The sequence below is a fragment of the Magnolia sinica genome, chromosome 18, assembly GCF_029962835.1.
Source record: "Magnolia sinica isolate HGM2019 chromosome 18, MsV1, whole genome shotgun sequence".
Taxonomy (NCBI): Eukaryota; Viridiplantae; Streptophyta; class Magnoliopsida; order Magnoliales; family Magnoliaceae; genus Magnolia; species Magnolia sinica.
The window spans coordinates 12,792,391-12,864,479 of NC_080590.1; the positions used below are offsets into that span (position 1 = coordinate 12,792,391).

The 72,089-nt window shown below is 38.4% G+C and overlaps 3 protein-coding genes and 1 long non-coding RNA gene across 6 annotated transcripts in view; all 4 read left to right on the forward strand.

Moving 5' to 3' along the window:
* LOC131233406 (probable trehalose-phosphate phosphatase F) overlaps positions 1–1,455 on the forward strand; it is a 9,395-nt gene extending 7,940 nt beyond the window's left edge. For both annotated transcript variants that reach the window (XM_058230101.1, XM_058230102.1), the window contains 7 exons: positions 103–159; positions 237–338; positions 454–531; positions 622–691; positions 781–851; positions 941–1,033; positions 1,118–1,455. In XM_058230101.1, the coding sequence (XP_058086084.1) occupies positions 103–159; positions 237–338; positions 454–531; positions 622–691; positions 781–851; positions 941–1,033; positions 1,118–1,171 (525 nt within the window). In that variant the 3' untranslated portion in view covers positions 1,172–1,455. The remainder of the gene's footprint in view (positions 1–102; positions 160–236; positions 339–453; positions 532–621; positions 692–780; positions 852–940; positions 1,034–1,117) is intronic.
* A 16,979-nt stretch (positions 1,456–18,434) lies between these two features.
* On the forward strand, positions 18,435–38,866 carry LOC131232621 (small ribosomal subunit protein mS47). 2 transcript variants are annotated; one of them, XM_058228985.1, is made up of 15 exons: positions 18,435–18,797; positions 18,943–19,023; positions 19,189–19,257; positions 19,365–19,428; positions 23,490–23,569; positions 23,858–23,941; positions 27,168–27,252; positions 30,330–30,415; positions 30,508–30,629; positions 36,692–36,752; positions 37,410–37,508; positions 37,587–37,688; positions 37,773–37,814; positions 37,913–38,047; positions 38,492–38,866. In XM_058228985.1, the coding sequence occupies exons 1-14, from the start codon at positions 18,450–18,452 to the stop codon at positions 38,030–38,032; spliced, it is 1,443 nt and encodes a 480-aa protein (XP_058084968.1). In that variant the 5' UTR covers positions 18,435–18,449; the 3' UTR covers positions 38,033–38,047; positions 38,492–38,866. The 2 variants fall into 2 exon arrangements, with proteins under 2 accessions (XP_058084968.1, XP_058084969.1); XM_058228986.1 differs by having other exon boundaries at positions 38,500–38,866.
* On the forward strand, positions 32,906–35,709 carry LOC131232622 (uncharacterized). Its single transcript, XR_009164899.1, has 2 exons — positions 32,906–33,797; positions 33,873–35,709. It is a non-coding gene; the product is annotated as an uncharacterized LOC131232622 (long non-coding RNA).
* Positions 38,867–41,776: 2,910 nt separating the features above from the next.
* Positions 41,777–57,221, forward strand: LOC131233217 (uncharacterized). The gene is made up of 13 exons (XM_058229859.1): positions 41,777–42,108; positions 42,215–42,329; positions 42,403–42,481; positions 42,574–42,649; positions 42,776–42,859; positions 42,947–43,051; positions 49,234–49,314; positions 49,454–49,518; positions 55,180–55,249; positions 55,332–55,409; positions 55,930–56,027; positions 56,118–56,253; positions 56,816–57,221. Exons 1-13 carry the CDS (start codon positions 42,055–42,057, stop codon positions 56,960–56,962), a joined length of 1,188 nt encoding a protein of 395 aa, XP_058085842.1. The 5' UTR covers positions 41,777–42,054; the 3' UTR covers positions 56,963–57,221.
* Positions 57,222–72,089: the final 14,868 nt, after the last annotated feature.

Below are 72,089 nucleotides of genomic sequence, written 5' to 3' on the forward strand. Positions count from 1 at the left end.
TATGTCTTATTCTTTGCTTCTTATCCTTCAATCATGTTACTTGTTGTTCTGTTGAAGACTTCTAATGGTGGTCTGGATGCAAATTTCTTTGTTGATTTATAGGGTAAGGAGGTTAATCTATTCCAACCTGCTAGTGAATTTATACCCATGATCAATGAGGTAAGGCTCAGTTACAAATACACACAGAAATGGGTCTTTCTCCAGTTAAATATGCTGATCATGCTTTTGAATGGCAGGTTTTTTGTTCCCTCATTGAGAAGACTAAAGGAATAGAAGGCGCAAAGGTTGAGAACAATAAGTTTTGCGTCTCTGTACATTACCGACTTGTAGATGAGAATGTAAGGGCTAATTCAACAAACACCTGAATCAATCTTTTGTATTATTTCCAAATCGTGAACTTTTAGTTTATTTTTGAAGTCATCAGTGTGAAATCGTGTATTCTCTAATTCTCAGAACTGGACTACTGTCGCACAATGTGTCCATGACATCCTAAGAGACTACCCACGCCTGCGACTAACACATGGGCGGAAGGTAATATCTAAACCGGTGATTGGTGATCTTTTCAATCTCCCTTTGGGAACTTTCACCTGTGAATGACATGAACTAGACCATCTTGAATAGGTTTTAGAGGTCCGTCCGATGATCAATTGGGATAAGGGGAAAGCTGTTGAGTTTTTACTTGAATCACTTGGTATGTTAAGTACTGTATCTTTGAGTGTGGGCAAATTAGTAGAATGAGTTCTTTAATATGTATCTTGCTAATCCTATAAAATGGCACAGGGCTAAGTAACTGTGATGACGTGCTTCCTATCTATGTTGGAGATGACCGTTCCGATGAAGATGCATTTAAGGTGCACAACCAGCTGCTAGTACTGTGTGAATCTTCATACAAGCTCTATAACTTTTGTTCATTCACTTATTATCTGATGTTGTTTGTCAGGTATTACGGGAGGGGAATCAAGGTTATGGCATTCTAGTATCATCAGTGCCAAAAGAATCCAATGCATTCTACTCTTTAAGAGATCCATCTGAGGTATAAGTTCTCTGCAATGCTTTTTAGAAGTCGGGATCGAGTTTCTTGTATTCTTATGCCAGGAAAATGTTTGGGCTTGTGCAGGTCATGGATTTTCTCAAGTCAATCGTGAAATGGAAGAAATCTGCTGGGCTATGAGGATGAGTGTCTGGAATATGCATGTGCACATATGTTGTTAAGTGCTAACAAATAAATTAGGGTCGGGAGCCTTATTTTTTAGTGTTCTTTTGAGATTTTTCTCTGTTTAAAAGTATCAGTAGTCTAATTTTTCCCCCCCTGTAAGCCTCTTTTTTCCAGCCGATCGCTAATTTATATCCATGTCCAATATGTGACACTAATCGATTTTTTTAATTCTTCCAACGATGACTTGAGTTTAGTATTTGAATCTATGGAACTGTACACTGGTGCAGAGAATTATAAGAGATGCATTTGTGTGCATGAATTGATTCGGTTAGTTAGGATTCTCAATCCACGAAATGAATGAAGTTGGTTCGCAATGCCACTTTTATTTCTCTTGTTACTTCTTACAAATTCGATTCTGCATGAAGTAACAAATTTTAAGAATTTAAAGTTTGTGGAAACATTCTAAAACAAGTGAACTTTGCGAGATCTAGCAAATTTGACCTGAACAACTATTCGGATTGTGTGTGTTTTGAAACTTCCATAAATTATATTCCTCTAAGCAGAGGATAAAATTTCTTATGTTAGAATTGCAATCATGGACCATCTATGTCGTCTGTACACGCATGTGCTTATTTAGTGGCAGCCTGCCTCTAGGAGGCACCACAAAGATAATTTTTTGTCAAGCATATTGAATTGTGGTGTTGATTTTATAGTCATGATCGTTCCCTTTTTGAAATGATTAGGCATATGGAATTTTTTTTCCAAAAAAGAAAAAAAAAGAAAAAGAAAAGCTAGTATTAAATGAGAGGGAAAAAGCACATTTGCTGAATAAACAATGGAAGAGTTTGTAAAAATGATGAGGTTTTGTTCAACATTCTTCTGCATAAAAAGAAAGCATCTGGGGGCTAAACATTTGCAAGCAATTAGTTTTTTTTTAAAAGATACTTTAGGAATATCTAGAAGGACAAGTCAATTATATAAGAAAACTTGGTGGTGAAATAATGATGTACAACAATTAATAAGAAACGTGCATGTGTCAAAGCCTAACAAAAGATTGGAAAACGATAAAAATCTTGAAATATGGAAATGCCAAAAAGATTACTAAGAAAATAATAAGTGAGGCTAAATTCAAGGTTTATGATGAACTTTACAATAGAATGGGACCAGATCCAAAACTCAAGCAGGCCACGATGCATGAATTGTTAGCGATTTGGACTGCGGAATCACACAGATCTAGATCTAGGATAGCAATTCAATAGTAACAAGCAATCACAGGAGAACACAAAGATTTAACGTGGAAAACCCTTTTGAGAAAAAAAACCACGGCACAAAGCAACAAAAATCCATTATGAAATAGAAATTACAAGAGAGAGGACTTACCCGATTCGAACAATCTCGAATCTGTTGGGATTTTGTACTGTGGAATCACACAGATCTAGATTTAGGATTGCAATCCAATAACACCAAGCACACACAAGAGAATACAGATTTAACGTGGAAAACCCTTTCAGGAAAAAATCACGGCACAAAGCGACAGATCTCCACTATGAAAATAGAAATTACAAAGAGAGAGGACTTACCCGATTCGAACAACCTCGAATCTCACCATTGCTACACCCTTTAGAAATCCTAAAATCCTTTTAGAAACCCTTGAAACTCCTTTAGAAAGCCTTAGAATACCTCTCAGTCCCGCATACACCCCTTTATATAAGTTTAGAAAGAAGTAGAATCGGAATAGGAAACAAAAATTGCAAAATCTTCATTTCCGCAGAAAATCTACGTAAAATCTTCGATGTCATCGAAGGTCCACCAATGTCATCGAAGACGGACCAAAACTGTTCAGCGACCAGAGGTGAAATTTTCTGTAATTATCGATGGCATCGAGCAACCTTCAATGTCATCGACGGCTGCCATCGATGTCATCGAAACCCTGTATATATCATCGACAGACCAACAGACAGATTTAAGACATCTGTCCATAACAATCTCTACCATGTCTTCAATCTTCATCTGTGTAGCTTCTTGGCCTCTTCTCTTATCTCTTCATCACATCATAGCTTCTCGTGCACACTCTGTCCTTCTTTTACGCTATCGCCAAGCCCAGAGAAGTTACACAGAACTTGAACTTATCTGTAGGAACGATCTAGTTGAACATGTCTGCCGGATCAAAATCCACATGCTCAACCACCTTTGCTCATGTCTTCTCAAAAGGAAAGACGTAGTCTTCTTACCATCTCACTGCTACCTAATATTGCTTACCGGGGTACTTGCTCACAACATTGATAGCCTGTGAAATAACCGGCCTAATCCAGACTATGGCATACACTGCCAACCGCATTCAAATAAGGCTCATGAGATATCATTCTTTTCCTCATCTGTTTTGGGACATGTCCTAAGAAAAAATTGAGGAGAGACGCGTAGGGAACGCTCTCTGGCTTTACTTGGCCCATCACATCCTTAATCAATACCTATACACAAGATATTCCTCTTGTGTTACCAAAGCCTACTCCTCCTTCAGTCTCAATGCCGAGAACCATCTTTGCAGCCCCCGATCCTTCATCCTGAATGTTCACTTAACTAAGTCTTCAGTACATTAATTTCAGACATGTCATAATTGGCGATTTACATGTCATCAATTCCTGACTCACCATGAAAGAATCAAACCATTACCTAGGCGACAGGTCAAACCACAACCTCCTGCAAAGTCTTTTCTCAGTCACTTTAACTTCAAACTGCTCTGGTTGCTTCATGTAAATCTACTCTTCACTTTCCCTTGCAGAAGTACAGACTCCACATCCATCCTTCCAGCTCAAGATCACATTGGTCAACCAGCGCCAATCACGGATCTAATAGACACCTGTTATACCGTCGGTGCGAATATCTCTGAGAAGCCGATCCCTTCTCTCTGAGCATAACCCTTTCGCTACCAACCTCACCCTGTATCTATGTTGTATCCTCCTGAAGATCCACTTGCATTCAACCGCTTTCCGGCCCACTGGAAGCTCCACCAGCTCCCATATATCGGTCTGGTACAACGAATCCATCACATCGCTCATAGTCACCTTTCACTTTTCAGCACCAGGCTCACCTAGAGCCATCAGAATAGAAGATGAATCTCTTGCGATATTAGAGTCGTCCATGTACCATCCGATATCCTGCGATCATGTTGTGTGATTCTTCTCACAGGTGGCTGCTCCACCTGCTCTGTATCCCTGTCCGCACGTCTCAGCCTTTCTGCCCTGCCCGCTCATGTGGTCATGCCCAACATGCCATACACGTGTAAAGGTGGAATCTGCTATATCCACTGCAGCTCCACCTTTTGAAGTGCTCCCGATCAACCTGTACAAGTTACCGAGTCGTTGTGCTTTCATGATTATTAGTGCCCCCTTAGATACCTTAAAAGCACCATCAATACCTTTGTACTTGTAAGAGAAATTAGATTTTGCTTCAAATCAGGAACGTGCCTGACATCAATCAAAGTACGCTCCACCCCATCAAATATCTTAATACGCACCGTACTAATAGACACAACATTACAGGCAATGTCATTGCCCATAAACACCTGTCCACCATCGCACTCCCTGTAGTTGGCGAACCAACTTCGATGAGGAGTCATGTGAAAAGATGCCTCTGTGTCTAGCATCCACTCGTCCTTACGATCATCATATGACCGCCTGATAGTAGACACAGACAAAATATTACCATCACATTCACTCGATCCATCTGACGTGGTAGTATTGGCCTCTCTGTACGAAGCCTCAGAATCTTCTCTCTTCAATTTAGGATTTTCACAATCCTTCTTCACATGTCATTCCTTCCCACAATTTCAGCACTTTACTTTTCCTTTACCCTTACCCTTGGATTTGGATCTATAACCTGAAGAACATTTACCTTGCTCAAAATTTTTGTCCCTTATAAATAGTGCCTCAGAAGATGTCTCCATATCATCGTTTAGCTTTCTCATAGCCTTCCCTTGAAGAGCTGAGATAACAATGTCGACACTAAGGGTTTTATTCGTGCTACACATAGTGTCCTTGAATGACTCATACGACTCCGAAAGAGAATTTAGCAACATACATGCTTGTTCTTCATCTTTCATCACTTCCTCCATATCCAGCAATTTCTAAACTAATTTATTAAAATTGCTGATGTGAGCCTCTAGATCTCCACCCTTTGCCATTTTGAAGTTATACCACTGCCTCTTCAAGTGTAGGTGATTTTCAGAGAATTTTTTTTGCATAGACATCTTCTAACTTCGCCCATAACTTAGCCACAATTTTCTCCCTCATGACGTTGTAGAGAACCTCATCCGTGAGACATAAACGGATCGATGATAAAGCCTTCTTATCAAGAGTATTCCAATCATCATCAGTTATAGTAGACTTTCGCTCCTCAAGAGCATCATCTTCGCCTTGCTTGATTAAGGAACTCATCATCTTGATCTTCCATAACTCAAAATTATTTTTCCCTGAGTACTTCTCAATATCATGCCTGGTGCTCGCCATTATTACTAATCCCTCAGATTCAGATCTGTGCCCTAACGATTGCTTTGATACCACTTGTTGAGATTTTGTACTGCGGAATCACAAAGATCTAGATCTAGGATAGCAATCCAATAACACCAAGCACACACAAGAGAACACAGATTTAACGTGGAAAACCCTTCCGGAAAAAAACCAAGGGGTACAAAGCGACAGATCTCCACTATGAAAATAAAAATTACAAAGAGAGAGGACTTACCCGATTTGAACAACCTCGAATTTCACCCTTGCTACACCCTTTAGAAACCCTAAAATCCTTTTAGGAACCCTTGGAACTCCTTTAGAAAGCCTTACAATACCTCCCAGTCCTGCATACACCCCTTTATAAAAGTTTAGAAAGAAGTAAAATCAGAATAGAAAACAAAAATCGTAAAATCTGCGTTTCCGTAGAAAATCTGTGTAAAATCTTCGATGTCATCGAAGGTCCATCGATGTCATCGAAGACGGACCAAAACTGTCTAGTGACCAGGGGTGAAAATTTTCGTGAATTATCGATGGCATCGAGCAACCTTCGATGTCATCGACGACTGTCATCGATGTCATCGAAACCCTGTCGATATCATCGACAGACCAACAGATAGATTTAAGAGATCTATCCATAACAGAATCTCACCCTTACTACACTCTTTGATAACCCTAAAACCCCTTTAGAAAGCTTTAGAATACCCTTGAATACCTCATAATCCCGCATACACCCCTTTATATAAGTTTAGAAAGAAGTAGAATCGGAATAGGAAACAAAAATCATAAAATCTGCGTTTCCATAGAAAATTTGCGTAAAAATCTTCGATGTCATCGAAGGTCCATCAATTTCATCGAAAATGGACCAAAACTGTCCAACGACCAGGGGTGAAAATTTTCAAAATTATCGATGGCATCGAGCAACCTTCGATGTCATCGACGACTGGCTTCGATGTCATCGAAACCTAGTCAATGTCATCGACAGACCAACAGATAGATTTAAGACATCTGTCCATAACAATCTCCACCATGTCTTCAATCTTCATCCATGTAGCTTATTGACCTCTTCTCTTATCTCTACATCACATCATAACTTCTCATGCACACTCCGTCATTCTTTTCTGCTATCGCCAAGCCTAGAGAATTTATACAAAACTTGAACTTCTCTGCAAGAACGATCTAGGTGAGCATGTAATCAAAGTTCACGTGCTTAACCACCTTTGCTCCTGTCTTCTCAAAAGGAAAGACGTAGTCTTCTTACCATCCCACTGTTACCTAGTATTGCTTGTCGGGGTACTTGCTCACAACATTAATAGCATGTGGAATGACAGGTCTAATCCAGACCATGACATACACTGCCAACCGCATTCGAATAAGGCTCATGAGATATCCTGCTTTTCTTCATCTGTTTTGGGACATGTCCTGAGGAAAAATTAAGGAGAGACTCGTAGGGAACGCTCTCTGGCTTTACCTGGTCTATCACATCCTTGATAAATACCTACACATAAGGTATTCCTCCTATGATTACCAAAGCCTACAACTCTTTCAGTCTCAACACCAAGAATCATCTTTACAGCCCCCGATCCTTCATCATGAATGTCCCACTCAACTGAGTCTTCAGTACATTGATTTTAGATATGTCATAATTGACGATCTACATGTCATAAATTCTTGACTCACCATGAAGGAATCAAACCACTGCCTAAACAACAGGTCAAACCACGACCTCCTACAAAGTCTTTTCTCAGCCCCTTTTAACTTCGAACCGCTCTGATTGCTTCATGTAGATCTGCTCTTCATTTTCCCTTACAGAAGTGCAGACTCCACATTCATCCTTCCAGCTCAAGATCACATTAGCCAACCAGCACCAATTACGGATCTAATAGACACCCGCTATATCGTCGGTGCGAATATCTTTGAGAAGTCGATCCCTTCTCTCTGAGCATAACCCTTCGCTACCAACCTCGCCCTGTATTTATGTTGTATCCTCCTGAAGATCTACCTGCATCCAACCGCTTTCCAGCCCACTGGAAGCTCTACCAACTCTTATATGTCGGTCTGGTACAACGAATCCATCACATCGCCCATAATCACCTTTCACTTCTCAGCATCAGGCTCACCTAGAGCCATCTGAATAGAAGATGAATCCCCTACGATATTGGAGTCTTCTATGTACCTCGCCGATATCCTTCGATCATGTCGAGTGATTCTTCTCACAGGTGGCTGCTCCACTTGCTCTGTATCCCTGTCCACTCGTCTCAGCATTCCTGCCCTGCTCGCTCATATGGCCATGCCACACACGTGCAGAGGTGAAATCTGCTACATCCACTGCAGCTCCACCTTTTGAAGTGCTCCCGATCAACCTGTACATTTTACCGAGTCGTTGCACTTTCATGATTCCCATGCCCCCTTAGATATCTTAAGAACGCTATTAATACCTGTGTACTTGCATCCTTTTACCTCAAGTACACCAAAAGAAACCAGATTCCGCTTCAAATCCGGAACGTGCCTGACATCAGTCAAGCTACGCTCCACCCCATCAAACATCTTGATGCGCACCGAGCCAACAGCCATAACTTTACAGGCAATGTCATTGCCCATAAAAACATGTCCACCATCGCACTCATTGTAGCTGGTGAACTAACTCCGATGAGGAGTCATGTGAAAAGATGCCCATGTGTCTAGTATCCACTCGCCCTTACGATCATCGTATGGCTGTTTGATCATAGACACAAACAAAACATTACAATCACATCCACTCGATCCATCTGACGTAAGAGCATTGACCTCCCTATATGAAGCCTCAAAATCTTCTCTCTTCGATTTAGGATTTTCACAATCCTTCTTCACATGTCCTTCCTTCCCACGATTCCAGCACTTTACCTTTCCTTTGCACTTTCCCTTAGATTTGGATCTATAACCTGAAGAACCTGTAAATTGCTTAGAATTTCTGTCACTCTTAAACAGTGCCTCAGAAGATGCCCCCATGTCGTCGTTTAACTCTCTGATAGCCTTCCCTTGAAGGGCTGAGAAAACGGTATCGACACTTAGGGCTTTATTCGTGCTACATATAGTGTCCTTGAATGACTCATACGACGCCCGAAGAGAATTCAATAATATACATGCTTGTTCTTCATCTTTCATCACTTCCTCCATATCCAGCAATTTGCAAACTAATTTATTAAAGTTGTTGATGTGAGTCTCTAGATCTCCACCCTCTGTCATCTTAAAGTTATACCACTGCCGCTTCAAGTGTAAGCGATTTTCAAAGAATTTTTTCGCATATACATTCTCTAACTTCGCCCATAACTTAACCGCAGTTTTCTCCCTTATGGCGTTGTAAAGAACCTCATCCGTGAGACATAAACGGATCGATGATAAAGCCTTCTTATCAAGAGTATTTCAATCATCATCAGTCATAGTAGACTTTAGCCCCTCAAGAGCACCATCTTCGCCATGCTTAATTAAGGAACTGATCATCTTGATCTTCCATAACTCAAAATTATATTTTCCTGAGTACTTCTCAATCTCATACCTAGTGCTTCCCATTATTACTAATCCTGCAGATTCAGATCTGTGCCCTAATGATTGCTCTGATACCACTTGTTGGGAATTTGGACTGCGGAATCACACATATCTAGATATAGGATAATAATTCAATAGTAACAAGCAATCACAGGAGAACACAAAGATTTAACGTGAAAAACCCTTTCGAGAAAAAACCAAGGTACAAAGCGACAAAAATCTACTATGAAATAGAAATTACAAGAGAGAGGACTTACCCGATTCGAACAATCTCGAATCTCACCCTTGCTACACCCTTTGATAACCCTATAACCACTTTAAAAAGCTTTAGAATACCTTTGAATACTTCTCAATCCTGCATACACCCATTTATATAAGTTTAGAAAGAAGTAGAATCGGAATAGGAAACAAAAATCGTAAAATTTGCATTTCTGTAGAAAATCTGCATAAAATCCTTTATGTCATCGAAGGTCCATTGATGTCATTGAAAATGGACCAAAACTGTCCAACGACCAGAGGTGAAAAATTTTAAAAATTATCGATGTCATCGAAGAACTTTCAATGTCATTGACGACTGGCTTCGATGTCATCGAAACTTGGTCGATGTCATCGACAGACCAACAAACAAATTTAAGACATCTGTCCTTAACATGAATGTTAAGCTTTAAGGCATAATTTTACATTTTTCACATTTGTATGGCCCATTTGGGTCTTTCATTGGGCTGACTTTTGTGTGTACTGTGAAGGTAAAGGTTAGGACGCAATGAGCAGAGTGGATTTCACATATACAACATGATGGCCCCAAAGAGATGGGGTGTTTCAAACAAGTGTAGAACTTTTTGTGGATGATGCTGGTCCATTATTTCAGTATTGTAGTTTGATTTAGCTTAATGCGGTTCAATACCTGGTATTGAAATCTAGACTACATAGAATGAGAGAAGTCTGCAAAGTGCAAACCAGCAGTGAGAGAGCTGTAGACCGTCTACAGGATGGGATACCTCTTGGATTGGGTTATGTCTAAAAAATCTGACCCATTGGTTGATCATAACCATCCAATCGGTTGCCTACTTTTTTTTTTAGTTGCTTTTAATAACATAAAATTCTATGATATTATTTCTTCAAATATGACCCATCCAAGAGGTAGGGCATTGTTTGCATGGTTGTGCCATTTTTGTTCTGCCATTGTTGGCATGCGTGCGTCACTGGGTTGTGTGAGCTAGTTGTGGAAGAACATACCCTCAAATGTACGTTAATGGAATAATCTCATCCTTACTACTCTCACTCACTGAATTTGGACCACTGGTCAATTAGGCCTGTTTGGATACCATCAAATGAGTAGCTTTTTTAATAAATAAATAAAAACTTACATAAGTAAATAAGCTTCTTCTTCTTCTTCTTCTTCTTTTTTTTTTTTTTTTTTTAAATCAAGTGAGCCACAGACGTACTGTGAATTTGGAACTGCCGTGGGAATTATTGGGATTTTTTCTAACCGTCCATTACTCATATAAGTTTGATCTGCCTGAACCAACATTATCTTTGGTCAATGGCATGTCCGTGTAATACCCTACCTGATGAATGGCCCGGATGTCCAGTGCTTATTTTACTCTGCAGTCCCTCATTGAATCACCACCTTTGAAAAGATGCCGATGAGACACTACAAGATAGTTATAAGCTGTCAATTTTGCTTCTAACGTTGTGACCTAAAAGATGACTGGACCAGCTGAACTTTTTTGTATGGGGTGGGGCCCACCTGAACGACGGATGGATCTTGCATATATGGCCCACATCAGTACTTGTGCAGTGGCTTGTAGATGGTCAATCCAAGGGGGTATACAGTGGTTACCACGGTCTGAATCAATGGCATTTTAATTTGAGCCAGAAATCAAGACAGGTGGGCTCCTCTTTTATGACCCAGATGGGAAATGGACCAAAATCTCCTTTTGTCATAAAATCCTAGCCATCCGATTAGTGGACTTTCTACACCTTTGCATATGGATTCTTGGAAATAATACTCTTTAACTGTCGTTTTTAGGCCAAGAATCAAATCATGGGATTGCTGGATGGAAGAAAACAGGTTGGGCCCACATGATGCATGTCTACATGCAAGGAATGCTGGCCCGAGCTAAAATCCCACAGTAGAGAATGGATAACATGGCTTGTCTACCACACATGTGGCCAGACATCTTGTGGAATCGACCGTTGATTGTCCTTTAACTAAAATTTCTATGATTATATTATCTTAAATGTTTATTAATTAAGCTTTTTTCTTCCTTAACAAAATCCATTACTAGATTTTGTCTTTTTTGGGTTCATCCATCTGCTGCCACGTAAAGGCTCTAAGTATTTGGTTTTTTCTTCCATACAAATAGAACACTTTTTCCAATTTTTTAGATGAAAATGGCCTTGAACATTTTTTACACGATATCTTTTTTTCAAATTTTTGAGACGAAAATGGCCTTGAACATTTTTTATACGATTTCTTTTATTACTATTTTCTAGTATTCCGTACTTTCTAAATATTCTGGGTAAATCTTTTATGCTTTTTGATTACTTTCTTCACAAAAATTCTCAAATTAAAAAATGAAGTTTTTCTTTTTCTTTTTAACTTTTTATATTGAAATAGATTTATGGGGAAAGAAAATAATAAAAAATGAATTAAAAATGTTACAAAAATTTTATTTTAAACAAATAATTATTCTTACTTTTCTAAAAAATTACTTAAGTTAGAAGCAAATACGTGTTAACTAATGACACTTGTGCCCACATGACCTTATCTAAAGATAAGTTAGTAGAAGTAGAATCTCACTCTCCCCAAAATAGCAAGGAGAGGCAAATTGAACCAGTTGCATGAGAGACTGATGATAGTTAAAAAGAAAAAGAAAAAATCTCTAAGAAAACCCCAAGATATAAACATAATTAATGCATTTATTTCAAGAAGGAAATATGCCATGAAATAATATGCGATTATATTTTGAGAGATCAATCAAAACAAATAAAAAGAAATGTCAAGATCTGAGATTTCCAAAAAAGGGGAAAAATCATGGACGCGGATTGCATTCTACCCCTGCCAGGGAGGTAATCCATCTGAGCAAGGCTATGTGGGACCCACCATGATGTAAGTGTTTTATCCATGTTGTTAATTGTTTTTCTCAGATCATTTTAAGGTATCAGCCAAAACATGAGGCAGGTAAAGAGATTAAATGGACCACAAAGTTGGGATTTAACTTCTACCATTAAAAACTTCTTGGGAGTTGGAGAAGTTTTGGATCAAGCTAATATTTGTTCTTTTAGTTCATCCACATCTACGTGACCTTATTAATAAGTTGGATGGTAAAAAAAATATCATGGTGGCACTTAGAAAGGTTTCAACGGTGGACGTCATTTTTACTACAGCTTCCTTTGGTGTGGTCCATCGGAGCTGTGGACCTGCCTCATTTTTGAATCATATTTTAAAATGATTTGAGAAAAACGATGAACGGTGTGGATAAAACACTTACATCATGGTGGGCCCCACATAGCCCTGCCCAATCCGTCCGGGCGGGGGTAGGACGTAATCCGCGTCCCAAAATCATTTTCTATTGGTGATTCGTAGCCAGACAACATCTCTTTGGCATTCACATCAGTCAAGGTTCTCCTCCAATGAGTTATACATCAATAAAGTCATGGATTTACAATGGTATCAGAATGCCAGTCAATCATTTTCACAACATTTGCAGATTACCTAATTAAAGAACAATATTCATAATACTTACAGATTATCTAATCATAACCTCCCAATGAACATAGTAAGCATGAGTTTATCCATGGAATCGAAACACACATTGCAACACTAAAGTTTTGGGCCTTGATCCAAGTTGTAAGCCTTAAACTAAGAAATGCAAATTCTCAATGAACATAGTAATTAAGCATAAGTTTATCCAGTTTATCTATTTATACATTTATGTTTTTTAGTGCTTCCTAACAAGTAGATAAATCCTTCTTATCTGTAATGAAAGCAAATGTAATATTTGAATCATCTCTATATCTCAATGGTAACCTGTGATGCTCTTATGAATTTCTCCTGATAGGTGGTTGCTCCACCTTTTCTTGTACCTTTACCTATGACTTAGGTTTTTTAAGTATTTCACACTTGTTTGTTTCAACATTAATAATTGATTTTTTTATTTTTTTATTCTCATCCTTCCAAAATAAGGAACCTTCATCAAACTTAACATCCCAACTAAATATGATTTTCCATGAAACTCTATCATATAATTTGTAACATTTCACTCCATCACCATAATCGACAAAAGTATACTTCTTAGCCCTTTAGAATAACTTATCTTTATTAACTGGCGGTATATGAAAGTAAGCATCATAACAAAATATCTACAATTCTAAGTTATTAACTACTTGACCACCCCATATTTCTTTTAGAAATTTGCAATCAATAGTTGTAGAGGGAGATCAATTTATTAAATAGCAAGTTATAGAGATAGTTTTAGCTCATAGTTCCTTGCCCAACCAAAAATTACTCAACACACTCCAGGCCCTTTCCAAAAGAGTTTGAGTCAGACGTTCAGCCACATCATTATGCTCTAGTGCATGTCCCATTGTATTGTACATCACTTTCCCCTCATCATTATAGTATTAGTTAATTTTTTTTTGAAGTAAATTCATTATTGTTATTTGTCCTAAGAATTCTTACTTTTTGTCATATATGATTTTCAATCATTACTTCTAAGTCTTAAAAGTGGTAAAGAGATTGGATTTATATTTTAGAAAATAAACTCAAACATTTCTAGAAAAGTTGTCAATGAATATAACAAAGAGTGACGGGTATCATTTAAAAACAACAGGTGACGACCTCCACACATCTGAATGCACATAGTTTAGATGACATTGACTAACATGTTTTCTATTGTTAAAGCTTAACCTTAATTGTTTCCCCACATATGAAATACTCACATATATTTAAATTAAAACTTTTAAAATTATTAATTAAATGATAATCGATAAGTACTTTCATATCTCGCTCGCTTGGGTAATCTAGGTGTGCATGCCACGAATGTGTCGACGTGGTCTCCACTACAGATGTTGCAGCTCTACCTGATATAGTATTTATAATTAACTTATAAAGATTTTTGCTTGTCTATGCTTTCATAACTGCGAGTGTCCCTTTTAAAACCTCCAAAACGCCCTCATAACTATCAAACCTGCACCTAGAGTGTATCTAGGGCTCTCAAAGATCACATTCTTCTTTAATTTTGGAACGTGTTTTACATCGGTCAAAGTATGCTCCACCTCATCTAACATCTTGATGCAAACCGAATCAATTCTAACTATCTTACATGTATGATCATTGCTCATAAGAACCAAACCACTATCATACTAGATATATGTGGTGAAGTGATTTCGATTATGACACATATATTACGATGCCTCTATCCAAAATTCACTCATTATAGAAGCAACTGATCTTGAATCCTAACAACATGTCACAACTACTCAATCATTCACCCGATTCCATTGAATTGACTTCTTTTGACGAATCATTTGATATTTTTGTCTTTTGGGTTTTGGGATATTGACAGTCATTTTTCATGTCCCATCCTCTAACAATTTCAATACTTTAACTTGCCTTTGCCTTTCGACTTGGATCTAAATTATGACTTCCTCTTCTCTCGCTTAAACGGTTTTCTCAAGCAAACAATGCATTCATATAAGTACATTCACCTATTTTTTTTTTTTATTATTAATTGCTTTGACTGAAGGGCTAAGATAATAGTTTCGACGTTCAAGGTATCCCTACTATAGTACAGAGTATCAACCTATATACTCATATGACTCTGGGATATATCTCAACAAAATAAGGGTTTTGTCTTCTTCACCAATCTTCACTTTCGCATTTGTTAACTTGCAAACCATTTTGTTAAAGGTGTTAATGTGCTCAAAGAGATTTGTCCATTCTATTATTTTCATATTGTAAAAATATTTCTTTAAATATAGATTACTGGTTAGTGATTTTATTGTGTAGATGCTCCATATCTTCGCTCATAAGCCCGCAGTAGTTGTCTTATTGATAACATTATAAAGGACTTCATCTGTCAATCATAATTGAATTGTGTTAATCGCCCTGTGATTAAATTTATCTCAATCTTTTTATTTTTTCATAGATTACAAACGATGCACTTTGCCAAAGAGTATATGTTGCAACATTTACTGAATTAAGATGACTTTCATCTTCAACTTCCATAATTCAAATTTTTTTTTTTCTCGTGAACTTCCCTGTCTCAAATTTCACATTTAATCCCTTCGATGTCATGTTTCCATATTCAAACTAATATCCCAACCTATGTTTTATATAACTTGTTGTGCGCGAAAACAACCTCATATTAAATCAAACAAGTGATAAAGAATGAAATATTTGAGCAAACACAGAGACACGAGATTTTACATGGAAAACCTTTGTGGAAAAAAAACCATGACATGAAGTAATGATCAATCTACCATAATCAGAAAAAAGTTATAAAAGACGGAACAACTTATAATCAAAACACTAGTTTTCCCTTAAAAATCCTTCAGTATTTATCTTAAGCTCTCAAGCCATCGTTCTACTAACCTTAATTATAATTAGGAGGGTATTTACACACTCCCTCACAAAATTAGAAACAAAACCTACACTTACTCAAATTTATGCACATTCTGTCGATTGGATAAAAAAGAATCGACTCACATACATCCGATTAAACCAAAAATGTGGAAAAGTGGACATAATGCAACTAGAGAATTCACCACTATTTTAGACAAACCAAATTATGGTCTTCTCTACACTAAGATTTAAAGGCACTCAATCAGTAAACTTAACACATGTATTTCTTTCATTTCTTCTATCAACATGTGACTCACCTCATGGCTAGATCGAAAAGCTGCTATTATGTCATTGGTAACTTGATTTATGCATGGGTCAATCAACAAGAACCATTTATCAACCGTTGAATTATTGAATCAATGATCCTTCTTTTATATATATATATATATATATATATAAACCAATGATTATTCTTATAAAAGCAGTAAAACTAAGTTACCATAAAATATTCTCCAACGGAACATTATATGATAATCATTATGATGCATATTTGTGATTTTGCAATAAACCGTGGACCTCATATGAAGACAATAAGTGGGCCCCTAAAAGGAAAAAAAAAATGAACCTAGAAAAAGGACAATGGTGTATGGTCATTGGTCATACCATACAAATATAAAACCTTTGCCATATAGTGATCCAAAACCCCCAAATCACTGTCCAACCGTATATGACCGTGAACATACACAAAAAGAAAAGGACCTCCCCACCATATTTTTTAAAAAGCTACAAATCATCCCAACATCTCCAACACTCTCTCCTACAAGCGTACGCATGCATGTGCACACTTCATTTTTTAACCTTGGAGTTGAAACAACAACACCCAAAAAAGCGTTTTTATTTTCTCTCTACGTATTAGAGTAGGATTTGAATTCTCTCACTTTTTATTTATTATTTTTTAAGCGGGCCTCTTGTTGGGCTTGCATTTAAAGTGGGCCCTTCGATCTTAATGGAACTTTTATCAAACCTGCAGACGTTATTCGTTGTACACACGCAAAGCCCATGCTTTTCAATCTGGATGTTAGAATGCTGGGCCAAACATGTGGGATTTGAGTTACAAGTGGTCACTTTGGTGATCATACTGGTGGGCTCCACAAAATTCCGATGATTCTCCCTGCCGTATCATCGCCCATGAAATGGACGGTGGGATCTACTTGCAAAAATGGCCCACCAAAGTGGTTCCGAGACAACAAATCCGATGGTTCTCGAAGCGGATTGCGTACTGACTAACTCAGTACGCTGGCGCCCACCGTGGATGGAAATTGGATTGCGTACTGAGTTACTCAGTACGCTTTTATCGTACTGAGTAAACTCAGTTGCGCATTCTATGAATGTATATGGGTTATCTATGCCGTCTATACGTTTTTCCAAATCATTTTAAGGGTTGATTCCAAAATGGAAGTATGCCTAAAGCTCAAGTGGACCACACCAAAGGAAACAGTGGGAATAATGACTTCCACCATTGAAACCTTGCTAGGACCCACAGTGATGTTTATTTGTTATTCAACCTGTTCATAAGATCACAAAGATATGGATGAAGGGAAAACACAAATATCAGCTTGATCCAAAACTTCTGTTGGCCCCTAGAAATTTTCAATGGTAGAATTTCAATTCACACTGTTTCCTATGGTGAGGTCCACTTGAGATTTGGATATATTTAATTTTTGGTCTCAAGCCATCAAATTACCTGTTAAAATGGATGGACAGAGCAGATAAAATATGTAAATCACAGTCGATCCCACAGACTGAGTTACTCAGGACGCAATCCGCTTCCCCGTGGATGTATGCGTCTGATACACGCAGTCCATCCGTTTTACTATCTCATTTTAAGGTATTAATCTCAAAATCCAAATATATTCAAAGCTTAAGTGGTGCACACTACGTAAAAAAGTGGGATAATAACATCCATCCTTGAAAAGTTTTAGGGCACGTTTGGTCCTTGGAATAAAATGGTATTGAATCGTAATAGGTGGGATTAACATGCTTATTGTTTAATGATTGTATGCCATAGTATTTTACCTATCGGATTCCATGTTTGTGATAAAATTTTTGTTAGGAGAAAATATAAGATTAAGCAAAATTCTTATTTGGTAGACCCCGGAATTGTACCCAATGGATCAAACTCACAAATAATGTCCTTCACTTGTACACATATATAACTAGTATGTCATGTATAAACGGTGTATATGGGTAGATGACATAGATAAACATGTACATTAATGTAGAGCCCACATGTGTAGTGAATTTCAAGGAACAAATGCAACTCCATGGCCCTAGTTGCAATTCCATTGCACCTAATTCTAACCTTTCTCATCCACCCCAAATACCGAATGGAATTTCAACCGGACAAATGCCATTCTACCAACCCAATCTCATCTAATACCCTGTGACAAACAACCCCCTTAGGATGACAATGATTTTTATTTGTCATCCAGCCTGTTCAGGAGATCACAGTGACATAGATGAAGGAAAAAAGAAAAAGAAAAAAAAAAAAAAACAAATATTTATTCCAAACTTCCGTGGCCCACGAGAAACTATCAACGTTCAATTCATACTTCATTGTAGTGTGGTCCTTAATATTTTATATGCTTCAATTGTGAGATGATACAGTGAAATGAAAAATGAGCTGGTAAAACTAATGGACGGCGTGGATAAGACACAAACATCATCGTGGGGTCACAAAGTTTTCTCAGGATGCTATAGCGCATTTATTCTGTACGCAATCCGCTTCCATAGTCCGGGTGGAGCTCGCTATAAAAGTGACAGTTCATCTGAGCAGAGTGCTGGGTTTCATTGTCGAGAGGAGAGGGTCGACTCCCAATCTCTCTCTTCTATTTCAGATCTCAAGAAAAAGAAAGGAAAGATGCAGAGCTTCAAAGTTCTGTTATTGAAGCGATCTCTCCCCACCTTTCGCTTTCATCCTCACCAATACAGAAGCCTCTCTGCTCATCCCAGCAGCGCCCCAAACGACGATCTCCAAAACCAAGCTAGTCCCCCAAACACCCCCCATTTTCTTACTTTTCGTATTTTGCCCCTTCATTTCTCCAACTTCTCTTTATCACTCTCTTTTTCTATCTCTATATCGCTTTATCTTTATTTCTCTCTCTCTCTCTCTCTCTCTCTCTCTTCAGGTACTAGTCGAAGGCAACGCTAATTCTCGAACTGCGATTCTCAATAGACCCTCCTCTCTCAATGCTCTCACTACTTCAATGGTATGTTCTTCGCACTCTGTTTATCGGAATCTTTTTTTGTGTGTGTGTGTTGGGGGTGCGGGGGTGGTTGTGTGTGGTAATATTCGTGTTTGGAGGTACCATTTTCTGGCTGCAAAAAGAAAACCCTTTTTAGTAATTTTGTTCTACGTTCCTATTAATTTTCAGTCAGCGCGGTTGAAGAAGTTGTATGAGTCCTGGGAAGAAAATTCCGATATTGGTTTCGTTGTGATGAAGGTAATCACTCTTCTTCTTTCTAGAAAATGGGTTGTTGTTTATTTTTATTTATTTACTCGGGAATTGGGTGTAAGGGAAGTACTTAGCTGCTGTCTTGGATTTTGAAGGGCAGTGGCAGAGCGTTTTGTGCAGGCGGTGACGTTGTTACCCTTTGTCGATTACTCAATGAAGGTACCCCTTTTGCTATTTTGCTATTTTGCGTTTTTTTTTTTTTTAAAAAAAAATTTTATGAGATAGTAGTTTCTTTTTTGGAAGTGGCAGAGTATTTTATTTATTTATTTATTAATTTTATAGTAGTTATGTAGTTATAGTAGATGCTGTATACTAAAAAGGTCATGCCCACAACAAACAACCATTTAGAGGATGCAGATTGAATGTGGATGCTTTGTGGATGGAGTGCAAATGTTGTGTTGGATGCTTTCTTTCTCACATGGACACGTCTTTCTCTGCCATAAGAAATTTTTTATGAGAGTCATATATAACATGCTGCATTTCCATGGTTTGTCAGCATCTTCATCTAAGCCTTATCCCAACTAATTGGGGTTGGCTTCGTGAAACCTATTCCACCAGGATTCAACTCATTGATTGTAATCAACCTATGTAAATTGCTACTAGATAGTGCTTGATTGTAAGCAACCCATGTAACAGTCATTACGCTGTGCCTGTGGGAGTTTTGTGCGCTCACTGCTGGTCTCAAGCTTGGATAAAGGAGGAGGGTTGCATCAGGTTGGCAGCCGGTGTCCAACTTATGCCATAAGCCATAACGTCCGTCATGAATCTGAACAATATTTCCATGGTTCCTACAAAACTTCCATCAGTTAAGAGATGTGGTGAAAGATATCGTACATTTAAACTTCCATCAGTTTTGTAGGGAAACTTCCAATGTTCCTACGAAACTTCCATCAGTTAACAAACAAAATCTCTTTACCGAGCAGAGAATGTTTTGAATCTTCGATACACCTTCAGTTCTGTGCTAAGAGGAATAGGGAATTTTATGAAATTAGGTTTTGTAGGTTTTGGACATTGTGAAATTTGAAATTCTAGGGTTCTGTGGAGTCCTTGGAATGTTTGAGTAGATTTAAGTTTTTGGAATTGGTGTCTAAACTATCATTCTTTTTAAAATTTGTAATAACTTTGCAATTAGTTTTGTTCATTGTGTTAAAATTAGTTTTTGAGCTAAAATTATAAAGAAAAAAACAGTATGTATCTATATCAGTGTTTTAAATGGCGAATAGCGTATAGCGTAGCGTTCACCCCTTTGAAGCATGAGGTGTAAGCTACATAGCGTGTAGCATAAGCTACACGCTACTACTAGATTTGTAATTAAGGTTATGCTTGGTTACACCAATTCATGATATTCAACACCAAACTAGATTGATTAATAATGAAAGTTAATAAAATTTCATGATATTTGGTGCAATCAAACACAACCTAAAGTAATAGGAAAGGGCAATAATTAAGTATAAAGGTAAAGAATGAGCAATGAAATTGATTTAATATTGTTACTTATATTCTTTTGCTAAAAGGCTAAAAGCACTGAAAAGATTAACTAACTTTTATTGAAAATATTAAAATGAAACGGATCATTGAAAATATTAATTAATTTTAGGGTTGTAGTGAAAATAACTTGTAATGTGAGCTATGTAGCGTATAGCGTAGTCGATATAGCGTGTAGCGTACGCAAATTATCATATAGCGTAGGCTACACTGACTTAGCTCTTTTTATGAGCTATGTAGCGTTGAGGCTAAGCTACGCTATGTAGCGTAAGCTACATGCTACATAGCGTAGCTATTTGATCTATATATAATTAGTTTTTGAGTGAAGACTTCGCAATAGTTTTTATTTTAATGTTATATATGCTGTATCTATATTAATAACTGATAAAATAAAATTTTAAAAAATTACATCTGGATTTTGGAACCTCTGGGCATGTGACTAGGTGCTTCGGGCATTCCAAGGGCAGTTGTGCCTAGTGCCTTTAACTATAGGATCCATACCTTGTGAATCTATTCTCCTTTATGATTAGTTTTTATGTTGATGAAGTATTACTTTCATCACCTGTTCTCTCTGTTCATCTCAACCACTAGCTTAAATGTGTTTGATGCATATGAGATTCTAAAGGAAGAAAGGCCACAACATTGGGAACCAAGACAATAAAGAATTTGTCTCACGTTGCAGAACCATGTGACAAAAAGAATGCCTCACATTGTAGAACCATGTAACTCCGAAAGGAATTTGTTGTTTTGCATATTCATCAATCAATCATTATCCAAGGCTTATCCCAGCTAGTTGGGCAGCTGCATGGAAATTGAAAGTGCCCATTTTGCGATATATTTTATCATCATCGTCATCATCATCATCCAAGTCTCATCCCAACTAATTAGGGTCAGCTGCATGAATCTTATGCTGCCATTCTACTCTATCAAAGACCATATCCTCAGTTAAACTATAGGTCATCAATTCTTTTCTTAGTACATCCATCTTATGTCCTTTTGGGCCTTCCCCTTGGCCTCTTGGAGCCTTCGACTTGAACCAACACCCTCCTCCTAACCGGTGTAGTTCTTGGTTTCTGTTGTACATAGCCAAACCATCTACGTCTAATTTCCCTCATGCTATTATCTATTGGTGATACTCCTAAGTTCCCTTGCATCTATTGATTCCCCTCTCTTTCCTCGTCTTGTCACTCATCCATCTCAACATCCACATTTCAACTACACTCATCCTATGAACACGTTGTTCCCATAAAGCATTGCTGGTCTATAGCTATCTTATAAAAATTCCCCTTCAGTTTGATTGCTACGCAGCGATCACATAAATGTCCTGAGGCGCATCTCCATGTCATCATCTACCGCTAATTCTATTAGTAACATCCCTCTCAATCTCTCTGATATATTTTTTATAAACATATAAATTAACATGACCCTATTTTAGATCCCTAGGTAGTGCTGGCAAACAATAAGCAATAAACAGAAATGAAAAACACAATAAAATGTAGATTCGTGTGGTTATCACGAGGTGTGGCTTTGTCCATGGGAGGAGACGATCAGGGAGTTTCTGCTACACGGAAACCTTTGTAGTACTATTGAGAGCCACCTCTAGATGAGGTTTGATATGTGCTTAACCGTAATCCTACTCAAACTTGGTTCTGCTACTTACAATTGGTGTTATAGTACAGTCATGGATCAGGTAAACAAAATACAAGACTCTGGTATGCAATGCAATGCCAATGGTTTAAGTTTAGCACCAATGAATTATAATTTGAGGTATAAAGAAATTTCAAATAAGAGGTCTATTGTTAAATATTTGAGATATAATTAGAAAAAAACTCAGATGATGGTTGGTCCCAAGCCAGGTAAAGAAAGGTAGTTTTGATGTCAGGTCAGTATGCAGCATACACTGATGGAGCTCACGCCCATTAGGTATATGGTACCTCCTTTCTTACCATGATGGGTTCTTGCCACTTATATCTTCAATCAAATAATTTTTTTGAGCTTTTGGAATCGTTTTAGAGAGGACCTCTTTGGAAGATCTTCCATTTATTACCACTGAAGGTTCTTCAGTCGTGGGCTTCTTTTTTCCCCGTGGGTCCTTATTTGAAACTTCAGTGACATGATTTTTCTTCCTCAAGCGCCTTGGGACCGTATTCAATTCTCCCAACCTTGATGATTTTGCCCCTCAACTTGAAGCAATTCACCTGCAAATGGTTCTACTGGCTTCCAACTTCTGGTACTACATGCTTGAGGCGAAGCCTCTAGTATTAGCAATTATAGATTTCTCATTTGAGATCAAGATTCCTGCAATCTTCCCAATTTCTCTAAACATTGCATTGTGCTTGAGCCTCATACTGTGTGCTAGGCTATTAGACACAATGTTTTTTGTTTTGTTTTGCTTTTGTTTTTGTTTTTTTGTTTTTTTTGTGAAAGGTCAACAATATGTTATCAGTTGATTCCACAGTATCTGGTTGATATTACTGTTTCTGCTGCTGTTATTCTTGTTATTACTATTGTAATTAGTCTTGTAACTAATTTCACATTATTTTCTTTGATAACTTTCCAACTCCATTTAGTTTGCACAAGTAGCTATGATTCATTATGGGCCATTCATTTAAGTCAATGATTGTATGATGTTGCTATGTGGTAGTCCTGTTTCTTTGGAAAGATATGTTAATCTTGTTAAATCAATTGATGCTTGTTTCTAGCTGTAAATTTAAACTACTGCACATTTTGTGCAGGAAAGGTGGAAGATTGCAAGGATTTTTTTAGGACGCTATATAAGTTCATCTATGTTCTAGGCACATATCTGAAACCACATGTGAGTATTGTCATGTCATGCATTGTTGAATTTGGTGGCTGAATTTTCTAGATCTTGAGATGGTGTCATGAAGGTTCCAAAATGCTTGCTTATTTACATGGTCATTTATCGAACATCATTCTTTTCATTAAGATAGGAAAACATTAAAGCAGTGGCATTTGTTTGGTTAGCTTTGTTGGTTCTGTCCATATTACTCATAATTTATGCCCATATCTGATTAAGGACGCCATGTCTTAAACCCTCATGAAAAATATATTAACCTTTGCTTGCATCATGTCTTCTATTCAGGTTGCCATTTTGGATGGTGTTACCATGGGGGGTGGTGCTGGAGTTTCAGTTCCGGGGACATTTCGTGTGGCAACAGATAATACTGTATGCATTGCCAATCTATGTTCATTAATGCAATTAGTACTCTTCTTCTTTTTCATTGCCACTATTGGTCAACATTTTGTATTATATTATTCGTTGTGCATGACAGAATTCTGATAATTTTTTTTTGGAAGGGCAGAATTCTTAGTAAGTTCATCACACATCCTATGCAACTTTCGAACATGCTATCATAGCTCATAACCTTAGGGCCTGTTTGGATTTGTGGAAAGTATGGTAAAGGAAATAATGTTTCCTGGGAAACCCTATTCTACGAAACTATGGAAAAGGAAAAATTGTTTTCCCTCTTTTGCTTTTTCAGCAAGATTTTCCTGAACTTTGGGGCCAATTTCCAAATTTGTTATTTGGCATAACAAGACATTTTCTTGGGAAAATTTTCCTAGTAGTTACTGGTATGGGCCATTTCCCATCTTTAAGTGTCCCACTTGTCCCGCGTATGCCACACGTGCTTCCCATCTTTAAGCATTGTTGTTTGGCAAAAGAAAACATTTTCTTGGGAAAATTTCCTGGTAGTGACTATTATGTGCCAAATTAGCACATGTGGCACATGTTGGATGCATAAAGATGGGAAATGGCACATGCGGCATATGAGCCCCTGAAACTGAATCGTGACACGTGTAGTACTTGAACATGTATGTGGCACAATAAACATATTGGCACATTTGAGACATGAGAACTTGAAGCTAGATGGTGGCATGTGTGCACATTGGCAGTATGGAGCGACTTAAGATGGCGGATGCCACATGTGGGATGCTTTGCACATGTGGGGTGCAAGAGAAGGATGGTCGCCTATGTGGGATGCGTGAAGATGGATAGTGGCACATGTGGGGCACTTGAGGTTGACTTGTGGCATGTGTTGCGCACGTGTGGGTGCTTGAAGTTGTACAGTGGCACATATGACATATATGGAGTAATTGAAAATGGATGATTGCACATGTGGGCGTAGGAGAAGATGGATTGTGGCACATGTGGGTTTGCTTTTCACATGTGGGCGTAGGAGAAGATGGATTGTGGCACATGTGGGGCACAACCAAAGATGGTGGCTCATGTGTGGCGATTGATGGTTGGTGGCACTTTTAGTCTAAACTCTTGAGAAACACACCCCATGTGTAGGGCTGCGAAGTAGTATATACTCATTTAGACTGGGGTTGATCCACAGGGACTAATAAGAACACTTTTAGAACTAAACTAGAATTGAAGAATTTAAGGTCGGTTTTCTCCAACGAACTTTAAGAATTGTAAAAATAATAATTAACTAACAGCTAAGAATCCAAGCATCCACTTTTAATCAATTTACAACGCTACTTCACTGATTCAACATCGATAACTCATTTGGAATTGAATAATGATTTCTTCCAATTGGAGGATAAAACAATTAATTCAAATATAATTCATCAACAAGACATGAACTTCAATTGCATGATTCTCTCATGAAGGACAAAGTAATTGATTGCAGGGATTCCAAGCATTTATTGTACCCATAGTTTACAATAGATCAATGGATTTTACAAATCAATTCTTTCACAAAAAACAAAGAAATTGATTGTATGGAATTCTAAACATCCACTGTGCCTAAAGTCTACAATGGATTAAATGACTATACAATTCAAACCAATTCAATTAAAAATTCATCATTCAAACCAATCTGTTAAATCAAATAAACTAGAACATTTTAAATTAATTAGAAGCTTTACCCCTCAGTCTTAACTAAAAGATTAGCCTACTATAGTGTAATGGAAAACTAAACTCAAACTAGAAAACATAGAAACAAACTAGAAGTAGAAGAAATCGAAGAAGGTGTCGCCGAAGCTCTGCCCTAGCTTTCTCTCTCTCTGCCCAACCCTATATGATTGCTTATTCATGTCCTAAAGGCCTCCTTAAATAGTAAATTTTCACTGCTTTTGTGAAATTCGCAAACTTTAGCACCCACTGCCTCTGTTGATATAAATCTTCAATAGGATCTAGTCCTATCGATGGTTGTCATTGATAGGATCGAAAAATTGCTTGATGGAATCAATGAAGTGCAAAACAGTCCAGCAACCAAACTTGAAAATCCGTGAATTACTCGATTGTATCAAGTCCAATTGAAACCCATCAAGGAACTGTCGATGGAATCGAAGTCCTATCGAAAATTGTTGTAAATTACAGATTTAATCTTTAGAGCTTCCTAATTGCTGGATCTTGTTCTCCACTGCTTCATCATGCTTGCTTTTAGCTTCCTCTGAACTTTAAATCTCCATCCTTAACTTGGATATCTTTCAGGCTTCCCAATCCTTTTGCACGTTGAAAATTTATCTAATCAGGCCATTTTAGCTTTCAAATGCAAGAGAAAATGATGCAAAATAGGGAATAAATATGCAATATTTAGCGCTTAACAGGGTGCCAATAACCATCTTGTGATGGGTAGCCCTAGCCTGCTTGACTTAGCATAATTTTGGTGTTGCATTGACACTAAAATTCACACACTTATTCGGTAGATCAAAACCTTCAAATTTTGGCTTGCTTCTTAGAGCGGATCCATAGGTGAGCCTTGCTGCCATCTTGTGATGTGTAGCTGCAAGTCTGGATGCTCTTCTGATGAACCTACTCATATTATCCTGCACATGCTTAGTACAAAGTGAGTCTCAAACAATATGGATCAGAGTTTCACTTCATTTAGGAAACCATGGAGATATTGTTGGGATACCATGTCTCCTGAGAAATTTACACAAGGCCTGCCGCCCGTGTGGAATGGACCCCAGCAAGATTTGTCTCCCATGAGCCATTAATTTTTCTTGTGGTCTGAGAGGGACTGTTTTTCTGTACCCTTTTGCTGTATCTGTTGCACACATGCTTCCTTGTTATTATTTTTGGATAGGTTAGCTGGGCTTAAACCTGAGACCTCAATCTTGAAAGACATGCCCTGTCCAACATTGAGCGACGGGCTTGCACCCTTGTTTCCTTATTATTATGATGATGGTGGTGGTGATGATGACGACGATTAATTATGTATACAAATGTCATTTTATCTTCACCATATCTTGCAAATCCTTGTGTTCCTTCACTCAAACAATCGAAACATTCCTTTTTTATTGCCTGATTCTTGCTTATTTCAAAGTAGTTCATTTCCAATGACAAGAATAGTATTATGTGTTCTCTCTCCCCCTCCTTTTTCTCTTCAAGTGGGTAAGACATGTTTGAAATTTCCTCAAGAGATGCTGAAAATTTGCAGGTATTTGCTACTCCAGAAACTCAAATTGGTTTCCATCCTGATGCTGGGGCTTCCTTTTATCTCTCACATCTACCTGGTTATTTAGGTAAGTCCTTCATGAGTATGATTGTTGCAGTGTCTTTTTCATTGTTAACTTTCTTGGTGGGAATAATTTCTAACAATTTTAAACGAAAATTCTTGTTGGTCTGTGTTCATCTGGCAATATGATTAAAGAGAGAGTTTTTAATCCATGAGCCAAGGGAAATACAATTAAATAGGAAGTTTTTAATCCATGAGCCAAGGATATGTATAGTGTCCCCATGAGTCGGGATCTTGGTTTACACTAGTGAGCTCAATGGTTCAATGATCTGATCGGCCCAAAAAGTCACAAGGTGACTACATAACCCTTTCATTGGGGCCTGAAAAAGCTGGTTAAGAAAAAAAAAATGCAGCCATGGTCAAAATTCAACAGGAATGAAGTCAAATATTGGACAGTTAGAATCCTCTGAGTTGAGAGTTTTTATGGCCCATTCATGGTGGGGTCCTTCAGGTCAACAATCTGGAATCACTGAGCTGTGGGCCCCATTTATACAGACCAAGGATCTGAACACAGTTAATCATGATTAAAGTTGTTGTCACTTCATTTTCGACTGCCATTTTGGTCTCCAATAAAAGTCATTTGTGTCATCAAAATGATTATTTTATCAGTGTTTTAGATAGTGAAGAGCGTGTAGCGTAGCATTCACACCTCTGAAGCATGAGGCATAAGCTACATAGCATGTAGCTTATGTTACTCTTTACTTCTAGATTTTGAGTTAAGGTTGCACTTGGTTGCACCAAATATCTGATAGTTGATGCAACCAAACACTTCTTAAAATAATAGGAAAAATACTGCAGAGATTTAAGTATAAAGATAAAGAAATTACAATAGAACTAATTTAATCTGTTAATTATATTGTTTCACTAAATCATTGAAAACATTAACTGATGTTTATTGTAAATAGATAAATATAACAAATCATTAAACATTAATTAATTTTAATGTTTAGTGAAAAATAACTTGTAGTGTGAGGCACATAATGTGTAACATAGGCAGTAGCCTACATAGTATGCAGCATGTATGCTAATTAAAATGTAGCATAGGCTACACATAAGTTATTTTCATGAGCTAGGTATCGCGTAGGCTGAGCTACGCTATGTAGCATAAGCTACATGCTGCATAGATAAGCTATTAAAAAACTGTCTGATCAGCTAGTTGTTTGTGCTTGGATACGATTACTAAGGCTAATTGTATAACAAGGATATTGAGGTAATTACTGTTCCAAGCTGAAGGTGTAGATTGAACTTATTGGATTGCAACTGCTTGGTATACTTTAGGCTGCGTGCAGTTCATGAAATTTCATAATTCTTTTCCATCATATTAGACTGATTAATTATGAAATATCATGATATTTGATGCAACCGAACACAGCCTTATAAACATGTTATCTTCCTAGAATACTTGGGATAAAATATACAAAATAGGAGGCATTGCCGTTAGAGGTGTACACGAGTCAAGCCGAGCTGAGCTTTGCCCAGCTCGTGCTTGACTCGGACTGCTCGAGTCTCAGCTCGTGCTCGGCTCAGCTTGGCCTTCGAGCTCAGAGTTCGAGCCGAGTTTGAGCTGAGTTGCCCATAAGCAACTTGGGCCACAATTGAAGGTGGGCCCTCTGCATGAACGTTTCTGATCATAGAGGGTGGAGTTCCGGAACCTTGAATTACATGTCGTCCGGTATGCACCATCCCACCAATGTTTTCTTTTCGCGTTAGTGATGTTGATCTGCCGGTTGATGCACATGGGCTGGCCCTATTAAAAAAATCATGCTTGATGGTTTTTCCCAACTGTCAATTTGTGTCGAATGGATTCTTTCAACTGCCCATATCCATCAATTGATGGCCAGGATCATCTGTTGTGCATGATTCTTGAACCATTGACCCAACCACTGGAGGTTTTAAGCAGGTGGACGGGTCTGATCTTAATGTGGGACCCTATAGGGTATTGCATACATAACGAGCTTTTTAGTAATTGAAAGCCACGGTCTTGTCTGGTACGTGCAACAGGTGTTTTTTTTTTTCTCTGGAAGGGTGTTTAGTATTTGGGTTGTAATGGTTTTCTTTTTGGATATTTCCACCCCCATAATTTGATAGTTCCACCCATACAAGGTAGGGCTTTTTTTTGAAGGGTATATATACCCTGTACCAAGTCGAGCCGAGTTCGAGCAGTATTCGAGTTGAGTCGAGCTGGGGCAAGATCGAACTCGGCTCAAACTTGTTTTGAGCTCCAAAAATCAGCTCGTCTCGGTTCGAACTCAGCTTTGATCCTAGTCGAGTTGAGCGAGCTACCGAGCTAACTCTGCTCATGTACAACTCTAATTGCCGTGGTTGGGATAGGAAAAAGCTTGCTAAAAGAAGTTAAGGGGGTACCATCTGAGAAGATTTCCAAAATATACCGAATGATGAGGGTTTCTTTATACTGGCAAAAGCGCAAAAGGTGCAATGATGGCGGAATGTGGGACAATGGGTGCTTTATGCATGAGATACTTCTACAAATGGACATCATAAACTTCTTTTTAACTTTTAAACCTGTATCAAGGGCTCACATTTGGATATCTTCTAGAGCTTTGCTAAGTGCACAAGCGTATGTGATAAAGCTCATGTGCACACGCATTCGCTGGCATTGCATGATAGTTTTGAGATCCAATACATCCATTAGAATGGTTCCACTATATTGATACTATAGCCCAAGAATCAGATTGATCCACTGGTCAGGTGGATGACAGTTTGCAAAACAACTGTACAGATCTGAAAAACTTGGCTGAGCTTTTCTTAATCTATCCATCAGTTTCCAATATTGGACTATCCACATACTAATAGGACTGGATTTTATTTTTGGGAAAACATGAACAAGGTCGGACCAACCTAATGGATGGATTAGATCTTGCACACATGTGCCATGCTGACACATGTGGCATGTACACAAGCTTTATTGCACATTTGAGCGCTTATCAAAACTATTATATCTAAAATTGTTTGTTTGGTGCAGTCTTCCTCATTTTCTATATTGGCCAGCAGTTTTTGTTTCATGCCTTATCTTTCATTCCCTATCATTGTTTCACAATTGCAGAAGTCACATATTCTTTTCAGGGGAATACCTGGCTCTAACAGGAGAAAAACTCAATGGAGTGGAAATGATTGCTTGTGGCCTTGCAACACACTATTCGCTCAGTGCAGTTTGTTCTCTTCAGCCCTTCTCTCGGTCCTTTACTTCCATGCATAAATACCTGTTTATTGTCAGCAGTGTAATACTTGCACTCTTTAACAGAGGCTTGGTTGGATCGAAGAACGACTTGGCAAATTGGTTACAGATGATCCTTCTGTGATTGAAACTTCTTTGGAGCAATACGGTGACCTTGTATATCCAGACAAGAGGAGTGTTCTTCACAGGTACTCATCATTGTGCTGAAAGTCTTTTCTTTCCTTGGAAATTTTTCTTTATGCTGCAGCCCAGTTTAACCTTTCCCTTTCATTTTATTTTCATGCACTAAGGTGTGGATTGTTCAGATTCATGATGGAAGTTATGGCATAAGTTTGACGCCGGCTGCCAACCTAAATCAACCCTCCTCTATTTGGCTTGGGACCGGCAATGAAAGCACAAACTTGCCACAGGCACAATGTAATGAGGATGTTCGAGTTGGATGAGTGTCAAGGTGGGGAAGGATAGAATTATAAATGAATGCATAGGGAGTAGTACCAATAGGTAAGATGAGGGAAAATAGACTTGGTTTGGTCATGTGTGGAGACCAAGAACTGAGCCAATTAGGAGTGAGTTGGTACAAGTTGAAGGCCCTAAAAGGGTAAGGGGAAGTTCCAAAAGGACATGGATGGAGATAGTGAGAAAACTTGTTGACCTATGGTCTAACTGAAGGTCTGGCCCTTAATAGAGTGGAATGGCAGAATATGATTCATGTAGCTAACCCCAATTAATTGGGATAAGGCTTAGATGATGACGATGACGATGACTAAGCTTTAGATGACATCCATATAGTATTGCGGATAGAAAAATTTCATCAAGATCTCTCTCCAAGTATTCTCCCAAAACTAGATGCATTGCCCATTACTGATAGAAAACACCATCCCGGGCTTCAACAATGGGGCTATCGATATAATGGACCTCCAAATACTGGACACTCGATAATGCGAGGATGTTTTGATCTCCCATTCGCCCTTTTGAACTCTATATTTAGACGCGACAATCTCTCTCCAAAGCTTACCTGCCTCAGAGCCGAGTCTCCACTGTCATTTACCACAAAGAGCTATATTCACCTCGAGACCTGAAACCTCCTCAAAACAACCCACTATTTTTCTGAGATTATCCACCATGGCGATATGTGCAACACAAAATAAAATTGTGTCGTCCGCAAATTGTAGTTAAGAAATGCTGGGAGTGTGTCTTGCCCCTTTAAAACCTGAGATGAGCCCCATTTCTTGGCCTCTTGCTAACATTCTACCAAGTGCTTCTGCAACTACCATGAACAAGAAGGGTGTGAGGGGGTCACCCTGCCTTAAGTCCCTTGAAGCTTTGAAGAAGCCTTTGAGAGAACCATTAGCAAGTATTGAGAAGGTAGCTGAAGATGTACATTCACGCATTCATCAGATCCATTTGCCTCCACATCCGATTCTGCCTATCATATATTCTAGAAAATCCCAATCAATGGGGTCAATGGTCATAGGCCTTTTCAATATCAAGCTTGCAAACCACACCTTTGATCTTTTCCTTAAATCTCGAATCAGTGCACTTGTGAGCGAGCACTGCATTGTCAAGTATCTGTCTATCGGCCATGAAGGAGCCTTGATTTTCAGAGATGATAGTGGGAAGGACCTTCCTGAATTTGGAAGCGATTGGCCAAGATCTTGTAGGGACTACCGATTAGGCTTATAGGCCGAAAGTCTTTAAGCAAGTCAGCCCCCTCCTTGGGAATAATTGCACTAAAGGAAGCTCCCATTCCTGTAATCAGCCGGTTCTTTTCACAAAATTCAATTTCGAAGTTGATGACGTCATTTTTAATTGTTTCCTAGAATACTTGATAAAAGGCAGACGGAAAGTTGTCTGGACTTGGGGCCTTGTCTTTGCCCAAAGAATTGACCACACTTCTAATTTCTTCTTCTGAGTATGGCTTCTTGAGGAACTCCCTATCCACAGGCGAGATGCAATCAAACGGTAAGTTGTCCAACAAAGGTCTCCTCCTCCTTTCACTAGATGGAGGCTTTGAATTAAAGTTCATTATAGCTGAGCAAACTTGATCTTTTTTATCGATCCGGTTGCCTTATATGCCTAACGAACTTATTCAGCTGTTTCTTGCCCTGGCGCTTACAATGCCATGAAAGAAGCTTGTATTCTTGTCACCCTCTTTTAACCAAATTGCTCTCGACTGTTGCCTCCACTTTATCTCATCTTCCTTCAAATATTTACGGCCCATTTGATTTTCCATGATACATGTAAATCCCTGGTAAATCAGTAATTATAACCTTTTCACTTGGTTTGAAAATGGGTGAGTAATTCCACCTCGAAAACTGGCCCAAAAGCGGTGACTTAAATATGTGGGCCCCACTGTAATGTATATGATATATCCACGCTGCCCATCTGTTTTATTAGAACATTTTGGGGCGTGAGCCGAAAAATGAGGCATATCCATTGCTCAAATGGCTCACATGAAAGGAAACAATGGCCTTAATTCGTTCACTGTTGAAAGTCGTTTCCTTTACTGGGCCCACATTGAGGTTTATTCATCATCTAACCTGTTCATGGGGTCACACAGACATGGATAAAGGGAAAACACAATTTTCAGCTTGATCCAAAACTTTTAGGGGCCCCAAGAAGTTTTTAACGGTAGGCGTTCGATTCCCACTGTTTCCTGTGGTGTGGTCCACTTGAGCTTTGAATCTGCCTCGTTTTTGGGCTCATGCCTAAATTCAGCAGGCATAACAAATGGGCGGAGTGGATAAGCCACATGCATCATGGTGGGGCCCACATTTATTTTGCAAAATTTTAAATTTAACTGTTAAAAAAGTAAACTGTCACGTCTGCATTGGGATAATTACCTAGGTAAATTATTGTTACCCATTTACGAGATAATTATAGTTGAGCCGAAAAATCAAACAGGCCCTCGGAGAGCCGTCAACACGGCATGCTTTTGACAATCCTCCTCGGTTAATTCACCCCCTTCTTCATTGATGTCTAAGAGGTAATTCAGGCATGTTTTCCACAAGGCAATTCTGGTGCTTTAGAAATTCCTTTTTCCATTCATTTAACTTTCCTTTGAGCATCTTGAGCTTTTGGGACAGCTGATAGCCTGCAGTTCTAAAATGCTGAAGGACGACCACCAATTTTTAATGGGATCCCGGAATCCTTCGACTTTCCGCCACATAAGTTCAAACTAGAAGGGTTTGGGTCCCCAACTATCTTCTACACCATCTAATAATATGGGGTGATGATCTGAAGTGGGTCTCGGGAGACCGCATAATGAAACGAGTGGAAATTTGTTGACCCAATCTGATGACAACAGAAATCTGTCCAAGCTGGATTGAATCGGCTTAACTCTCCCACTGGTCCAGGTGAGTTTAGTGTTGATCATCGGAATGTCTGTTAGTCCATTGTGGCGGACCCATTCTTCAAAATCTTTCATGCAGCTGGTGATTCTGTCCCCATTCGACTTCTCGTGAACAAGTCTAATAACGTTGAAGCCGCTACCCATGCACCGTGGATGACTGAACTGAGCACTGATTGAATTCAGCTCGGCCCAAAATTATAATGGCATAGTTTATTGAAGAGGGCTTCATCATTTGCTATGGTAGCAGAAATATTGTATAAAACATGATCGAGGTTGAGATCTCGACCTCAATTGAGATTTAGATCTATCTCATAGTTTCCTCGTAGTTGCGGAAATATTCTATGAAGCATCTGGAAGAACCTGAAAGAACAACTTGTGAGTGATCAATTGTTTGCTGGTAAATGAACTCTCATTACCATATTTTTGTCCATTTGTACGTGCGGAATTATGATAGATCTTGCAGCAAAGGTCCTTCAATCAACAAGTGCATTCATGTTTACTGGCGTATTTTTGTCAGCATGCACACTTTCAAATATATGCTGTTGTCAAGTCTGCATCTAGATACCCTTGGTTTTCATGTTTTCTTCTTTTGGTTATGTGAACCTTGTTGTCTCATGGTTCAGAAGACCATTGTCCTGGAACAGGGCATGCAATCATGGCATCCTTTTAACCTCCAACCATTGCATGGATATTTTCTCCCATTTGCGAATGTTTTATCATCTCCAAAACCAAATGGATGTGTAGAATAAAATCATAGATGGATATGGTTCTATGACATGCATTTACTTCTTAAAATCACAAGGTTACAGATAGTCAGAGGCGGAGGTCTATCAGAGGGCTAAGTTGGATGTAATAGGGTGGGTTTCCTGTATTAAGGATTTTGACCAAAGTGATTACTCATTTTAGTCCGGGCTTCGGGTGATGGTGCTAGAATCCGCGCTTTGGGCTTCTCACGTATGGAAATCTATATCAGCTTTAAGAGGAAAGGTCAGGGAAGGTTTTTCTTTCTCCTTGGGCGATGATGCCAGACTCAGATTCTGGAAGGACCCTTGGTGTGAGATCATCCTTTGCACCTAGACTTTCCTACCTTGGCCAGTCTAGCGACCTCTGAAGAGGTGAAAATGGCGGATTGTTTTTCTGTTAGCAGCTCGTCGACATCTTGGATGGCCCCATGTAGGAGGAACCTTTTAGATTGTGAGATGGAAGCGCTTTTATCTCTCATCGCACACCTTCGGTGTCTCCCATGGGCAGGGCCGATTCTATGCTGTGGGTCAATCAAAACTCGGGGCATTTCTCAATTAGCTCTTTTTATAGAATGCTATACTCGGAAATGACAAGCTTAGATGGGGCTCATGCATATCATTTCTGGTCTTATGGTGCGCTGCCTAAGGTTGCTGCTTTCACTAGGTTGGTAGACAGAAAAGTGTTGATGATTGATATCCTTCAGAAGCATGGCACGACTATCCCAAACGTGTGTTGCTAGTTTGAAGAAGATGCCAAATTCATCAATCATCTCTTCATATTCTGTCCGTTCACATTCAAAGTGTAGATGTACTTCACAGCTTTATTCGACATGCTGTGGGTTATGTCGTGTTCAGCTAGAGACCTCCTTCGGGCATGGCATGGTGGAGGTGTGGCAAAGAAGGATAGGGCTATCTGACAACTAATTTTGCCTGCTGTATGTTGGGCTATTCTGGGGCGATCAGAGTATAAAATGCTTTCGGGATTCTTCAGGATTGAGTGAGACCTTGGTGGACTCCATCAAAGCGTCTATTTCTGAATGGGCTGCTCTCTTGAATCTTGAGCCTGATTGTATTGAGTCAATCTTAGGGTTGTGATCCCTTTGGGTTCCTTGTATTATTTTCCTGTCTTGCTTGCAAGCGGGGCCTTAATAAAATTTCTATTATCCCTATATATATATATATATAAGTCCAGGCTGTAGCCTTTTGGTGCTCTTTTAGGGCCTGTTTGAAAATATAGAAAGTACATGAAATACATGGAAAATTTGCAATGATTACATTTTATTTTACTTGTCCCCTGTTGTCAGGGAATTTTGACTAGAATACTACTTTGAATGGATACACATCCAAATGGTGGAATGGATGTGATCTTAACCATTCAGCTGTTTGTGTTGAAAATGGAAATGGCTGATAGGGTATTCAATGATCAAGAAAAAAAACTCTGATCATGATCAACGGCTGGATATGATCTTCCCACAGACTACCGATGACGTTGCAGCACTTGATGGTTGAAATCTCGTTACAGAGTTTCCTGGTGTAAATACCTCGAGACTTGTATATTTCATCTTGATGATGGCTGAGGGGAATTCAACTGCTCATATCTCTCATAAATATGCCTGTTCGCCAAACACTGTAATTAAGTAATAATTACTGATTTTCTGTTGAATATGCTATTATTTCCTATTCCAAACATACCCTTAATGAAAATCTTTCTTTGTTCTCAAAAAAAAAAAAAAAAAAACAAAGTAAAGAGAAGAAAAAGAAAAAAGAAAGAGGAAAGAGGAAAAAAAAGGTTACAGATAGTAATGGTTTACATGTAGGAGTGGAAATCAAAAACTAGTTGAAATAGTTTTACATGCCATCTATTTGGTGCCGGACATTTTTATTTTTCTTTTACCAATGAGATAATTATTATTTTGCATGTTTATGATGTTTGCGCCCTTTTTCATGATTTGGCACTCTGTTATTTGTGGCTTGGTATTTGATCTATAGATACCTGTTGGTCCTCTTGATGCTCTTCCTAAAATGACAACGAGCTTTCTCACTGTTGTTTCTTCTTTTTCTGGAAAATGGGAAAACACAGGTTACATGCTATGAATGGGAATTTTATTTTGCAACTTGCTAACATTCCATTTAATTTTTCTGATTATTTCTTCAGGATTGAGACTGTTGATAAATGTTTTGGCCTTGACACGGTTGAGGAGATTATTGATGCTTTGGTAAGCATTCCACACTATCAATTGATGTTTTCAAATTCATTAATGACCACCGACTGGTCCATGACTTTGGTGACTTCATTTGGCGACTTGGCAATGGACTATCAAAGCTTTTGCAGCTTATCAATGCATCATTCCAATGGATTGACTGTCCGGCGTCTAACAAATGATAATTCCTAACATTTTATCTTGTTCTAGTCATGAGTAGTCATACATTTTACTGAGCTGCTGCTGGTCTTGAATTATGTTTACCGACAGGTGTGGTAAATTATTTTTGTGTTCCGTGACTGGTTTTTCCTCGACTCGAGTATTGACCAAGTTGAGTTGATTTTGGCAGTTTTTTTTGACTGGTTTAATTTCTAATTATGATTAGACGTGCATATGGGATCTTTTTTTCTGATTGTTTCAAGAGTACAAAGCAGTGAACCTTTGGTTATAATATTTTCTCTAAACCATAACAGCGGGTCAGATCAGATCATGAGGCAGCTATAAAATGCAAGGGGATGTAATTAACTTCCAACCCATGAAATACAGCCCCTTGAGATTTGGAGCTTCATCTATATTCCAACATTTTAATACATGACTTGCTGCATCAGGCTGTCAATCTTGTTTGCAGCATTTTGGGGTTTAACCTTGCTTTCTAATGATCAACTTGCCCAGGAAAGTGAGGCAGCCAAATCATATGATGAATGGTGTACTTTGGCACTCAAGAAACTAAAGGAAGCATCACCTCTAAGCTTAAAAGTTTCCTTAAGATCGGTGAGTTGCTTTTCTTGCATTGCATTTGGTCATTCTTCAGCATTGCATGCATGCCTAATGGTTCTTCGGTGGACGTAGATACGTGAAGGTAGATATCAGTCTCTTGACCAGTGCTTAGTTCGTGAGTATCGCATGTCCCTCCATGGGATCTCTGCACGGGTCTCTGGCGACTTCTGTGAGGTATAGTTACTATACATTCTCCCATGTAGAGAACAATTCTAGTGTTCTGTTCTTTACTCCTACTTATTCCGTGGGCTTCTGCAGGGTGTTCGGGCACGACTGGTGGAGAAGGACTTTGCTCCTAAGGTAACGACCTTTATGTTCCTTCCAAGGTGTTTGAGCTAAGAAGTTGACTGCAACTCTGATTAGTGATGTGCTTTTTTGTTTTTTCATGAAATATGTAGTGGGATCCTCCATCTTTGTACCAAGTGTCAAAAGACATGGTGGATCACTATTTTTCTCCTCTTAGTGAATACGAACCGGACCTAAAGCTGCCCACCACGATGCGAGAAGCTTTTATCTGATTGGTGATCCTGCAGGTTTCTTCATCTCACCTCTGACAGATTCATTAGAATCAATAGCAACAGATATGTAGCATTACGTCTGCTAATGTTGCTAATTGAAGCAATATCACATTTCCCTGGTGGACAGTCCGTGCGTGGCACCTGCCAACACCTTCAGGCAGGTCCAATCTTCAGGAGGGCCCTACTGGACAAAAACATTCGAAATTTTAATCAGGCCTGCAGATGGTCCTTGTAAACATGACAGGCCTGAATTTTGGCCAGGTAATCTGCATGATGGGGTGGCCGTTTTCACATCTTCTTTGTCGGACATGTACTAGGGTCCACCAGGGTTTATGTGACCATGGTCAGTAGCAGCATGCCTGATGCCACTATCTTGACGTGTTACTTCAGAGCAAAGATACTCACATATGGAACTTCATCTGCTAATACGTAATTTTCTTTGGTTCTTGTACTTTCAAGATGTGCAGTTTGAGGTTCTATTGCTTAAGTCATCTGGGGAAGAGTGTATTAGGAGCCATTTTGAGAAGTGTAGGAGCTGGGAGAGGAAGGCGATCATCTAGCCAGTTTTCTTGGCGACTTCAAGTTGGAATCTTTGAAGCAGATTTTTTTTTTTAATGGGAAGGTAGATGGGGCATTGCTCAAATTCATAGGTTGCTTATTCTTTTGTTTACAAGTAACTGAAATATGCCCATCTACAGTGCATTTTCAACTAAGAAGGGTTACAGCTATTTACCCTTTCTTCCCTTATGGTTTTGATCTTTATTCCTTGTAATCTTCCCCTTCTTAGGAGTTTCTGATATTTTGCTGAAAAAGATCAGCTTGCGGATTTCTACAGAGCAAGAGTGCAGTGACAGAATCAGTGATCTCTATGTAACACTCAGCACTGTTGGAGAGGAAATCGTGTGTATGGTCTTTGCGCCTAGAAACGATCAAAGGCTCTTTATGGATTGCAGGATCCATGGAGTATAATGTAGGATAAATATTTAGGGCGTGTGTTTGGATGCTTGCCGGAGGAAATGGCCCAAGTAGGGGTGGTGCTGTTTAGTCAGTTGGCAACCAAACCCCCAAGGGGTCGTTTCGCACCATGGATTTGGGATGATTTGAGGGGATTTCAAATCCCCTGGTTGTTTGGCACCATAAAGTAATTGGGGGTTTCAAATCCCCTCAAAGAGGGAGTTTGAAATACACGGTGAAAACTTGAAATACATCTAAAATCCTTCTGGGAGTTGCATGTGTAACATGTGTGTAATTGAACTATTAATCTATGGCCCACTAATGATATCCCAGAACAATTAGATTATCAATTGCATCAATATAATTACTTTAATATGATGATCAGCGCCGTCCAAACATGGTCCATGTAAATAAAAATCGTTGGCTAGTCACCCGGACATGATCTTGTGCCTGTGGCCCATCCAAGACTTGGAATTTCATCATTTTCAGGTAAAGTATATATTTCAGCAGCTTATTACATTGCATATGTTCACTAATTAGAGATATTAAAGTTGATTTAATAAATAAATTCAAACCCTTGTAAATATACTGTGCATAACTACTTATGGATTAAAGTTGATTCCCAATCAGGGTGCCAAACACAGGAGGATTTCAAATCCAGAGGGTTCCAAATCCACGCTCCCAAACAGGCCCTAATTGTTGTGATTTGGGGGCATTTCAAGTTGGATTTGATTGAATGGAATTTCCAAACAAAGCGTTTTCAGAATCTGCTTGTTTCTTAAGGCACTAATCAATCTCTGAGGATGCCATGCTTATGAAATTTGGATTCTGTTATAGCTTTCCAAGCCATTTGTTGAATGTTTAAGGTCTGAAGCACTTGACTTCTCTATCTTTTTACCTTTCTTAAAGAGTCTTGCAAGGGAATGGTTAGGATTTTCTGGTGCCTGTGATTTGATTTTTGGGCTTTGACGCATCTGAAGTTGGACCTATCAGCTGGTCGGCGTGGATATCGTACACAAATGGTTGCCTGTAGCAACTGATAGATAACTTGGACATGTTCACATCCCAATAGCTTCACTCACAAGTTTTTTATTTTTTATTTTTCGTTTTTGATATAAAGAGCCCTATGATCCGTTCTTCGTTCTTGACAAAATGTGGGGCCCATCGTATAGGTCTTAAAGAATCAAGCTATCCATTAAGTGGGTCATGCATCCCATCAACATCCGATCTGGAGGTGGTTTGGCTAGTGACGCTGCCACCAGCCACCTGGCTAGTGGTTGGTGCACTTTGGGCCTCACCATGATGTATGTGTTTTATCCACGCCATCCGTTTTTCCATGTCATTTTATGGTACGAGCCCAAAAATGAGGCAGATATAAATCTCAGGTGGACCACACCACAGGAAAACAATAATTGAATGTCCACCATTAAAAACCTCCTAGGGCCCACTGTAATGTTTATTTGACATCCAACCTGTTGGTTAGGTGATACAGACCTGGATGAAGGGAAAAAACAAATATCAGCTTGATCCAAAACTTCTGTGTCCCCTAAGAAGTTTTTAATGGTAGATGTTCAATCAACACTGTGATGTATGGCACTTGAGATTTGGATCTACCTCGTTTTTTGGCTCATATTTTAAAATAATCTGGAAAAATGGATGGATGGCATGGATGAAACATATACATCATGGTGGAGCCTACAGAGCACCGACCACTAGCCAATCCGCCTCAAAATTTTAGTGCACGTCTGGCCCACTTGATTGGGACTGATTTTCAGGCCATGGAATGTACAGGATGGACGACCGGGGAGTAATTTGATGCACGGCTGGGTGTGATGGTTGATACGCAGGCACTCTTAAGTTGTACTTGTGCATGCATGATCTCAAATCAAACAGTAGAAATTGCAAGACACTCTCCACACAGGCCATCATCCAAAAATCAGATCGTTTGAACAATCCTAACCTCTGATCAATGTGAATTCTTTTTTGTTGAATCTGGTTGGTTGACTATTCTCCATTTAGGCCGTCCGTTAAATATCCATCCGTCGGCCACTTAGAAGATTAAGTGCAGTGTAATTTTCATTCGAGAGCCATCCAAATTAGGTCCCATGATTTGGACAGTGTAATTTGAGTTAATTGCATGCCACGTGTACATTTCCTCGGAAACGGATTGGCTACTCCCTTGCCACCAGCCAATGGCTGGTGGTCTGTGCTCCGTGGGCCCGACCATGACGTTTGTGTTTCATCCATTCCATTCATCCATTTTTACAGATCATTTTAGGGCTTTCTCCCAAAAATGAGAGGGATATAAATCTTAGGTGGACCACACCATAGGAAAACAATAGTGACTGGATATCCACCATTAAAATCCACCTAAGGCCCAATTTACTGTTTATTTGACATCCAATCTGTTGATTAGGTCATACAGACCCAGATGAAGGGAAAAAACGAATATCAGCTTGATCCAAAACTTTTATGGCCCCAAAAAGTTTTTAATGGTCACCGTTCATTCAGCATTGTTTCCTGTAATGTGGTTCGTTTGAGATTGAGAAATACCTTATTTTTAATCTCCTACTATAAAATGATCTAGAAAAATAGATGGACGGCATGGATGAAACACATACATCATGGAGGGGTCCACCGAGCACGGACCATCAGCCGTTGGCTGATGGCAGGGGAGTAGCCAATCCGTTTCCTTTTATTAGTGCCTGCGTATCAACCATACCTGCCGGAGTATCTCTCCAGAGAGTCTGGACTCTGGACCCACCGTCGACGTCCAAGTCTCCTCGAGTGAGTAGCCATCGAGTTTACCTCGTTGCTATCGAAAGATTCGAAACTCAAAGAAGGCGATGAAAGCACCCTTCTCTTTATCATAATTTCATAAATGCCATCAACTGACCTCTCTTATCGCTTCTCCGATAATTGCATCAACTACAAGGGCAATTAGCCATTGCTCTATCTGCAACGGAACAACTCTGTTCTGTTTCTCCACTCTCAGGTCTCACCTACGTTACAAAAGATCGCTCTCTCCTGCAAAAATCCCCTTTTCAAGCTTTTTCTCCGATACGGCAATGTCCGTCGCGACGCACTCTTCTTCGTCCGCTCTCTTTTCCCCTTTCAATCAGGTTCTCCTTCCCTCCCATTTCTCCTTCACATTCTTATGAATTCCATTTCTCTCCTCCAAAAAGAAGAAAAAAAGAAACATCGTTTACCTTTCTCTACTTGCAACAGGACAGAAGAATATGCAAACTTCCCTTCCAATCATCACAGCAATCTCTCTTCAAATTCCAAACAACATTTCCCAAAATCCATGCTTTGTCCGGCAACGGATCTTCCCTGGAGACTGGTATTTCAGCTTCTGATCCACTCAAAATATCCGATCTCTTTGAATCTGTTCTGATTTTCATCTGAATTTTCAGGTTTAAGCACTGAGCTCACTGCCGTCTCGAGCTTCAGTGAGATCGTTCCTGATACTGTCATTTTCGACGATTTTGAAAGGTGAGTAGTTTTTTTTTTTTTGGAACAATATTCGTCCTTGTCAATCTCCTCTCTTTCTTGATCCACATCTGTAAGGATTACATGTAATGTAGGTTTCCACCGACGGCTGCTACCGTTAGTTCTTCTCTCCTTCTAGGCATCTGCAGCCTTCCAGATACGAAATTTATGGTGAATATGTAATTAATGGTCGCTGTTGCGAATTATTAGTGATAAAAAAGAAAGTTGGACTAGTTTCTTCTTTCAGTGCATGTGTTTGTCTATGGGAATGACTGAAATAGTAGGATCTGTGTGTAGAGTGCTATCGAAACTGCGCTTGCTGATGGAGAATGTTATGCACAAGCAGATTCTAACCTCCGGCTGTCCTGTTTCTTCAACAAGGTTTGCTTCTGTGAATTGGATTTGATTTGTAATTGGAATTGGCTTTATGTGTTGGTAATGTCAACAAGTGGTTGTGGGTTGGCTTAGGCTTTGGTTAATGTTGGAGCTGACCTTGCAAAATTGGTTCCTGGGCGAGTGTCGACTGAAGTGGATGCTCGTTTGGCTTATGATACGCATGGCATCATTTGGAAGGTATTGTTGCAAGTAGATTTTCCATATGATTAGAATTGTAGATGTCACCAAATGTGCCACTCTTGTCTGTTGTATGATGAACTTATGTAATGCTTAGTTGCATGGGATGTATATAAACTTTGGGTGGTTGATATTGGAAGCTCTATCAATCTTGTTTTCGGCTTTTCTGTCTATATACAATTGGGGTGGTGATTCCTCTTTTAGAAAATGACTGGGGTTCACTTCACAATTTTATATATGCATGTTTCTATTTTCTGAATCCATGACTTGTGAAAGTTAACAGTGGGAGCTTAGCCGCTGACACATGATATAAGGAAAAGGAAGAAAGGGAGGAAGAGAAGAATTGAGTGATTTCCAACAGTTTGAAAATGGGGTTTCTGAAGGATTGGTTGTGTGCGACCCATATGATTGCGTGGGAATGGCAAAAAGTTCAAAACAAGTGTACTTGGTTGGTGTTCATTTGGATCTACATCTATCGTTGTTAGTAAGTGCTTTTTATTGTTAGGAGTTTTATGTGTCCTTATCAGGTTTGTTAGTAGTTTAATTTCACAACAAGTGTCTTGGGTAGGGATTAAAGCTAGATTGGTTATGTAAAGAAAAAAGAAAAGGGGGTGGATTGGGTCTTTTGCTTAGGAGTGAATCTTAACCACCTGAGGAGTGATTTCTCCTACCCTTTCTTGCACTAATGATGGATGGATGCTTTGAAGGTATCCTACTTGTTCTCTCTTATCCATTATCTTAATGGTTCTTTGTTCTCTTTAGCTCTATGGGTTGTTACCAAAGTTTTTGTTATCAACAAAAAGAAGTGTGAGGTTATTCAGCTTTTACAGTTAGATACATGTTCACAATCCTAGCTGTTAATTTTTTAATTGATGCACTTATTTGTATCCAGCGTTTGGGAATTAAAGTTCTGGACTGATCATGACCATCCAATGGTTGCATCCCTTATATCAACAATGATCTCCTTTAATCCATTAGTTTGCAGTGAACGATTAGATACATAGAAACTTCTAATCTAGTTTATCAAAGTTGGGACACATCAAAGAATTATGGCTCATATATAAGAAGTAAAGATAAAACATGGAGGGAAGAAATGCATTGATAACATTTGGCAAGTAAAAGTTTTTAGTTATTTGGTGTTAAACTACGTGGAACTTAGGGCCTGTTTGGTAAAACTTATTTTCAGCACTTATCACTGAAATAGGCTATTTTCAGTGATTTTTCCTCGTTTAGACCGTTTGGCAAATCCAAGAAGTACTTAATTTGGATTTTCACTAGAAAAATTGTTTTTTAAAAAGCTTTCCTCGCTTGACTTAAGACTTAACACAGAATGGTACAAGTGATTTTGTTTAAAATCATTGGTCATTTTTTACCAAAATATCCTTAGTAAAACTTATTTTCAGCACTTATCACTGAAATAGGCTATTTTCAGTGATTTTTCCTCGTTTAGACCATTTGGCAAATCCAAGAACTACTTAATTTGGATTTTCAATAGAAAAATTGTTTTTTTTTTTTAATAGCTTTCCTCACTTAACTTAAGCCTTAACACGGAATGCTATAAGTGATTTTGTTTAAAATCATTGATCACTTTTGACCAAAATATCCTTAAATTTTTTTCTTTGTAAATTACAACTTTATCCTTTTGTAAGGGACTACCGTGAAGCTTTGAAATGGATTTGGATTGACGAACACTTGGCAAAGTTTTGTAGGCCCCATCATAATGTATGTATTATATCCACACCGTCCATCTATTTTTCCATATCATTTTAGGGCATGAGCCCAAAAATGAGGTAGATTCAAATGTCAGGTGGACCACACCACAAAATGCAATGGGACAGTGACGTCCACCGTTGAAACCTTCTTAGGGGCCACCATATTTTTATTTGCCATCCAACCTATTCATAAGGTCACATAGACCTGGATGAAGGGAAAACACAAATATCAGCTTGATCTAAAACCTCAGTGGCCCCCAAGAAATTTTCAATGGTAGGCGTTCAATCCCCACTGTTTTCTATGGTGTGGTCCGCTTGAGCTTTGGATTTGCCTCATTTTTGGGCTCATGCCCTAAAATGATCTGACCAAATGGATGGATGGTGTGGATATAACACATACACCATGGTGGGGCACACAAAACTTTGCCACGTCAACACGATACCTAGATGCTGTGATCTATACTTGGGCATCCACTTTGAAAGGGATTCGGATTTTGTAGTGACCCCTCTAGTACCAAGCTTGGTATTGGTTGAAGCTCTGTGGGACCCACCATGATGTTTGTATTTCATTTACACCATCCATCCATTTTTCTAACTTATTTTAATGCATCAATCCAAAAATGAGGTACATCCAAAGCTACCACACGATGGGAAACAATGGGAATTGAATGCCTACTGTTAAAAACTTCTTGTTGGCCACATAAGTTTTGAATCAAGATGATTTTTGTTTATATTTTTTATTTTTATATTACTTTATGAATAAGTTGGATGACAAATAAACATCTCTGTGGACCTTAGGAAGCTTTCAACGATGGGCGTCACTATTCCCATTGCTTCCTATGGTGTGGTCCACTAGATATTGGATTTGCCTCATTTTTGGGTTCATATCCTAAAATGTGCTCGCAAAATGAACAGATGGTGTGGATAAAACATATAGATCATGGTGGGGCCCACAAAGCTTTTCTAGTATTGACCTGTACTGAGCTTGGTGTTGGACGGGTCACTACTGAATTAGAGTCCAAAACCTTTGAAAGGGAGCGGATTAGGTGTTGCTTGGATAACACGTTAGTGGGTGTTACCCTGGGGCTCAACTTGATGTATGTGTTGTATATCCATGCCATCCATTAGTTTTTCTAGCTCATTTTAGGGTATGGTCCCAAAAATGAAGCAGATCCAAATCTCCATTGGACCATGCAGTGGGGATTGAATGTCACTATTAAAAACTTCTTGAGGGCCACAAAAGTCTTAGATCAAGCTAATATTTGTGTTTTCCCTTCATCCAGGTTTGTGTGACCTTATCAACAAGTAAACATTAAGGTGGGCCTTATGAAGTGTCAAATGGTGGATATTCAATGACCATTGTTTTCTGTGGTATGCTCCACTTAAGATTTGGATTTGCTTCATTTTTTGGATCATGCCCTAAAATGAGATGGGAAAACTGACGTACAACATGGATATTCAAAAAATACATCAAGGTGGGCCCCACTGTTAGGGTAGCACCCACTAAGGTGTTACCCCTACTCCACCAAAACCAGGGACTTAGATTCCTCAATGACCCCTCCAGCCGGTGGTGGAAAAGCTCTATTAGTCCACCATGATGTATGTGTTTGATCTACACCGTCCATCCATTTTTCCAGATCATTTTAGGGCATGAGCCTAGAAATGAGGCAGATTCAAATCTCAAATGGACCACACTATTGGAAACAGTGGTGATTGAACACCCATCACTAAAAACTTCTTGGGGGCACCAAAGTTTTGAATCAAGCTGGTATTTGTGTTTTCTCTTCCTCAAGGTCTGTGTGACCTATTCAATAGGTTGGATGGAAAATAAACATTATAGTGGGCCCTAAGAAGTTTTTAATGATGGGTGTTCAATCACCATTGTTTCTTGTGGTGTGGTCCACCTGAGATTTGGATGTAACTCATATTTTGGATCATGCATGAAAATGATCCGGCGAATGGATGGACAACTTGGATAAAACACAAATAACATGATGGGGTTCACAGAGCACCGACCAAAGCTTCATATCACCCACCAGGTGTGCTTGTCCACTAATGACACCAATCGAAGGTTATGATGATTCTATTAAGAAGAATATATTGCACGGTCCATGATGTGGCTCATCTCACCAATGCACTTTGATCACAAATCTAAAGGCCACACCTATATGATCACCTACTTGCCTCATTACACAATCAATTCATGGCACTGCACGTGGCAAACATGAAAGATCCAGACTATTCATGTACTTGGCTTTATTTGGTGGGAAATGCATTAAAGTTTTATTGGATTGGCCTTGGTGAACTAAATATGGAGGCATGGCAATGATAAGTTTTGTCTCGTACTCTACAAAGTTAGAAATTGGGACAGTGTGGGTAAATTTGACATTGCCAATTTTCAGACATTTGTAACTTGTGTTTACCAAACAAATTTTTGTGTAAAAAGTGATTATTTTCAAGTATCAGGACTTCTTTCAGACAAATTACCAAACAGATTTTTCTATACTCATGAGTACTAAAATTCAGCACTTTTAAGTTTTCCACACTTCAATTAATTATCAAACTTTATTTTCAGTTTACCAAACGACACCTTACAAGATGTTCACTTATGGGGGTTCACTTGTCCTGCAAGCACACCATTACATTTAGCACAGCTCATGATTGTATAGGGCTTCTGAATGTTGCAAAAGGTGGCTTCAACTGTGAAGATGACCGTAGACAAAAATCAAGCAGGCTACATGTGTCTGCTGAATTTGGACCACTCAAACTCCTTTTAAACTGTCCATTCTTTTCGTACAAGGGTGTCCCTTCTGATGACTAGACCTGTTTGGCTTTTGCATATGGTCATCTTCATGGTGGAGACTACCTCGTTCATGCCAGGTTGATGTGGTGCTGTGTAGATGTGTTTGTGGGGCCTGCAAACCTGTTTACTCGCATCAAGGCATGAACTGGTGTTTCCCAACAACTGACACAATTACTAGGCACCCTGCACTCTACTTTGTGATGTTACCATACATATTACCCTTAAAAAAAATAATCTGCCATTGTCATGATCCCTTAAAATAGTAAGGGATGGCAAATAAAGCAAGAAAAACTGAAGAAATTAGGAACGAATGTCAGTAACGTGCATGAGTTCTGTGTTATCAGTCTTCATCATCATCATCTAAGCCTTGTCCCAACTAGTTGGGGTTGGCTAAGTTCTGTGTTATCAGTCAGAAAGGAAAAAAATGTATGTGAAATTGGAATGGTAGAAAAGAAAAGAAAAAATAAATAACCCAAAGTGGAACCAAATCAGATCTGATTGACTGTATTTAGTGATGATGCTTTTATGAGTTGGCCTTTACAAAATCAGTGCTCGAATCAAATTCTTGAGGTCCTGCACACTGAAATTCTTCTGTCATTTGAGCCCAAAATTTATGAAAATAATCTACTCATACAGTCATGAAATTCCATGGTTAATAGATATCGAGTATGCAATTTTTAAAAAAAATCACAACCATCTCATATCTATTCCACTAACATCCAGAAATGCTACATATAAATCACCCAAAAAAAGGGGGAAAAAACTGACGATAAAATTGATGCCCATGAATCTCAGATATGTTATCTGTGTACTTCACTTACATGTGCACATTCATATTGAAACATGCCCATTGGTATGGCTTATCCGCTTTAGGAAACTCTATTAGGTGCATTCTTGCCCATGGATGTGTATTTTGTGCACTGCTCAGTGGGCAGCAAAACCTTTTTTTAAAAAGCTAAATGATCTTTTGGGAGAACTTTCATTGAAAGAATGGGTGCGTGAAGGGTTCTCAGGAGTTTCAACACCGGTCAAGGGTTTGAGTATCCATAGGTGGTGAAATCCCACTAAGGCGTGAGTGTGTGTGGGTGTAAAAAAAAAGAAGAAGAAGAAAGAATGGGTGCGTGTGTTTATCTACATCTTCAAGGATAAAGAGCAATTTGCATATACATAGATGTACTATCTTGAGTGATTTTGGGAAGGCTGTGGTAATTGGTATAGGTATTGGTTAGACATGGAATGTTGTGACCTGCTTGCCTGCTCAGATGTTGAACAGTTCATACACTATGGAACATCTTCTTTGGAGCAGTGGAATTGGATAGAGGTGATAACTGATAAGAGAAATTTTTAGCTTGATACATATTGCGTTTATTCATATGTTTAGAGAGGCGAATTTTTAGGCTAATTCTTTAGCTGGGGATGGTGTTACTTGTCCTTTTATTATTGTATTATCTGACTTGTCCTTTTATTATTATATTATCTGTCAATGATGTCCTGTTCTTGGCCTTCTTTCCTTCTTGAGATAATTTAATTTACTAGAAAATAGAAGGAAAAATGACCCTCTATTGGTATGAAAAGCTTAACACACCTGCTCAAATTTTATGTGGATCCAATGGTTTCATTTTCCAGATAAGTCCTTTGATACACGTATCTTACCCTTAATTTTGTAGGTGCATGAACTGCTGAAACTATATAATGAAGTAGAGGTCCCTCCAGAGCGTCTATTGTTCAAAATTCCTTCAACCTGGCAGGTAATGTATCAAAACAAGGGAAATGTCTAAATCGTCCTAATTTTTCTTATATCCAAAAATTTCAAGAGGCGATGCATGCAGGTCGACATCTTTACTTCTTAACCCTTTTCGTTTCATTAATTCTTGTTCTTCCACTCAGGGGATTGAGGCCTCAAGATTGCTGGAATCTGAGGGCATACAGACACACTTGACATTTGTTTATAGGTACCTGTGACGATTTTATAAAATTTAATCTCCTTTTTACATCAAAAGAAGCATTTAGCTTCTTCTTCTTCTTCTTGAGAGAGAGAGAGAGAGAGAGAGAGAGAGAGAGAGAGATCCCCAAAATTTTAACTGGAGTCGGTTACATGAATCTTTTTCTGCCATTTGACTCTATCAACCATTTGACTCTATCAAGGTCCATAACTTTAGTTAGATACCATAGTCATCAAGTCTTTTCTTACCACCTCCACCCATGTCCACACAGCCAAACCATCTAAGACTACTTTCCCCCATCTTATTACCTGTTGGTGCTACTCCTAAATTCCCTTAAATGCATTCATTTACACTCATCTTATAAACATATCATTCCCTAACTGTCATTCTATCTCATAAAGCATGGCTAGTCTTATAACCATCCTATAAAATTTCCCTTTCAGTTTGATTGGTACACAACAATCACATAAAACTCCAGAGGCACTCCTCCATTTCTCCTATCCTGCTTGAATTCTATAGCCAACACCCTCTCAATCTTTCCACTCTCATGAATTGTTATTATTATTTGAATGATCTATTCTCACGAATTATTGACCCAAGATATCGAAAGTGGTCATTTTGGAAAACTTCTTGGTCAACAATCTTTACTAATTCCCCGTTCCCACTCCTATTGTTACTAAAATTACACTCCATATACTCTAGTTTTAGTTCGACTAATTTTAAATATTTTAGATTCTAAAGTACCACTTCATAAATCTAGCTTTGCATTTATGTCCTCCCTTGTTGTGTCAATCAAAACTATGTGATCTGCAAACAACACACCTTAAAATCTCTTCCTGAAAATGCATCGTAAACCTGTCCATAACCAATGTGAAAAGGTACGAGCTCATTGCCGACCCCTGGTGCAACCCTGCAAGCTTATAGTAATTGGGACCTCACTTGTCTCTTCACTAGTGGTCTTCACATTTGTTACTTTTCCCTCATACATATCCTTAATCATATCAATATATCCTCTTGAAACTCCTTTCCTTCTTTGCACTCACCACATTAACTCTCTAGGAACCTATTATAAGTTTTCTCTCAGTCAATAAAAACTATATGGAGATCCTTCCTCCTCTCCCTATATTTCTCCATCAATTGTCTAAGTAGAAAAATAGTTTCAGTGATCAACATCTTTGCATGGCATTCCGTAATGGTAATGGTGGTTGTAACGGTCACCGCCATTTCTGTTACAATACGGGTTGCAGCGGCTGTTGTGGTCTCTTTTTCGTTTTCATTTTTTTTCAACTCTTTTTATTTTCCTCTCTCTCTCTCTCTCTCTCTCTCTCTCTAAAAGAAAAACTGGGAAAAAAACTTATTGGCCCTTTAATGGACTGTTATGACCGTTATGGGGGCTGTAATGGTTTTTTTTTCCTCGTAACATGTAATGCTGACCACCGTTACTGTCTCGCAACAACCGTTACGGTAGCCTTGCATGAAGCCAAACTAAATTTCAAATATATTTGTCTCATGCTTTTGTCTTTGCTTAATTACTCTTTACCAAAGATTTATAGTATGGCTCATAAGTTCAATCTCACGGTAGTTTGTGCAGCTTTGTATCTCTACTTTATTCGTACGAATAGGTACTGTGCTACTTTTCCTCTATTCATTTGATGCTTTCTTCAATCTTACAATTTTGTTGAACAACTTTGTCAACCAAAATAACCCAATATCTCTCATACACCTACAAACCTCTATTGGTATACTGTGTAGTCAAAGGGCTTTTCCTGTTTTCATCTTTCTCAAAGCTTATTTCGCTGATTTTTTTTTATTTTATTTTTTGGGTGTCCCCGTCCCTTTTGAGGTGGGACTATTCCCCGTAGATACACGCAATCACCTACAACCACGTGTATCGGGTAATGCCAAGGAGGGGAGTCGAACCCACACCTATAGGGAGCAAACCCACGGTGATGGCCTCTTGCCCAAACCTCTTTGGGTAGCTTATTTCGCTGATATCCTAATCCTACAAAAATATCTATGGATTTTGACATCATTTGAAATTATGGTTCCTTCTATCCTCATGCTTTTAATGTGATCACCATTCAACAAGTTCTGAAAATAACTTCCTCACCTTTTATTGATCTCACCGTCCTTGACCAATACCCTTTTGTCATTGCCCGTAATGCATCTAACATGATCTTGGTCCTTACTCTTCCTTTCTCTCATTTTTGCATGTTTGAAGACATCTTTCTTATATTATCTTGTCCTCAATCTATTGTAAAAATCATCATAAGCCTTAAGTTTAGTCTCACTTGCTGCTTTCTTAGTAATCTTTTTGGCATTTCTATGTTATTTAAGATTTTCATTGCCAGGCTTTCAAACATGAACATTTCTTGTTTATAGATTTTTTGTACATCATCATTCCACCACCAACTTTCCTTACATGATTGGCTTCCCTCTCTAGATACTCCTAAAACATCATTTGCCACTTCCCTAATGGACTCAACCATCTCATTCCACATAATGTTTACTTCTTCCTCGACATTTCACTTTCATTCCTCCATCAACTAAATTCTAAATAACATAATTTTCTCTCTTTTTAAATTCCATCGCCTAGTTTTTTGGTCACTTGTTAATTTTATCCCCTTTCTCCCATCACTTAATGTAAACATACATGATTGTTAACCTGTGTTATGTGGTCAAACTTTCTTTAGGTATCACCTTGCAGTCCGCACATATTGTTATGTCTTCCTAAGTAGAAAGAATCTATTTGGCTTGTATACAATCCACTTCTGAAAGTTATTAAATGTGAATTTCTTTTTAAAGTATGTGTTTGGTACAGCTAGATTGTATGCCATAACGAAATCAAGGATAGTTTCCTCCATCTCATTTCTTCTCTTAAAATCATATCCTCTGCTTTCTTTTCCTACATGATCATTCAAATCTCCTCCTACAAATATTCTCTCTTCTTGTTGTATTTCTTGCATTAGTCCATTTATATCCTCCTAAAATTGTCTTTTAATTCTATCATCTAACCACATTTATGATGCATATGCACTAATAATATTGATTATCTCCTCTCGTAACACATGTTTTATTAATAAAATCCTATTACTAACTCTATCAACATCTACAACTTTATCCTTGAAATCTTTATCCACCAACTTTATCCTTGAAATCTTTATCCACCACTATCCCTTTCTCGTTTCTGTTATTGTCCTTTCCTATATTCCAAAGCTTATTTCCGTCAATTTCCCTAGTTCCCCCTTTTCCACCTGATTTCCTGAACGCAAGCTATGTTTAACTCTCCTTTGTTTCCTTGTCTTACGAACTCCACACTCTCACCTGTCAATGTTCCTATATTCTAGTGGCGATACAAATCCTATTCTCTTAGACTAGCTTCTTTGCTTACTGTCGTCCACAATGGCACAGGAACCCTTGCCTGATTCTCACAACAATTTGTTGTTGTTGCGGCCATGGTTCTGAATGTCAGTATTGGTCGGCGTATTGAGCTTGCAGAAAAATGATGCGATACGACGTCGCGTAACAGTACCGTGACTGTATCGGCCCGTATCAGTCAATTTTTTTAAAGCAAAAAAGAAAAAGAAAAAGATGTCGAGCGGGTCACTGATAGTTTCATGGCCAAGATGTATCAGAAGAGGCCCGATCGCAAGCGGAAGTGATCCGGACTGTTAGGACCTTAAATCGGGCATATCTCACAATCTGGAATGAGTTATTCGATTTTGGGGTAGGACAAGCCACTTTAGCCACCCAACTTGCTACGCTGGGTTGCGTACGCCGAATTTGCGAAATACCATTAGATCGACGGTCGAATTCCCATTTTTTTTTTTTTCATTTTTACCATTTATAGTAAGTTTTAGTGTGAGTATAACTCTTCATCCGTTGCACTTTAGAAGTTGTGCCCAACATGAAAAGTGTTTAGAATAATTAGGAGAACATATTGGTTCGGCCAAATAGGATACTTACTATTTTTGGCCAAAAACCATGCGCACAAGTAGACATCACAACCGTCTATAAATAGTAAGTTTACTATTTATAGTAAGTCACGAATTCTAGGAGTTTTAGTTATAGTTTGATTCCGAAACTTCTCCCATGGCTTACTATCCCTATTTAAAGGGTTTTGAACTTGTTTATTTTCATTCATCAATCAAGTGACGAATTTTATAGGAATTATTTTCTATTTTCCTTGCTTTTTCCTCGTGGATTCAAGAAGTCTTTGTGAGGAGTCCAGAGAGGCTCCGTGGATTCGGAGTACTTATCCCCTTGAGGAAGACGGTGATTGACCTCATCACGTTCATCCTTGCGTCAAAAAAGAAAAAAAGAAAAAGGAAAAATAGAGATATCCAAGAATCTATCTTCTTCTTCTTCTTCTTTTTTTTGGGGGGGGGGGGGGGGGTGTGTTCTGACCATGTGTATTCAATGGTGTATTGGACCATTCTTTGATAAGAATATTGTCTGGCAGTTTGACTTGTTGAATGTCAGCTAAATGGGCCCTAATTAAACACAAATCAAGCATGATTTGGTGAACTAGGGCCCATTACATTGAAATACACCAAGAAGAAGATGAAAATATAAAAAAGAAAGTGAAGGTTTACTCTTCATTCAGATTTTTCCCATAATGGTCCACTTCACTTTGATTTGTCGAATCCCATTCAAATCACTTGTTTTGATCCCAAAATAGGTCTAGATCTAGCTTAAAATGAGTTTTTAAGCTTCTTCCATGGTTTAAATGAAAAAGAAGAAGAAGAGGAGACAATGAAAATTTTAAAAAAATAATTTAAAATTGGGCTTTTATGGGCGTATTGGCTTGTATCAGTGCCGATATGCCCTGTATCGGCCGATACGGGTCACTTTTTTTTTTTGTTTGTTTGCATTGGGCTGATACAACCCCGTATTGTGTAATGTCTCGTGCCGATATGGATATGATAAGGCCGTATCAGCCAATACGATACCGATATTCATATCTATGGTTGCGGCGTGCCGCTTCCAAGGGACGCCCTAGCCCACGCTTGCACTGCACTCGAGTTGGAATGGCATATTCTTATGATTCATGTTGGAAATTGTGGCATAAGTTTGTTGTTGGCTGCCACAACTTGATGCAACCCTCATTTGTCTAGGCCGGGGACCGGCAATGAGAACATAGAATTCCTAGGGGCGCAATGTAATAGACTATTGCATAGGTTGATTACAATCAAGCGCTATCCAATAGTCAATTACATTGGTTGATTACAATCAACAAATTAAGGTTTTGAACACTTCACTCCAAAAATTTCAGGCTAAGCATGGTGTTCTCCACAAATCTACAAAGTTCCCTAAACAGGCATTCTAGAGGATTCTGAACATGCTTGGAGGCTGAGACTTTGGATTGACAACATCCCTATCTCACTTTCTCTGAAAGGTGAAACTAAATGCTCTTATTAGACTGGTGAAGCAAAGAGGGCACCTGATTACGTGATGAGATTGATTGATAATTCTAATATACAAGTCATTCTCTTTTTTGATGCTGTCATGTCTTAATGCACAGTGCCCAATACTTGACAATTGTACTGGCACCCACACAATGCAGGTGGCAATCACATTTGTTTTTTGCTACTCCCTCATCCTGCGTGACGGTTTATGCATTGTTGCAATTGGCCATTGCTTGGTAAACATTTAATCTTGCTCATGCAGCTTTTCCCAAGCTGCTGCTGCAGCTCAAGCAGGAGCTTCTGTTATTCAGATTTTTGTTGGTCGGATCAGGGTAACATCTTATTTCTATTAATTGCAATGTGTTCCAAATCTTCACTGTAGATATCCTGTTCATTATGTAAGATGTTCTACAGGATTGGGCTCGCAATCATTCCGGAGATCCTGAGGTAGAAGCTGCTTTCAGAAGTGGAGAAGATCCCGGATTGGCTTTGGTTAGCTCTAACTTGTTGATGTTTTTAATCTTTTGAGTGCCTTCTTTATTTATCTTTTTTTTTTTTTCTTTCAAAGCACCTTTAAGTCTGTTCAAAATAAAAGTGACTAGCTTTTAATTTTTTGCAAGTGCTGTGAATATTCACAGGAGAATCTGCATCATGCTTAAAAGGTGTAATAGAGGATGAAAATTGAAAGGAGTAAATTAATTGTTCTTGTGTTAAGCATCAAATCTGTGCAATTGTGAGTTTTAAAACTAAAGTATCCTATTTTTCCAAAAAAGAATTCCCAGAATCCAGTGATTATTGATCAATTAATGAGTAATATGTGAATTATTCAAGGAAAAAAAAATAAAATCCTAAAGAGAACCAATAAATTTTTTGAATTCTTTTTCTTGGAATTTATTCCCCTAGATGGGCACTCAATAAAAAAATATAAGAAAAAATCCCTCAGATTTTCAGAATGGCTAGTTATTGCCTTGCCAAAATTTTCCTCAAACAGAGCATTGTAATGATTTTCCAGGTGACCAAGGCATATAATTACATTCACAAACATGGACATAAGTCCAAGCTGATGGCAGCAGCAGTTCGCAACAAGCAGGACATATTCAGTCTCCTAGGGTAAGGTTTACCATTATTTAGTATTTTATTGATCAGGACAAGTATCCAGGTTGTCCTGTGCTCATGATCAATTTCTTGATCATTCCTCAGGGTTGATTACATTATTGTACCATTGAAGATATTGCAGTCACTCAAAGTATCCATTGCTCCTCCCGATGAGAAGTATTCATTTATCAGGAGGCTATCTCCAAGCTCTGCCAGGGCATGCAATTTTAGCAAAGAGGAGGTTGAATGCTGTCATGAATTTTCTTTTCTATTTCTTTTTTCTTTTCCTTTTTCTTTCCATTTTTTTGCCATTTGCTTCCTTTTTCTTTCTTTCTTTTCTTCTTCTTCATCTTCTTCTTCTTTGTTTCTTGGGCAAATAGGGCATTCCTCATTTTGACGACCCTGAGTTTCCAAAAGAGTGAGGGGAAAAAAAAAGATAATTGCTTCTGAATGATTAAAAGAATCATCCAATTTATGGATCTTCCTTAGAGGGCTATTGCCTATTTCTAGCAAGGTTTGAAAAGTGGTTTTGGTGTACTGTATTGGTCACCACTGAAACCGAGACACATGGGCCATATTGAGCCGTTTGGGGCCATTTCCCTTATAACTCAGGATTGCCCCAAGTCAAGAGAAGAATGCACAGGAAATACGCACTTTAATATATTTCTAAAGCTACATTGTCTAATTTGCAAAATCTCTTCCATCTATTACAAGCATATATATTAATCATCCTCCTGCATCATAGGGCTGTGTTTAACACATGATATTGATGAAGCGCTCTGATATTCTCTTCATATATACAGCTGGTGAATTGGGACCAAATGAGCTTTGCATCAGCAATGGGTCCTGCTGCTGAAGAGCTTTTGGGTGGTGGACTGGAAGGCTACATGAATCAAACAATGCGTGTGGAGGAGTTTTTTCGGAAGATATGGCCACCCCCAAACGTCTAAAGTGGAATGGAGTTCTACTTTAGGATATGCTGAGCAGATGCAATCTTGATTAATAAAGCAGAGCGGAGTTCCCCATGCGAGCTACTCAATGCAATTTTCCATGCAGTATTTTCCACCATCCATCTTAAAGCATCACTAATATGTAATTGTATTGTGCCATCTTTTAGTGACCCACATCTCAATGTGCTATGCACCCCTTTGTGCCATTTGCAACGTTTGCCACTCTCATATTCAAATATCCTACATGCGCCACATGCTACATGGCCACTTTCTATTTTTTAACGTGTTAAATGCGTGGTGTGCCAGTATGCAACATGTGGCATATGCCATTTATCGCTTTCAATAGCCTACATGTGCAAATGTCCATTCAAGTGCCCAACTATACCAATCCGCCACATGAGCCAAAATCCATCTTAAAGCATCATGCATGTGCCAATATGCCACGTATGTAGCATGTACAATCATCCATCATCAAATGTGTCAATGTGCTGCAAGCCCTAATGTGTGATATGTGCCACCCTTGTCCTCATGCAACTTGTGTGCATATGTACAATGTGCTATTGTGCCACATGTGTCGCTATACATCTTTAAGTACTTCAATTGTGCCATGTGTCGACATGGCACATGTGTAACACGTGCCACCATCCATCTTCAAGCATCCCACACGTGCCAGTGCCACATGTGTTAATGTGACATGTGCCACAATTCATTTTTAGTGAGCTCATGTGTCACTTTTCAACATCCACTAAAAATTTCATGAAAAAAGTTTTTTTTTTCCAAACAACATATTCACAAATGAAGATCTTTTCTTTTTTTGAGAAAATATTGTTGAAAAACAATTAGGGGAGATGGCTTTTCATTTTTCACTGTTTTCTAGAAATTGGTTTTTTTTTTTTTTTTTTTGGTGTTGAAAAATATCATATTTTCTATTTTTTAATAATGAAAAATTCTTGAATGTACTTTTTGGAGATGAAATGACCAAAATGCTCTCATTTAATTTCTCTCTAAAAGGTGATTGTGGGGCCTACATGGTGTGCCTACGACATCCAAGCTTCCAACAGGTGCACCCGACAATAATGATCAAAGGATCAAAAAATCAGGCAGATCTAATCACAATATGGCCCGCACAAGAATTTGGACGTCTGGTGGCATACGTATTTCTATTGTTTGTTTTTTATGGAGTGACCCACCTGGTAATTGGATCAGCTTGATTTTACTGGTGGGGTGTATTGGCCGGAGAACCTGGATGTCACAAAATGGAGCTGAAATTATAGGGGAAAAACTAGTTCATTTAGTTGCAAATAGAAGGCCCCAAGAAGAGAAGGGTAAGAACCAAAATAACATAGTGGAGGTAGGATGGTAAGAACAGGCTTAATGAGTTACAGTCTACATGAAGTTATGGTCCTTGATAGGGTGGAACAGCATAATAAGATTCATGCGGTGATCCCAATTAGTTAGAATAAGACTTAAATGATGATGATAACAGCGGAAAAAGATTCATGTAGTGACCCCAATTAGTTAGAATAAGACTTAAATGATGATGATGGAGATTAGATGTACCATGAATGAAAAATGACGCTAAACTGATTATCTAACTATTGGATTGGTGAACATCTATTGGATGCTAAATCGAAAACTATCCAACGGTCTTATTTCAACAAGCAAATGTCCATGAATCAGAGGCTAGGAATGTTCACCCAATCTAATTTTGTTAATGCAGTGGGTTTCACAATTCAATCAACTTAATTTGAGTCAATGTATGCACCTGTACAATTTATGAGTACCTGCATATCAGGCACTGTATGCTGCTTGAATATCGTATAACTCCCCTAAAATTTATAGGTGGATTTTTATTTTTATTTTTATTTAATTTATTTTTAACTCATGGTGCACCTAAACACACTGAAAAGTTGCTTCTACAGTTGAAAAAAGAAAAAAAGAAAAAAAGAAAAAGAAAAGCTTACTTCTACTTCTCGTCCGTGAGCACTTTTATGTCTCGAATGAAACACACCATGTGGTTTCTCAAAAATAAAATTAGGGTTTCCAAAGCAGGAAAGAGCTAGTTTTCTTAAATCCGAGGTTGATTTGGAAGAAACTGAGAGAAGATTGGAAGTTGGGACCACATGATAACCCTATTGGATCCTCGGACCAAAGTGATTTTCAAGAGTCGTCGATAATTAAAGGTGGGCCGGACATGTTTTATGGTTCAAATAACTGATAAAACCTTCTCTTGTACTAAATAGATTTTCATTCTCTTGGCATTGATTGGAAAATCGCCTCACCTAATTAAAGTGATTTTTGGAAGGGGTAAGTAATATAAGGTGGGTTGCACATAATGGATGGTCCATATCATCGATTAGACTTTTTCTAGTAAATTGAATATGGACCGTCCATTTCCTAGCCATTGATCAAATAGTTATGTCATTGTACGAAAGTGACTTTTAGAAGGGTCAGCAATCAAATGTTAGTCCTACGTCATGGATGTGTTAAATCACTAATGAGACCATTGTAATATAAGTAATATGAACTGTCCATTTTCTATGCAATTAATTGGATGATTAAGATTGTCAGATAAAAGTGACCTTTACAAGGGATCGACAATCCAATGATGAACAATCCAAATCATTGTTTAAACTTTTTCTAGTACAGTAAATATGGATTGTCCAATCAATCTCCTATTCATCAGATGGATAGTACATCATATCTGAGTAACTTTTAAGAGGGATTCACAATTAAAAGTGGGATGGTGTAAATCTCCTTAGATTTGGATAAGCAATATATGTTAATCATTCCACCATAATCAATTCTCAAAATAGCAATCATCATTGTTGTCATCATCATCATCCTTATCATCAAGGCCTTATTTCAACTAACTGGGGTTGAGTGTGTAAATCCTTTCCACCATTTCACCATATCACTCGTCTAAAGCCTTCCTCTTGTTCTTTAATACCTCCTACCTTGAACCATCTTGCTCATTCATGTGTAGTTCTTAATAACTGGGACAAAGCTAAGCCATCTAAGTCTACTTGTCACCATCTTTTTACGACAGTGCCATTATTTATTGAAACGGTTGTCGGCTTCATCCACTCCACTTTAATTCTATGAACAACATCTTTCTAAATAAATAAATAAAATTAGTTTGTATTCATTCGCACCATAAATAGGACAACTAAAATCACTTGTAATTAATTTTAGAAATGAATATATTATGAAAAAATGTTCATCGTGGTTAATACATTACAAATATAATAACATTGAAATCTAAAGTTGTCTAAATAGGATGTGACTTCCCTGCGACCCTGGAACTAGCAATGTGGGTGGGACACTAACCGGTGGATCCCACCTTGATATATGTGTTATATATCTACCCCTTATCTATTTTTTCTAGCTCATTTTAAGAGATGGGTAAAAAATGACACACCACAAGAAATAGCAGTCATAGACTATTGAAAACTTTATGGAGGCTACAAAAGTTTTGAATCAAGCTGATATTTGTGTCTTTTTCCTTCGTCCAAGTCTATGTGACCTTATTAATAGGTTGAATGGCAAAAAAACATAACGGTGGACACTAATAAGTTTTTAATGATAGTAAGAAGTTTTTAATGATTGGCATTCAATGACCACTATTTCTTGCCGTGTGGTCCACCTGAGATTTGGATCTGCTTCATTTTTTGTCTCATGCCATAAAGTAAGCTGAAAAATGGATAGACAACTTAGATATACAATAAATACATTGAGGTGGATGCAGGAAGTGGATTGGCTAGTGTACCTCACACCGCTATATAGGTGTTGTATTGACGTCAACAAGTTTTGTGGGTCTGATCATGAGGTATGTGTCATATCTAAACTGTCTATCCATTTGGTGAGCTCGGCTTAAGGCTTGAGATGAAAAATAAGGCAGATCTAACTATCAAGTGAACCACACTGCAAAAAGAAGTGGGGGGATTGAACGTCTACCAATGAAACCCTTTTTGGGGTTACAGAAGTTTTGGATCAATATGAAATTTGTTTTTCCTCTTAATTCAGGTCTTTGTGACTTTATGAATAGTTTGGATCCAAAATAAATATTATGGTGGGCCCTACAAATTGTTTAACGGTGAAAATCATTATCTCTACTACTATTTGTGGTGTGGTTCAAATGATCTTTGGATACAATTCATTTTTTGGATAATGCTCTAAGATGATCTCTACCAATATATGAAGGGTGTAGATATAATAAATATATCAATGTGGGGCCATGTAACTTTAATCTCCTTTGAGCTGTCCGTACAACGCGGGGCCTGAGGAGTATCAGTGGGAAACGGATTGGCTACTCCCCCTACACCAGCGAATGGCTTATGCTCAGTGCTCTGTGGGCCCCACCATTATGTATATGTTTCATCCATGCTGCCCATCTATTTTTAGAGATCATTTTACAATGTGAGACCAAAAATGAGGTATATCCCAATTTTAAGTGGACCACGCTACAGGAAACAGTGTTGAATGAGTGTCAACCATTAAAAACATTATGGGGGCCATAAAAGCTTTGGATCAAACTGATTTTTGTTTTTTCCATTAATCTGAACCTGTATGACCTAATCAACAGATTGGATATCAAATAAACAGTATAGTGGGCCTTAGGAGGAATTTAATGGTGGATATCCAATCACTATTGTTTTCATGTGGTGTGGACCATCTGAGATTTATACACCTCTAATTTTTGGGATCAAGACTAAAATGATCTTTAAAAATAGATGAACGGAATGGATGAAACACATACATCATGGAAGGGCCCACAGAGCACCGACCACCAGCCTAGGGGCTAGTGGCAGGGGGAGTAGCCAATCCGTTTCCGTATGGAAGCACTGGACCTCACATGACTCCAAAGATACTCAAGATACTGCCTCATCTCCCGACTCCCATTGTCCGATGGGAAAAACTTCGCTACTCCGGCAGAGTGTGATGGATGATAAGCTGCATACCTGAAATGCAAATAACTTTAGACTCTCTTAGACTCTCCAAATTGTGGATTCTGGTTTAGATGTTGCATGAGCCAAATATTATTCTTATTTGATTATCTGACCATTGGATTTGTCGACATTAATTAAACAGTTAAAAATGAAGACTATCCAACGGTCCTATTTCAGCAAACAAGAGTCCACGAATTTAATAGATCTGATTTTGGGACCGTGACTTAATTATCTATAGGGGGTTATACAATTTAGTGGTTTAACTTGAGTTAGTGCGTGCCACGTGTACAATTCCTCAGTGCATGCGTATCAAGCGTCATACTCTTCCGGAGTATCATAACTCTGAACAATTGGAATGAATCACCAATACATGTGAAAACAAGCGTGGTGGGCCAGTTGTACAGAGCTAATTGGAATTATTGTCGTTGTGCAGATGTGGGCCGGAAACAAAAGTACGGTCCTTGATAAAATTGGATGTGATGGATGCTAAATCCAACTACAGAGAAATGAGAGGGCTTTAAGGCACATGTGTGTGAGATCCAGGCCATTCATCTTGTAGGCTGATCTCTTGCTGGCCCAAGAATTATACGTGTCTAGTCTTTAGGATCATAGCAACAAAGCTTAGCAATTTCTCAGCCTAGAAATTTCTCCGGAAATTTTTAAAATTTGAGGTTTTTCTCATGACATTATTGGAAAAATCCAGCTGAAACTCAAAATATTGTAAAATATTTATAGTAATTGATAAATAAATTAAAAAATATGTACTTATATAAATTTTTCTTGTTCTTTTTTATATACTATTTTTGCATTAATATTGAAATATTTTATTACCTTTCAACATTTTGAAAATCTTGATGAAATCTGTGCGTATCTGTTAGTATGGCCACACTTGCAAGACAGAAATGGACAAGTGCAAGGAAACGGAGGGAACTGTCTGTGAGTCGACCGGCGTGAATTTGGTTTTAATATTCACCGTGCCATGTTCTCAGGTGTTCTGCAAAGAATATAACTCCCACCAATGTGTATGTGTTTTATATTTGTAATGTCTGTTCGTTCATTTTAAGAGATTAAAAAAAAAAGAAGTAAATCCATATCCCAGGTGAACTGCGCTAGAGGAAACATTTATTATTGAATGTATGCGATTCAGAACTTCCTGAGGCCCATTGTAATGCTTATTTGCTAAAAAACATGTTTATAAGGTCAGACAGACCAAAAAACATAGTTATCAACTTGAGCAAACCTTTGTGTGGATCCCAATGAGCTTTTAATAACAACGGTTCAATCACCACTATTTCTATCGTGGTATTGTTCACTCAAGATTTGGATCTGCTTCATTTTTAGGTACTAAAATAATCTAATAAAACGGATGAACAGCATGGATATAATACATATACATAGAGGTGGGTTCCAGAATGGCAGATCCATTGACCTTGGTAGTCCCTTGATCCACCGAATCCACCTCTACAAATACCGTGGACTCCACGGTAAACGTGGTGACGTGACACCAGGACCGAGGGCATTCTGCAATCATAACAATTGCTTTTTCTAAGAATACGTTTGAAATCTTGGATTCTATGCAGGAGTGGTTTCTTTGGAAGCGGATTGGCTGGTGGACCACATACCAGCTATGTAGCTCCTGTAAGCACGTGTCGTGCGAGGACGAGCCCTGACGCTCCGAGTTGTACGAACGGTTCAAAGGAGATCAAAGTTACATGGGCCCCACCGTTAATTTATTTTTGAAGATCATTTTAGAGCATTATTCCAAAAATGAATCATATCTAAAAATCATCTAGACCACACCATAGGTAATGATTTTCACGTTAGACAATTCGTAGGGCCCATCATACCGTTTATTTTCCATCCAATATGTGTCACAAAGACACGAAAGAAGAGAAAAAATAAAATTCATATTGATCCAAAACTTCTATGACCCAAAAAAGGTTTCAATGGTAGATGTTCAATCCCTTTCTGCTTTTTGCAGTGTGGCCCACTCGGTAGTTAGATCTGTCTTATTTTTCATCTCAAGCATTAAGACGAGCTCGAGAAATGGATAGAAGGCTTGGGTATAACACATACCTCATGATCCTACCGACATAATTTGCTGACGTAGATACAGCAGGTATGTGCAGGTACACCAGCCAATCCGCTTCCGGTTTTTTTTCGTGTAAATGATCATTTATTATTTTCTTCCACTTGCCGTTGACAGCTGCTTTTGTTTGGAATACTTTAATGCTAAAATTTTAAAAATGATACAACCAATTCACTAAAATTTGTGGAGCCCATCATTTTGTATGTATTTGATACGTCCCGTTCATTTATTGGGCATGAGACAAAAAATGTGGGTGATCTGGGGCTCAAATGGACCAGACGAGAGGAGACAGAGGGAATTGAATATCTGCCATTGAAAACTTGTAGAGGGCTACAAAAGTTTTGGATTAAGCGGACATTTTTATTCACTCTTTGTACATGTCTATGTAACCTTATGAGTAGGTTAGATGATGAGTTCGTACCCCTATGGCCCCGAGATATTTTAGATTTGAATGGGACATGATTATTTCTTTATTTTCTATGGTGTGGTTTACTTGAGTATATTATCTGACTTAATTTGAAGTTATGCCTTAAAATGAGATAGTAAAATGGATGGACAACATGGATCGGACGTATACATCATGGTGGGACCCACGTATTTTTTAGTCACAACTTAAATTGGCATTTCCCCATCTTCCGAACACATTTTGAAAATAATAATTACTTATTTATACTTAATCATAGTGTAATTAAAAAAAAAAAAAAAAAAAACAAGCAAGCAAACAGGCTATTCTTCTTTACGTTTTCCTCTCTTCCAAGTACTATTCGACATTTTCTGTTATTTAATTTATTAAATATTTTAAATAGTCATCGCCGTCCATCTTGACATTTCTTTTTCTTTCTTTTTTTTCCTTTTTGTTTTGTGTTTATCCCGTCAAGGTAAGCCGTCACAACATTCCTTTTCCTTCTAAGTCAAATTCTGCCTACTTACTGAATATATGGTTTTCCTTACCGTAGTTGCCTTTTCATTTATATCCACGTGGAATCCATGATTTCAAACAGGCCATAGGATTAGTCTTATCACATATTTGACTATTAACTATTTTTGTGCTCTATGGTCCCTTTGATAGCCATATATTGGATGGATAGGATTGTCCATTGAGAATGATCTTTGAAACAAAAACCAACGGGCCTTACATACGGGCACCCTATTTTCACCTAACTCTGACACTTGCAATGTAGAGATGGATCTACCGTGTTCTACTTCTTCTAGCTTCCCAGTATCATTAAATGCACCAAGAGAACCTTAGAAACGGGAGTATAATAGAGTCAATTTTCACAGCACAAGCTTTCTAAGGGGTCGTTCTGGTGTGAATAATTGCTAATTGGAATGTTTTAGAAGAGTGTATGCAATTCATATCAAATATACCAAAAAATATCATTTTGAATCACAACAAAGCTATGTGATTTAATTTCCCATGAATTCTGATTACTGTAAGCACAACCGACTTCTCTCTCCCTTTTTTAAGCAAGGCCGTCCAACACAATTGGGTGATTCGGGTTATTGGATTCGAGTGGTTTCTAATTATATTCTGCGAAATGTAACTGGTAAATATTACAATTCATATGAATTTAATGGGAGTTGTAACCAACTTCTCTCTCCCTTTTTTAAGCAAGGCCGTCCAACACAATTGGGTGATTCGGGTTATTGGATTCTAGTGGTTTCTAATTATATGCTGCGAAATTTAACTGGTAAATATTAAAATTCATATGAATTTAATAGGAGTTGTCGATGCATATCAAGTCTTATAAGTGGAAGGAAACTTTTAATATGTTGGACTTGTGGGCTATTTTAATTTATGGCATAATTTCATATGACAATGTAATGATTAGTTTGGTTCAATTACATGACCATTAAGGTGGGGTCCACACCGTAGTGGGTGTACAAACTTATGGGACATGAAATACCATTAGCAACTCTAATAGAGTTATATTGGGAGTTTACCTTTCTAATTCTCTCATCCGTAAGTAATGAGACCTGAGCATGGGAGAGTTTTGTGATTGGTGGATTATTTGTAATGCTCCCACGTTTTTAGGATTCGAATATATGACTCATTTTTCAAAAATTCGAGTGTTAACCTTTAAAGAGTCAAATTCCACATATATATATTTCTTCTTTTTTAGAGTGAGCAATTTAGCGAAAGATGGACAAATCAACATAAATGAAAATTTGCACTTACATTAAAATTTTACGAGTGACTGCCCATAATGACTTATACAAACCAATGTCCCAATTTTTACAATTACAAAATGAAATAATATTGCATGTGAAACAAAGTAAATTATAATAAATCTTGAGCTGTAAAATCCTGTAGCAACCCTTAGCAAATACAATCATGCATCCTTGACAATTATGGTCTACTCCTCATCGATGTGAACATGAATATCATCTGAGTCACCTGTGCTATATGTACGGTTATATATTTGATGAATGAGTGGTTAGCTCAGTGTGAATTCTCCTCAAGATTACACATTTGATCTGCATTAGGTAAGCACAATTATAAAAAACATAACAAGGCATACAAAATAATACATGATGCAGTTTTATTAAATGTATGAATGCATGAGTGCACATCAACTGGGGATGCTCATCTAGTTGGCTTTTGGGCAAAACCCATGCATGTAGCCGGTCACCAGCAAAAGTATATAGTACATGCGTAGTGTTAAACTCATCGAAGGTGGGTCGATAGTCGATAGTCTAGGAGCTAGTGAAACGATACCCCAACTAAATCCTATTAGGCACGTGTTACAACATCCGAAATTAGCCACCCGTCATTACCCGAATGCTATGAATGCATGATTAGACCAACCATTATTATTCTATTTACAATCAGACAGTTTAATAAAACTCAAAGGTCACTACGGGGGGTTCATCACCCAACGTAGGCTGACAACTCAAGCATAGTGTCCCATTCCACCATCTCTGACTCATGAGGCTACCACCTTAGGATGTTTAATGGAAGTTTATCGACTAGTGGCCAATCACGCTTCAGTATATGGGGCTTACCATCGCATGGTTGCACAAAATAATACATCGAACTCATATGGGGCAAATACCAAAACAAAACTACATAGAGCAAATATCAAAATTAAATCACATAGGGCAAATATCAAAACTAAGCCACATAGGGCAAATATCAAGACTAAACCACATAGGGCAAATATCAAAACCATGCGATAAAAGACCATCCTTAAAAACTACTTAGACACAACAACCCCTGCATGGTAGGCCTACATCAATATTCGATTTAAACTACCATTCAATAACCACTAAGTCGAAGGTCCATTATAATCACAATCAATCGAGTTACATCCTAAGTATGGGCGTACATTTATAAGTGAGAGTTTTTCACTAATGTACCAGTTTAAATTCCATAAGCAATCCACAAGTACAAGAAAATATGCAGGATAAATATTAAACATGTAATCTATCAATTCAATTTCAACAATTAACACATGTGATTATAAAATGAAGATATCAATTATTAATTGAAATTAAAATAAAAACTATTACTTATGCTAATGAGAAAATGGAAAGCTCAAGGGGAAGAAATGATCACCTTATAAGTCGATTCACCAACTAATGTCGCTAGGAAGTGTGCATGCCCTTAGCGTCAAATCCTACCACGAATTATGAAATTGTACGGTTAGATCGAATTTTCATAAACCACTTGTGATTAAGATTATAACTTAGGTTTTTGATTACTTAGGGTTAGGGCCCTATCCTAAAGTTTAGTTCAATGCTTTAGATTTTAGGATTTGAACCCTAAATTATTATTGTTGTTGTTGTTATTATTATTATTATACGATGGATTGAATAATATTCATAATAAGAGTATTAATCCATCAATATTAATAATGATGATTCACAAGTTGATATTTAAATATACCAACAATATTTAATGTTCTTTTAATGACTAATAATCTATTACATAATAGAGGTAATAGAAATAGAATATTTATTGACAATAATATGATGATGACTAATAATAATATTTACATTAACAATAATTATATTAATCCCATAATGAAAGTGATAATACTTTCTATTGATAATAATAATAGCTATCAATACTGAGTTTATTCATGATAATACTTAAGGATAGTAAATAAAATGTGAATGTTTAATAATCATTGTTTTGTTTATAATATCCAATACTAATATGAAGAATCATCCAATGGATAATCATGCTTAATAATTGCAATAATTATGGTAATATTGACAATAATAATAAACCAAACTAATATGCTTTGGGGAGAAAAGTTGACTTACCCCAGTCGATTCAGCAGCTCGATCCGACGTAATCTAATGTGGCTTAGAGACGAACCCCTCCTCTTGACTTGAACCAAACTTAGCAACACCTCACCTCCACACTCTCCTTTCTGTTCTTTTCTCTCTTCTTCTCTACTTGTTCAGCTACCCATCTGGACTTAGTTCCGGTCGAGTTGACTCGACAGTGAGTCAACTCATACTCCAACCCAACACTCCCTCTTTCTCTTCTGATTCTCTTTTCCCCTCACTCCTCTTCTTCTCCTTTCATTCCTTTCTCCCTTTCCCTAGACTTCCCCAAAATCTGAAATGGATTAAACCTGACTAGCAATGTCGTTGACCAAATCTCGACCTGACTCGTGCCTCAGCGAGTCGAGTCCACTTAACTCGGCAGTGAGTGCAACTTGCACTCACTCAATTACCCACTCACATACTCAATCACCTAATCACTCATTCGCTTACTCTTCAGCGCTCACCAGTCCATCCCGACCCACCTGGATGTACTAGATTTGACCCCTGACTCGGGCGAGTTGAGTCAAGTTGAGGCAGCAGCCTGGCGCAATCCGAGTTCGGGTCTTGCACCCAACTTTTCCTCTATGTTTTCTTCTTCATCATCTTTCTTCCTGCCTTCCTTTTCTTCCCTTTTCTTTTGCTGGAACTCCAGCAAGGACTGGAGCAGACCCAAACCAAGCTCAACTCGGCTGGGTTGACCTAGCAACTTGAGCGATTGCACCAGTGACTCGGTTGGGCCGAGTTTGGTGCAACACACACACTCTCTCTCCCTCACTCCTTTCTCATTTTCTTTCTTCTCCCTCTCTCTCTTTCCAGACTTTCACGAAGTTTAGACTCAGTTTGGACACACCCAGTTCGAGTCAAGACGGGCATGACTCGACCCACTGCACTGACTTGGTACTGCATAGTCGGAGTCAGGCCTTCACTTCCACTTTCTATTTTCTTTCTTCCTACAAGGCCTCCCTCTCTCACCCTCTCTTTCCGAGTTTCTAGCCCGCGAGACTCAACCCATTTCGAGCAGATTGGCCGACTCGGTGCAATACAGCACCAAGTTTCACACGACACTGACCCTCTCTTATCGCCCGCTCTCTCTCCCTCTATCTCTCTTGGAATTTCGGTTGCAATCCCAAGGAAAATATGACCTATTTATAGGCCTAGGGTTAGCTCCTATCAGCGCCTGATAGCCGTTGTTTTATGTCGTGACGGTTTAGATGGAGTGGCTGAATCCACTATTTCCATCTGCATGGTGTTGATCCACGTGTGGGATGGGTTTTCCATCATCATGGCCCACCAGATGAGTGTATTCGATCCAAAAATGGGGCCCATTACATCGTGATGGGTTCCCCACCTGAACGGAGAAGATGGAAGCGTCGTTCATGACAGGTTTCCATCAACGGCCTAAGAAGGTCATCTAAGCCATCTGGATGGACTGGATTTGTCCATCGACTGCTGTGGGGCCCACTAACCTCATCGATAATAGTACTGGCCTAATATCTTGTGAGAATTCTTAGCCATTGCTATTTTCTCGCGCATCAGGAGATTCTTGCGGAAAGTTGGCTGCCCTATCGGCTAGGGTTGGGGCTGCCCTAACTTGAACGACTGAGATTGATTGGCGAATCTCGGGTGGAAGGTTCAGATCGTGCCAGAGCATGTTTCCCGAAGGGGAAAGCTTCCCACAGCCTTTCTTTCCGATGGTAGGTTGCTTCACCTTTTTCGGCACTTGGACGAAGGGTTGGGCTTAACACGAGGAAGAACAGTTGGGATTGAAGGAGAGGAGATCACGCGGATCGCTAGCTTGGCACCATAGGAACAGAATTTCTATTTTCGACAAAACAGTCGTACGTAGGTGGGATTCCGCCTGAGATGGTGCGCTTGCAGGGGTGTCCCAACACATAAGGATTGCTAGGTTTTGGTCAGAACTGAGGGCCACACCTGATGGATGGTTAAGATGATCCAGTTGTAAACAATTGGTGGGCCAAGATCTGGTGCAACATACGGTTTTCGTTCATGAACTTTGTCCCACACGTAGCCTATTTGCATCTTGATTTGGGCCTATGCACGAGTGAAATACATCGCAGTTCGCTCGAAATATGATGGACGGTCTGGATCATCTGATCAGGTGATGGTAGTGGACCCGATTTCAAACAAACGGTCTTCGTTTGTCATTGGTGGGAAAAAGAAAGAAGAAGAGGAGATTTCCTCTTTTTCAAAAATCCGTCGGGTCAACCCATTTTGACTGGATGTGCAATATCGTGCACTGGGGTATTTTCCCACTGAGTGCACATGCAGCTCGAGGTGGGGTCCACATCAATAAAATGTGTAATATGTTCCGTCCATACACTTTGCAGGGTCCCATTACAACCCCATATCACAGATGAGGCCAATCCATGACTCATGTGAGCCATATCAAGGGAATCACAGTCTTTAAGTGTTGGTTTACATCAATCCGATGGCCAGCTTCTTTTAATTTTGATTATCAATGGTTTCAGGGATTTCTGAATTAGGTGGTCACTTGGTGTGATATCATCCAATGATATGATATGGACCTAATGGATAGGTCAGATCTTCTATATGATCAATGGGGTCTATAGATTTATTTCGTGGAATATATACTTATCACCAGGTTCAACTATCCAAGTTAGGGGACAATCCATAGATGAGGCAGATCCATAGCTCAGGCGAGCCATACTTCTTGTTTTTGTGACTCAAACTAATAGTTATCAACTGTTTAACAGTCAGATCATTTCTCAATCTAGTCATCGATGTTTCTAAGTGTCTCTATGCTAGTATGGATAGGTTCTAACGGTTTCTTTTATAATTCAGTGACCATGTGGTGTGAGTAAGTGTCAAATGATCTGATAGGAACTCATGGACCCGAGGAATAAAGAATTTCATGATTTGGGTTCATAAATCTAAGATGGGATGGTTACATCTATATATTAAGGAGATCGAGATCAATAAAAATTTAGGTTTCTCAGCGGATGTTGGGTCCACTTGAAATCAAATGGTAGTTTGATTTATGGATGGAGATTACTTTCGATGATCGAATTTAAACTAAAATAAATGTAAATATTCGCTTAAGCTAGGCTTGCATTTATTCTAAATTTGGTTACACGGTAATTCCCGAGTACTGAAAAGTATGGGGTGTTGCATTATTTCCATATCCACTCTATAACGAGTTTTTAGTCTTCAATTCTACATACTATCACAGGTGTTATAAAGGCAGAAAACTGATGTGTAGTGATCTCCTTCAAGAATTTTTTGAAACAACTTCATAACAGATTAAAGTATGAATCTTATGAGTTGAATTTCCTTAAGTGGTTGTTTGGATGCTTGTAAAGTTCTTTAAGTTATAAATGGATTACATGGGCTGTTTGGATGTATTTATTGCCTTTAAAGGCTCTACAGGCTTCAAATATATTGCAACTTTTAGTCGTAATCTAAAATTTGATAAAAAGTCATGTTTCATATTGTAGGTAAAGTCTTTACTACTAAAAAGGCATTATATTTGTTAGAACACAATAGTACATATACACTTATAGTATGTGCAACTCACCATAATGTGTATGGTGCATCCAATCTATCCATCATGTACTTCCCTTGATGCTCTCTAGTGGCCCTTAAAAAATGGTTTGTCCATTATCAAATGGACCACATGAGGGGAGGATGGGACGTCCACCATTAAAAACTTTTAAATTGCATTTGGGGCCTACTATAGTGGGTGGAAGACATCCAATCCATTTAGTGTGTGCGCGCATTCTTTAATGCTCTTTTAGTGCCCTAAAAAGATTAAAAAGATTCAAGTCTT

Coding starts and splice junctions, on each gene's coding strand:
- LOC131233217 (XM_058229859.1), top strand. CDS start 42,055: ATGTCCGTCGCGACGCACTCTTCTTCGTCCGCTCTCTTTTCCCCTTTC. Junction 49,315..49,453: donor AAATTCCTTCAACCTGGCAG/GTAATGTATCAA, acceptor TCTTCCACTCAG/GGGATTGAGGCCTCAAGATT. Junction 55,250..55,331: donor TTTTTGTTGGTCGGATCAGG/GTAACATCTTAT, acceptor GATGTTCTACAG/GATTGGGCTCGCAATCATTC.
- LOC131232621 (XM_058228985.1), top strand. CDS start 18,450: ATGGACGGCGTGGATAAGACACAAACATCATCGTGGGGTCACAAAGTT. Junction 37,509..37,586: donor TAAAAGTTTCCTTAAGATCG/GTGAGTTGCTTT, acceptor CGGTGGACGTAG/ATACGTGAAGGTAGATATCA. Junction 37,815..37,912: donor AGAAGGACTTTGCTCCTAAG/GTAACGACCTTT, acceptor TGAAATATGTAG/TGGGATCCTCCATCTTTGTA.